Source organism: Nyctereutes procyonoides, unplaced genomic scaffold (assembly GCF_905146905.1).
Source record: "Nyctereutes procyonoides isolate TBG_1078 unplaced genomic scaffold, NYPRO_anot_genome, whole genome shotgun sequence".
NCBI lineage: Eukaryota > Metazoa > Chordata > Mammalia > Carnivora > Canidae > Nyctereutes > Nyctereutes procyonoides.
This window is the reverse complement of record NW_026575146.1, coordinates 70,084,049-70,156,137: the sequence shown is the minus strand read 5'-3', so window position 1 is coordinate 70,156,137 and position 72,089 is coordinate 70,084,049. Positions and strand designations below refer to the sequence as shown.

Sequence of the window (72,089 nt, the reverse complement as noted above, 5' to 3'; positions counted from 1 at the left end):
TACAGAATTCTCAGGGACTATTTATAAAATTTCACCCAATATTTTTATTTTCTCCTGTTTTTTTGAGCACACAGAACACAAGCATAGTATTATGGTCTTGATATGCACAGAATGCAATGTGTTATGTTAAGCAATAGATGAATTTTGGAGGAACAGCTCTAACTAGGAAGAAGCACGTGTATTTATATGTGTGTTTTGTACCTATATCTTCAGAAAGAATAGAAATACAGGTTCAAATGAGGTAATTTCCATGTTTCAAAATTGATTTCCTAGCAAACAAAAATATTATAGATTCATAATAGGACTAATGTTTTCTACATCATATTGTATTTATGCTTTGTAAATCTCATTTATCATGGTTTGAGAATCCCCCCCATACAAATGATGTCTTGTGTACTTACTAACTCATGTAGAATCTACTCTGTTTTCCTTATTCCAATGTTCATGAGTCATTAACGTATATGGCTTGGTCAGGGATTTTAAGAATAGTCTCTATGAAATGACATGGTGTACAAAATTCAGTTTGAATATGAGAGTATTGAAATAAAGAATATGAGAGTAATTCTCCAGTAAACATATTAAATTCTATTTTTTTAAAGATTTTATTTATTTATTCATGAGACAGAGAGAGAGAGAAAGAGGCAGAGACACAGGCAGAAAAAGAAGCAGGCTCCATGCAGGGAGCCTGATGTAGGACTCTATCCCAGGACCCCAGAACCATGCCCTGGCCAGAAGGCAGGGGCTAAAATGCTGAGTCAGCCAGGGATCCCCTAATTCTATGTATTTTAATTGATATAATTCACTCCTTCCTTTTCAATTGGAGAAGTAAGATTTCTTTATTTCTCTACTTTTCCCTTCTTGGAAGTGACATCCTTCAATTTGTTCACTTTACTGTAACAGTTTGATTAGGTGAAAACTTGGGAGACTTCATTAGTCATGGGGTCGTTTTAACATTTATGTGAGGGAACAAAGCTGGGAGAGTGCTGGGTGTTCAGCAGATGTTCTAGCGTGGGAAGAAAACAATACTTTATTAGCAGTGATGATGCAGCCCAAGGTAAGAGATGAAACGCATCTCAGCTGAAGTATCAGTATGAGTTCTTCATGTGGGGAGAGGACCCCTGTCCAAGGCTGCACTGGTGACTCTGAATCTAGAAAGATAAATTTTACTTATTTTCTTTCCAAATATTCTCCAATTGTTCTGTCTCCTCATCTCCACTCCATTGATGTAGGCATCACAGGTGTCCTTTTCTGGATACCCCACTGTCACTGCTCTTTCCCTCCCACCTAAGCCATGCAGGCCTTTGTAGGTCCTTAGGAGTAGCTTGGAATTTTCTAATTCAATGGTAAATGGTTGGTAACAGGATCATTTGAAGCCATGTCTAAGATTTTTTTTTTAATTTTTAAAAAAATTTATTCATGATAGACATAGAGAGAGAGGCAGAGACACAGAAGGAGGGAGAAGCAGGCTCCATGCTGGGAGCCCAACGTGGGACTCGATCCTGGGACCCCAGGATCGTGCCCTGGGCCAAAGACAGGTGCCAAACCGCTGAGCCACGCAGGGATTCCCCCGAGATTTTTTTAAAAAAGATTTTATTTATTTATTCATGAGAGGCACACACAGAGAGGCAGAGACACAGACAGAGGGAGACGCAAGCTCCATGAAGGGAGCCTGATGTGGGACTTGATCCAGGGATCCCTAGAGAAGTTCATTTTAGATCATTAGATAACAAGTTATCTAATTTGTCATTTCAGCCTTCATCATTACTGTTATTTATTTATTTATTCATTCATTCATTCATTCATTCTTTCATTCATGAGAGAGAGGCAGAGAGAAAAGCAGGCTTCATGCAGGGAGCCCTGTGAGACTTGATCCAGGGACTCCAGGATCATGCCCTGAGCCAAAGGCAGACGCTCAACTGCTGAGCCACCCAGGCGTCCCTGTTTTTTATTGTTTTTAGAAATTTTTCCTTATAGGGACCAGAGAGAGAGAATCCTGTGTCTCTAAACAAATCATGATTTTTAACATTTCAATCAGAAATGTATTAAAAAATCAGTGTGTTCTGTGGTTTCTGTGGTGACTGAGGTTTTCTATTTTTTTTTCCAACATGGGTAAGAGATTGAAATGTATTCTTTTTTTTTTTTTTTAGATTTTATTTATTTGACAGAGAGAGAGAACAAGCAGGGGAAATGGCAGGCAGAGGTAGGGGGAGAATCAGGTTCCCCACGGAGCAGAAAGCCAGACACGGGTCTTGATTCCAGGACCCTGGGATCATGTCCTGAGCCAAAGGCAGACTGTTCACTGACTGAGCCACCCAAGTGCCCCTGAAATGTATTCTGAAAATGTTGTATCATCCTCTTTTCATTTGTTTACAGAAGTCATTTCTTGGTATGGATTCACATGGCCATGATGCTTGGAGCAGACTCCTCCTGTGATGTCTCCATCTTTTCCTACCTCTAGTAATGTTTATTAGTTTCCTATGACCACAGAACTATTGTCGTTTTTTTTTTTTTTTAAGTTTTATTTATTTATTTGAGAGAGAATTAGGGAGAGAGAGAGCATGAGCAGGGGAGAGGGCAGAGGAAGAAGGAAAAACAGACTCCCCACTGAGCAGGGAGTCTGATGTGGGACTGGATCCCAGGACTGTGAGATCATGATCCAAGCTGAAGGCAGACGCTTAGGCAACTGAGGCACCCAGGTGCCCCCCAATGTCAGTTTTGATATCCTAACCTTCCATTGGCCTCTCTGCTCAGGTGAATGATATTTCCTCTATTCCCATAGCAGAATAGCCTCAACAGAGTTGGCAATAGCAATCATCTTCCTGTTTAAGGCTGTAGTTGGAATCTTGCCACCCTGATAGATGTTTTACCTTTATCTCTATTTACTTCATTGGAGATAAGTTTTATTTCCAAACACATGAGTAGGGACACCTGGATGGCTCAGCGGTTGAGCGTCTGCCTTCAGCTCATGGCATGATCCTGGAGTCTTGGGATTGAGTCCCATGTCGGACTCCCTGCATGGAGCCTGCTTCTCCCTCTGCCTATGTCTCTGCCTCTCTCTCTTTGTGTCTCTCATGAATAAATAAATAAAATCTTTAAAAATAAACACATGAATATAGTTAACTCACTAGACAATGTTTCTTTCTTTCTTTGTTTTTTTTGGACAATGTTTCTAAAGGAGTCCCACCCACAGTGACAGCATTTGGGTAACAAGATTTCTGCCATGATTTTGCATACACGCCACTTTGGTATGTTCACTGAATGGCCAAGGATGTGCCCATTGTGGCACAGTGTGCCTCTTGAGTGTCTTCCAGACCATTAAGTTTAGCCCTATGGGTGATGATTGAAAGGATCTTAAATTAAAAGATTACAGGCACATTGAGTTGTTTTTTTTAATTTTTTTTTAATTTTTTTTTTATTTATTTATGATAGTCACACACAGAGAGAGAGAGAGAGAGGGACAGAGGCAGAGACACAGGCAGAGGGAGAAGCAGGCTCCATGCACCGGGAGCCCGACGTGGGATTCGATCCCGGGTCTCCAGGATCACACCCCAGGCCAAAGGCAGGCGCCAAACCCCTGCGCCACCCAGGGATCCCACATTGAGTTTTTTATTATTTTCTGCATGTCACTGCTGAATGAACAACAAAACATCATGAAGGAAAATGTACTGGATACTGTTGTGGATATCCGAACCAAATCATACATTTGTTGTACACATTATTGTTATTGTTCCTTGAAATCATAGTTTGACCCCCTGATCTGGACCAGCATCTCCTTGATTTCCATCCAGTTTAGGCACAAGGAGTGGGTTAAGTGCATTCCCAGGTTTAATATTTTCTCCATAGGTTCACCTAAGTTCAGGGCCAACCAATGAATTTTTGTACTTGTTTCCACCTCTGTTTCATTTTACACAATCTCCTCTATCTTTTATGAGTATGTTCTTTTTAAAATTCCCTGATAATGGGTGGCACATGCCTCTTCCCAAATTCCTGTTTCCCAATTAGCAGCCTTGTGATTGTAATGAGCCATGTTTCCTCTGTATCCAGGACCTCTTAGGCTGGGAAGGGGGGTACAAAATCTCTCATCTTGCTGATACATATCAATTGTATGCTTCTGCTCAATTGTTTCTTTACCCCTCTCCCTTAGAAAGCTTACGGTAGGGGATGCCTGGGTGTCTCAGTGGTTGAGCGTTTGCCTTTAGCTCAGGGCATGATCCTGGGGCCCAGGGATGGAGTCCCATATCGGGCTCCCTGCAGGGGGCCTGTTTCTCTCTCTGCCCATGTCTCTGTCTCTCTCTCTGTATCTCTCATGAATAAATAAATAATTAAATAAAATTAAAAAAAAAAAGGAAAGAAAACTCACTATAGAAATTTAAGATAGACCCTCACGGGTTTTTGTTTTCTTTACCAGGTTGAATGCAAAACTCACAGGGACAGTGCCAAGGTGAATGTTCGAGGTCACTCAATGTTTCTGCGGTGTAACATGCTGATCATAGTCATGGAAAATATTTTGTCATGGAAATTGAAGAAGTTTTTATCCCAGATCCTGGGTGAGATGGAGTGTTTGATGAGGTGGTATGGGAGGATTCGGCAGAAACCAAGGCAGAGCAAACTGAGTGTAGATATTGCTAGAAGATGATTCTTTATGAATTAAATTTATCCATGTGTTATGAATGGACGCGTTGAATGTTTTTGTTACAATTGTCATTCCTCTGATGTTTGTGTATAAAAAAAGCTATGGAAGGTAGTGATAGTATCTTGCTCTTGTGGAGGACAGATTGGTTGATTGTACAGGAAAGCAGGTGCCTCTTTCCATGGCAAAGGATCCAGCAGACATGCCAGACCAGGTTTACCAAACAGAACTGCAAAACTCCAGTGCTAGGGGAATATAGCATCTAAAATTCATGCATTTTTTTTCCCTCCACTATTCTTTAGTTTTTCAATTTTAATGTTTTTCTGTTTCAACCAATTTCTTATTTTATCAACTTTAAAAATCTTTTTAATTTTCATTTTTACAGTTATATTCTCTCTTTTCACTGTATTTATTTTTTTTTTTTAATCCATAAGCTTTTTTCTTTCTTTACAATTTTGGGATGCAGTTTCTTCTAACAGACATAAACCCAGAATCTAGTATATGGCTCTATTCTCTTCATCTATCTGATCATATTTTCCCCCCTATTTTTCTTTTCTTGTTTTTTCTCTGTTTTGTTATTCTTTTAATTTTCATTTTTACAGTTGCATTCTATCCTTTCAATATATACATTTTTCCTTTTGTATGTATATATTTATCTTTCTTTACAACTTTGAGGTGCAGTTTCTTCTAGTAAACTGTTCAAAACACACTCAGGATATGGTGAATTGCTCTGTTCTGTTCACTGGCCTGCTTTTTTTTTTTTTTTAATATTTCTTTCAATTTTGTTTTACATTCAATCCTTTCATTGTATTTAATTTTTTTTTTTTTTTGGTTTTTGGTACATATATGTGTTTTTCTTTTTTTTTTTTTTTAAGATTTTATTTATTTATTCATGAGAGACACAGAGAGAGAGAGAGAGAGAGAGGCAGAGACACAGGCAGAGGGAGAAGCAGGCTCCATGCAGGGAGCCCGATGTGGGACTCGATCCCAGGTCTCCAGGATCACGCCCTGGGCTGACGGCAGCACTAAACTGCTGAGCCACCCAGGGACCCCCCTGTTTTTCTTTTATCACAATTTTGGGATCTAGGTTTCTAACAAAGGGAGCAAAATACACACAAGATCCTGTGTACTGCTCCAGTCTACACTTGTTTGATTATATTCTTTTTAAAATTTGCTTTTTTGGTTTTGGGTCTCTTCTGATTTGTTTAGTGTATATTTCTCTGGAGTCATTGTTGCCATATTAGTATTATTTTCTCTTGTTCATCCAGTCTCCAGACAGAATGACAAGATGGAAAAACTTGCCTCATAAAAGAGACCAAGGGGCAGTACTGATTGCCAGGGACATACTTAGTAAATACATAAGTGAAATTTTGGAACGAGAGTTCAGAATAATGATTATAAGGATACTAGGTGGTCCTGAAAAAAGTATAGAAGACACTAGAGAATCCCTTTGTGGAGAAATAAAATAACTAAAATCAATTCAAGTGAAATGAAAAGGCTATTAATATGATGTAATAAAAAATGGAGGGATGCCTCAGTGGTTCAGTGGTTGGGCATCTGCCTTTGGCTCAGGGCATGATCCTGGTCCTGGGATTGAGTCCCGTGTCGGGCTCCCTGCGAGGAACCTGCTTCTCTCTGCCTGTGTCTTTGCCTCTCTCTCTGTATCTCTCATGAATAAATAAATAAAATCTTAAAAAAAAAAATGGAGGCTCTTTCCACTAAGATAAGTGAAACAGAAGAGAGTATTTGTGATATTGAAGACAAAATGATGGAGAATAAAGAAACCAAGAAAAACAGAGATAAACAACTTCTGGATTATGAGAGAAGACTTCAGGAGATAAAATGATATCATAAAACAAAACAATATTAGAATTTTTCAGATCCCAGAAGAAGAGCTAAGAGTAAGAGGCAGAAGATATATTGGAGCAAATTAGAGCTTAGAAATTCCTTAACAGAAGGAAGCAGGCATCTAAGACCACGGGCAAGGAGAACCCTCCTCAAAATCAATAGAAATAGGTCAATACTGTGACACATAATAGTGAAACTTGCAAATCTCAGAGACAAAAAGAAAATCCTGAAATCAATTCAGGACAAGAGGTCTGTACCCTACAAGATTAGAGACATTAGACTGGCAGAGGACCTATCCACAGAGACTTGGCAGGCCAGAAAGGACTGTAATGATATATTCATGGTGCTAAATGAGAAAAATAAGCAGCCAAGAATACTTTATCCGGCAAGACTGTCATTGAAAATAGAAAGAGAGATGAAAAGATTCCAAGACAAATAGAAACTAAAAGAATCTGTGATCACTAAACCAGCACTGCAAACAAATAAAAAAGGAGATTCTTTAAGTGAAGAGATAGCCCAAAAGTAACAAGCCAGAAAGGAACAATATACAGAAGTAGTGACTTTACATGTAATATGATGGCAGTAAATTAATAACTCTCAATAGTTAATCTGAATGTAAATGGACTAAATGTTCCAACTGAAAAAAAAGAAAAAAAATAAATGTTCCAATTGAAAGACACAGAGTATCATAATGGATAAAAAAATTAAGACCCCTTGCTGTGTTGTCTGAAGAGACTCATTGAGACCCAAAGACACTTCCAGATTTAAAGTGAGGAGATGTAAAACCATTTATCATGCTAACAGACATCAAAAGAAAGCTGGGGTGGCAATCCTTATATTAGACAAGTTACATTTTAAACCAAAGACTGTAATAAGAGATGAGGAAGGACACTCAGGAAACAACAGAGGGTGACGAGGATGTAGAGAAAGGGGAGCCCTCATACACTGTTGGCAGAGATACAAGCTGGTATATCCAGTCTGGAAAACAGAATGGAGGTTCCACAGAAAGTTGAAAATAGAGCTACCCTTCAACCCAGTAATTGCACTACTGGTATTTTCCCCAAAGATAAAAACATAGTGATCTGAAAGCATATCAGCACCCCAGGGTTTATAGCAGTGGTGTCTAAAATAGCCAAACTAGAAAGAGCCCACATGTCCATCTACAGATGAATGGATAAAGATGTGGAATATATGTGATGGAACACTGGAATACTACTCAGCCATCAAAAAATGAATTCTTGCTCTTTGTAATGATGTGGATGGAAGAGGTATTATGCTAAGCAAAATAAGTGAATCAGAGAAAGAATTATATGATTTTTTTTTAAGATTTTATTTATTCATGATAGTCAAAGAGAGAGAGAGAGAGGCAGAGACACAGGCAGAGGGAGAAGCAGGTTCCATGCAGGGAGCCCGACGCGGGATTCAATCCCGGGTATCCAGGATGGCGCCCTGGGCCAAAGGCAGGCGCTAAACTGCTGCGCCACCCAGGGATCCCGAATTATATGATTTCACTTATGTGGAATTCAAGTATCGAAAGAATCATACGGGAAGAGAATAATAAAGAAGATGAAATCAGAGAGGGACAGAAACCATAAGAGATGGTTAATAATAGGAAAAGTAACTGAGGGTCACTGGGTGGGTAGGATAACTGGATGATGGACATTAAGGAAGGCAGGTGATATAATGAACACTGGGTGTTATGTAAGATGGAGGGATCACTGACCTCTACCTTTGAAGCTATACATTTTTTTTTAAAGCTCTCTAAGGCAGGGTATTTTTCTTTTCTTTTTTTAATATTTTATTTATTTATTCATGAGAGACACAGAAGCAGACATAGGCAGAGGGAGAAGCACGCTCCCCACAGGGAGCCTGAGGCAGGACTCAATCCCAGGACCCCAGGATCACGATCTGAGCCAAAGGCAGATGCTCAACCACTGAGCCACCCAGGTGCCCCATTTTCTGTATTTTTATCTAGGAGCTATATACATAAGTATATTCAGATTCTGGAATTTCTGAAATTTACTGCGTACTTATGACTGTGCACATCTTTGTTTTTCAAATATTGATCACCGATTTAAAAAAATGGGTTGGGGAATATAAATAGATTAGTACTGTAATACCCATGGATTATGAACCTGGAAGTGGAGGGTATTAAATAACTTGATATTGCAACTACCCTTTCAAAGTAAACTGAATTTTCATGGTTAATAACTAAGAGATACCACTTATATAATCCTTACAGAAAGGAGCTAAAAAGGAGAATTATTTTTAGAAATTAATGTGGAAGGGGCACCTGGCTGGCTATCAGTAGAGCATGTGACTCTTGATCTCAAGGTTCTGAGTTCAAGCCCCAACACTGGGTGTAGAGATTAATTAAAAATAGAATATTAAAAAAAATGAATGTGGAAGAGCTAAGATAGAAAAACAAAATAATAGGCTATGTTAAATGTAGAGCACACATAAGGAAGAGTCCAAGGTGGGGAGGAGTGGGAAACCTTAGTTTTTTTCTGATCCCAGGAATTCAGCTAGATGGCTATCAAATCATTCTGATCACCATGAACTCAACTGGAGAGTCAAGAAAAGAATTGCTGCAATTCTGCAAATAGAAAAGTGACCACTTTCTGCAAGGTAGGGTGTGCAGAGAAGTGAATCTGAGGGGATATATGGGAAGATAAGCCATAGGAGGAGGAAGCCTCTGTCAGCTGGCTCCTGAAAGAGATACAGATGCAGATCACAAAATTGAAACTTTTAGAAGTCTGCTCCAGTGAGGGATGTCCTTGCCTGAAAAGCACTTAGGTGGCAAAGAGGGGTGGAATCCTAGGTGGGACAGTGTGGTTTCAGGATCCCTAGGGTCACAAAAAGACCAAGGATACCTGAGTATAGCGGAGTTCCCAGGCAATGAAGTTGGGAAGCTGCCTACAATCAGCAACCCCAGGAGGGAGCTGTCAGTTCAGTGTTGCCATAAATTGTGAACTAAGGCATGCTCTGGCGACCACTCTTCAAACGGGCCCACCAAGTGGCAGCACTGGTGAGACCTTTCCTCCCCCAGGAGGAGCAGCATACGTTTGTGCTATAGGAGTCTTCAGGGTTTGGGGACTCGAAGCAGAATCAAGTGCCTGAAATAGAAACACTGAGTCATATGCTAGGCGATCATGGAGTGCGGGCAGAAACTAGGGAGACAAGACAGACTACTATTCCCTGAGAGTGCACTGAGGAGTTGGGGTGGGGGTGGGGGGACGGTGGTGAGCTTTCAGCTCCAGGGCTGGAGATTGGGAGCCCTCCATTTTTATTCTCATTCTCTAAAGCAGCACAGAAAGACTTCAAGAAATAAAAGCCACACAGAGCAATCCAGAGCTGCTTACACTTAGCCTGTGTAAGGGTTAAGGGCCTGGCAAGGGTGGTGCCATTCCAACTGAGGCAAAAACACCTGAGAATCAGCACAGCAGTCCCCTCCCCCAGAAGATCAGCGAACATTGGCTAAGACCAAGTTTACCAATACAGAACTGCAAAATTCCAGCACTAGGGAAAAATAGTATATAGAAAATAGAATATGATATATTTTTTTGTCTTTTAGTTTTCATTTTTGTAGTTACATTTTATCTTTTCATTGTATTTAATTTTATTTTGTACAATATAAGTTTTTCTTTATTTACAATTTTAGGATCTAGTATTCTAACAAACAGACCAAAATACACACAGGATCCAGTGTATTGTTCTGTTTTGTTCACCTGTCTGATTACATTCTCTTTTGGGGGATTTTTTTTTGTGGGGGGTCTCTTTTGATTTCCTTAGTGTATATTTCTCCAGGGGCATTGTTACCATTTTAGTATTTTGTTTTCTCATTTATCTATTCTTCTCTGGACAGAATGACAAGATGGAAAAAAATCACCTCAAAAAGAGAACAAGAGGCATACTGACGACAAGGGACCTAATCAGTGTAGATATAAATAAGATGTTGGAAATAGAGTTCAGAATTATGACTATAAAGATACTAGATGGGCTTCAAAAAAAGCAGAGGAGACACTAGAGGATCCCTTTCTGGAGAAATAAGAGAACTAAAATCTAATCAAGTCAAAATTTTAAAATGCTACTAATAAGATGCAATACAAAATGGAGGCTCTCTGTGCAGGATAAAGGAGGCAGAAGACATAAGTAGTGATATAAAAGACAACATGATGGAAAATAAAGAAGCTGAGAAACAGATAAACGACTACTGGAACATGAAGGGAGAATTCAAGCAAAACAAAACGACTAATTGGGATCCCAGTAGAAGAGGAAAGAGGGGATTGCAAATGGTATATTGGGGCAAATTAGAGCTGAGACCATCCCTAATCTGGGGAAGGAAACAGGAATTTAAGTCCAAGAGGCACATAGAGTCCCCCTCAAAATCAATAAAAACAGGGCAACACCCAACATATAATAGTGAAACTTGCAAATTTCAGAGACAAAGAGAAAATCCTGAAAGAATCTTGGGAAAAGAGATCCATAACCTACAAAGCTACAAACACCAGCCTGTCAGCACACCTATACACAAAGACCTGGCAGCCTGAAATATATTCAGGGTGCTCAATGAGAAAAATATGTAGCCAAGAATATTTTATCCAGCAAGGATGTCATTCAAAATAGAAGGGGAAATAAAAAGCTTCCAGGACAAACAAAACTAAAAGAATTTGTGATCACTAAACCAGCCCTGCAACAAATATGAAAGGGGATCCTTTAAGTGAAGAGAGAGCCCAAAAATAACATAGACCACAAAGGAACAGAGACAATATACAGAAACAGTGACTTTACAGGTAATACAATGGCACTAGATACATATCTCTCAATACTTACTCTGAATGTAAATGTGCTAAATGTTCCAAATCAAAAGACACAGATCCTCAGATTGGATAAAAAGTAAGACCTATCAATAATGCTGTCTTCAAGAGACTCATTTTAGACCTAAAGACACCTCCAGATTTAAAGTGAGGGGATGGAAAACCAGTTATGCTAATGGACATCAAAAGAAAGCTGGGGTAGGAAGGATCCCACCAAAAAGGAGAATTACAGACCAATATCCCTGATGAACATGGATGTAAAAATTCTCACCAAGATACTAGCCAGTAGGATCCAATAGTACATTAAAAGGGTTATTCACCACAATCAAGTAGGATTTATTTCTGGGCTGCAAAAGTGGTTCAACATCAGCAAATCAATAAACATGATTCACTACATTAATAAAAGAAAAGACAAAGAATCCTATGACCCTTTCAATAGATTCAAAAAGATCATTTGGCAAAGAACAACATCTTTTCTTGATTAAAAATCTTCAAAGTGTAGGGATAAAGGGAACATACCTCAATGGCATTAAAGCCATCTATGAAAAGCCCACAGTTCATGTCATTCTCAAGGTGGAAAAAGTGAGAGCTTTTCCTCTAACATCAGGAATACAGCAGGGGTTTCCACTCTCACCACTGTTATTTGACATAGTACTAGAAGTCCTAGCCTCAGCATTCAAACAATGAAAAGAAATAAAAGGCATCTGAATTGGCAAAGAAGTCAAACTCTCACTCTTAACAAATGACATGATACTCTGTGGGGAAACCAAAAACACTCTACCACAAAATTGCTAGAACTCATGAAGGAATTCAGCAAAGTGGCAGGAGATAAAATCAATGCACAGAAATCAGTTGCATTTCTATACACTAATGAGACAAAAAAGAGAAAAAGGAATCAATCCAATTTGTAATTGCACCAAAACCATAAAATACTTAGGAATAAACCTAACCAAAGAGGCAAAGAATTTGTACTCTGAAAACTATAGAACACTCATGAAAGAAATTGAGGAAGGCACAAAGAAATGGAAAACGTTCTATGCTCATGGATTGGAAGAACGAATATTGTTAAAATGACTATACTACCTAGAGTCATCTATGCTTTCAATGCAATCCCTATCAAAACACCATCCACTCTTTTCACAGAGCTAGAATACATAATACTACGATTAACATGGAACCAGAAAAGACCTCTAATAGCCAAAGGAATGTTGAAAAGCAAACCAAAGCTGGTAGCATCACAATTCTGGACTTCAGGCCCTATTACAAAGCTGGAATGATCAAGACAGTTTGGTACTGGCAAAAAAAACAAAACAAAAAAAAAAAAACAGACACATAGATCAATGGAACAGAACTGAGAACCTAAAAATGGATCCTCAACTCTATGGTCAACTAGCCCTCCACAAACCAGGAAATAATGTCCAAAGGAAAAAAGACTGTCTCTTCAAAAAGAGGTGTTAGGAAAATTGGATAGCCACATGCAGAAGAATGAAACTGGGTCATTGCCTCACATCATACACAAAAATAGACTCAAATGGATGAAAGACCTAAATGTGAGACAGGAATCCACAGAGGAAAACTGACCTCAGCTGCAGCAACTTTTTTGCTAGATATGACTCTAAAGACAAGGGAACAAAGGCAAAAATGAACTATTGGAACTTCATCAAGATTAAAAGCTTTTGCACAGCTAAGAAAACTGTCAACAAAATCAAAAGACAGCCGACAGAATAGGAGAAGATATTTGCAAATGTCCTATCAGATAAAGGGCTAGCATCCAAATATAAAGAACTTACCAAACTCAACACCCAAATAATAAATAATCCAATCAAGAACTGAGCAGAGGACATGAACAGACATTTATCCAAAGAAGACATACAAATGGCCAACACACACATGAAAAAATGTTCAACATCAATCAGAATCAGGGAAATACAAATCAAAACCACAATGAGATACCACCTCACACTGGTCAAAATGGCTAAAATTAACAAGTCAGGAAATAACAGATGTTAGTGAGGATGTGGAGAAAGGGGAATCCTCTTAACTGTTGGGAATGTAATCTTGTACAGCCACTCTGGAAAACAGGATGGAGGTTCCTCAAAAAGTTGAAAATAGAGCTACACTATTACCCAGCAATTGCACTCCTAAGGATTTACCCCAAAGATACAAATGTAATGATCTGAAGGGGCACCTGCACCCTAATGTTTATAGCAGGAATGTCCACTATAACCAAACTATGGAAAGACATTGACAGCTGAATGGATAAAATATATGTGGTATATATATACAATGGAATACTATCAAAAATGAAATTCTGCCATTTGCCATGACAAGAATGGAACTAGAGGGTATTATGCTATGGGAAATAAGTCAATCAGAGAAAGACAATTATCATATGAACCTACTCATATGTGGAATTTATGAGAGAAAACAAAGGATTGAAGTGGGGGGGGAGAGTAAAATAAAACAAGATGAAATCAGAGAGGAAGACAAATCAAAAGAGACTCTTAATCATAGGAAACAAACTGAGGGTTGCCAGAGAGGAGATGTGTGAGGGGAGGGAGTAACTGGGTGATGGATGTTAAGGAGGGCATGTGATATAATGAGCACTGGGTGTTATATAAGACTGAAGAATCACTGAACTCTACATCTGAAACTAATAATATGTTAATTGAATTTATATTTTAAAAGATGCTATAGAAATCCTATATATAAACATTTACAAAGCTGCTATTGCCATTGTACCAGTATTCAAATGTGTTCTACCTTGTGTCTTTTACTGATTTTTATGACAGGTTTATATTTGTACCCATTTGAGAATCTTGTAAATGCTATGGCTTCATTAAACTGTTGCTAATTATATTTTTCCAATGTTTATTTTCAGACTGAATAACAAGACCATATAAACACCAAGGTATATCTGGTTATGTTTTTAGATAAAGAGCAATAAAATAAAAAGAAAGAAAGAAGAGCATATTTAGAAAATATATATATTTAAAATCTGGGGCACCTGGGTGGCTCAGTGGTTGAGCATCTGCCTTTGGCTCAGGTTGTGGTTCCGGGTCCTGGGATTGAGTCCCGCAACAGGCTCTCTATGGGGAGTCTGCTTCTTCCTCTGCCTGTGTCTCTAGCTCTCTCTGTGTGTCTCTCACACAGAATAAATAAAATCTTTTTAAAAATCTAATGATAATACTGAGAGAAATTAAAGAGAATACAGATAAATACAAAAACATTCTGTGTTCATGAATTGGAAGTATAATGTTATTAAAATACCCATACAACCCAAAGAGATCTATAGATTCGATGCATTTTGTATCAAAATCCCAAAGACATTTTTTTTTTCAGAAGCAGAAAAAAAAAATCCTAAAATTTACATGGAACCACAAAGTATCCAAGTAACCAAAACAAACTTGAGATACAACAAAGCTGGAGGCATCAAATTTTCTGATTTCAAGGCCTATTGCAAGCTGTAGTAACCAACCAGTATGGTACTGGCATAAAGACATGTAGACCACTGGGAGACAATGAAGAGGCCAGAAACAAGCTCATCCTCAACAAAGGTGCCAAGACTACACGATGGGGACAAATTCTCTTAACAAACGTTTGGAAAACTGGATATCCACATGGAAAAGAAAAAAAATTGGACCCTTACATTCCACCATACAACAAAATGAACAAAATATTTAAATGTAAGATCTGAAAGTATAGAAGAAAACGGGGTCATTTTCATAACAGTGGATCTGGCAGTGATTTCTTGCATTGAACACAACACTTTTCTAAGTTGAAACACAGAATTACAATGACTACTATCATGAAATGAAACACAGGCTTTCAAAAACCACTTCCTTTGGATAATTTTGTCCTAAATAAAGTCAAAGAAAATTAGATTTTTAAAAAAAGTAATGGTACACTTTTCTCTAGACCTCAGATCTGTTAACCAAAGGATGCTCTTTCCTCAGTTGCCCCTCCCTTGAAAAAATAGAGGCAGCTCTGTCCTGGATCTGAAGCAGCTAGGTTTCCCTGAAGGAAGTTGGCAAGCGCATCTTACATTTGGATTTAGGTGCCAGATTTAAAATTTTTCATTAAAGTGCAACCAATAATGAATGAAATTTATTATAAACACATCTCCCCACCAATGAATGAATACTTTATTTGCTTTAAATGCTTTTTTAAAAAGATTTTATTTATTTATTTGAGAGACAGCAAGAGAGCATGAGCAGAGGGAGAAGGAGAAGCAGATTCCCCACTGAGCAAGGAGCCTGATGTAGGGCTGGATCCCAGTACTCTGGCATCATGACCTGAACCGAAAGCAGACACTTAACTGAGTCACCCAGGTGACCCTGCTTTAAATATTTTAAAATGGAAAAACTATTTTACATTTACAAAGCTAAAGAAAATAAAATGCATTTCTAAGCATCCTTCAAAATTGGCCAAACGTTTCCCAGTCTTGTATTATCCATTCCAAATTTCTTCTTTAGGTAGGGCAGGAGCAGACAACACTTGAATGCATATCCTAGAAGTCTGTCAAGATTTGAGATTGTTCACATCTCATATATTATTTATTTACATGCCATAAAAACTCAGTTCTCATAAAATAATTAACCCTAGGCTTAAAAGCCACCTCCATACTCTGACTAGTGTAATTTGAAATTATTTTAAAATACGTAAGCTCATCTTGGGGTGCCTGGGTGGTTTGGTTGGTTAAGCAGCAGATTCTTCCCTTCAGCTCAGGTGGTGATCTCAGGGTTGTGAGACTGTGCCCTGCATTGGGCTCTGAGCTCAACAGGGAGTCAGCTTAAGACTCTCTTTCCTTTCCCTCTGCCCCTCCCCCCTTTTCTCTCTCTTTTCCTAAAATAAAATAAAATAAAATACTTAATATAATCTAATACCCAATTCATTTTCCTTTTTTAAAGATTTTATTAATTTATTCATGAGAGACACAGAGAGAGGCAGGGACATAGGCAGAGGGAGAAGCAGGCTCCTCACAGGGAGCCTGATGAGGGACTCTATCCTAGGACACTGGGATCACAACCTGAGCCAAAGGCAGATGCTCAACCACTGAGCCACCCAGGTGTCCCCCCAGTTCATTTTCAAACTTAAAGCCAAGCAGTCTATATAGACAACACTTGCTACTTTCTACTAATTTATTACTCCAGCCTCAAATCCTCTTAAATTACGTGTTATTCCTGCAAGACATAAATATTAACCTAAGTGGACAATGACCTAAATGCATATTTGGAAAACTATCATAAAAATATAAATTCTGGGCAGCCCCAGTGTCTTGGAGCCTGGCTCCTGCATGGAGCCTGCTTCTCCCTCTGCCTGTGTCTCTGTCTGTCTCTCTCTCTCTGTGTGTGTCTAATAAATAAAAATAAAATCTTATATATATATAAACATGTTTATATATATAGAACTTATATATAATATATATAAATTCTTATATATAATATATATAATATAATATATATAATTCTTATATATAATATAACATATTATATTATATAATATATATATAAATTCTCCCTAAGCTAATGTGTGATTCAGTAAGGTCCAATTAAAAATCAATGACTTTTTTTAATCAATGTGTTTTTATGACAATAGGACCAGATTCTTGAAAAATTAACAAATAAAAATATAGGGCCAAAATAGAGAAGAGAAAGAGAATACAACAATGTAAGGGGGGGTTGCCTGGGTGGCTCAGGTGGTTAAGCATCTGCATTTGGCTCAGGTCATGATCTCAGGGGTTGCAGGCCCACATTGGGCTCCTTGCTCAGGAGGGAGCCTGCTTCTCTCTTCCCTCTGTTCATGCTCTCTCTCAAATAAATAAATAAAATATTTTTAAAATTTAAATAAACAAACAATGTAAGGGACTTACTCTAAGAGAAGCTGTGATCTGTTGTAATGAAATAATGTGAAAACAAGAAGCTGTTGATAAAATACCATCCTAAGATTATTTACACAGTATGTGTAGCCCTACATGACCTCCAAATGTTATAAATACTGAAATGTCGAAGGTTTTCTCATCAGTGAGGAAATAGGGATTATTAGATAATCATGAATGTGTACAACTTTAACTGTGTCCCTATACTAAATTATTTATATGTAAATGCTGCATGGCTAAACCAACATGCATAAAATTGGAAAATATGAAAACAATGAACTAAAAATTTAGAATATTATATGAATTCAAGATTAAGGAATGTTTCTTTAGGAAAATATATGAATACAAAGGAATAGACTAGAATTGATATATCATAACTAGTAAATGCTGACTGAAAATCGAAGTTAAGACCAACCACAAAATGGAAAAACACATTTTCAATGCCCATGACCCAAAACAAAATAATACGCAGAATAGATTTTAAAATAATTTGTATCATTCTACAAGCAAAAGGAAAACCACAAATAATGGCACTATGACTATAACCAAGCTGTTTACAGATTACTAACAACTGGTGGTAGATAATACATTACATCATAAACAGCATCACTGTAATCCAAGAAATGCAAATAAGTAAAATCAACAAAAACATACCACATACACACAATTCACAAAAATTTAGACTCTATCAGCATGAGATTGAAGTGGGGAAATAGAGACTCCCTTCCAGGGTTAGTGGGGGTGGATTGTTTTAGCCATTTGGGAGGACAGACAAAATGGCCAAAACTTGAAAAGGCACAAGCATGGAGGTACAATCTCATTCCTCACATCCTATTCGGAACAAGGAGATGTGCCTGAGAATATTCACAGCACCCACACTCCTAAAATGGAAATATTCACCAGTTGGGTGATAATGTCTGACAATGAAGTCATTCCATTCAGCCCATTGCAATAGGGAATGGGGCCAGCATAGACATAACTCAAATTGGGCAGAGGTGACTGGGGGATGATCTAAAGAGAGAAGACTGGAGTAAGGAGGAAGACGAAACAGGCTGGAGCAGAGGCAGGGCAGTGCATTGGTCAGTGTGATCAGGCCCCCTGGGGTTGGTAGCTGGTGCTTATCAAAGTTACGCTCCTCCCCTCCACAGAAACCAAGAGTCTGGCAGGGATTGGGGGTGCCTATTTCAGGCATTGGCTGGAACAGTGAGTCCCTTGAATGTTCCCTGGACTGAGTTCTCATCTAGAAATGCAGCCTTGAGCTAGTAGAAGCCATGATAGTGTCTATTGAAGTTTGTGTGTGTGTGTGTGTGTGTGTGTGTGTGTGTGTACAAAATCACATGTGCCAAAAGAAGCAGTTTTTATAGGCTCAGCTAGAGGGCTCAGCAAGAAGGTAGTGCAGAGAAGCCTGTCTAGAGTTTGGTCCAGGAGAGCTTTGTCAACACCACCTGCTGTAACCCGCATCCTACACCCCTGAGACATTCATCCATCCCCTCTGACCTCCTCTTATACCCATCCTCATCTCAGTGAGGTCCTTCTAGATGTCAGTACAACCTCTCCTCCACCTCCACTTGGCAGACATTTTGACCTCCATTCTTATGACCCTCATACCCTCCTTTCCCCTTATGCCATGTCTACCTCCCATTCTAGCAACATCAGCCCAATTTCAGTGTCTTGTATCCCTGCTCTCAAATATCCCATCCCTCAGTGGTCAGGTGCTCTCAGCTCCCCCACTCACCCTCATCCTATAATCCCATTCATTTTTCAGGGGCATTTCACCATATCCTCCCCACCATTCTGTCCTGGTTCCAGTCATCGTGCACCCACTCACTTTATCTGCCTGTGTCCATTACCCTCCCCCCTGATTTCACCCCCCTTCCCCACCACTAACTACCTCCAGAAAAAAACATGGTTTGCAACCATCCTCTTTCATGCCTTATTCTTTAACCCTTTATCAATACTGGCTCCTATGCCTTGACCCACACCTCCACTTTACCCACTCTGTCCATTATTTACTCTGCCCTATTATCTTCTTTGTTACCATTACCCCCTGTGTTCCTTATGCCCCCAACACCCAATATTTCCCAACTCAGCTTATTTGCAGACCTTGTCCCTTGAACCCTAAAACTCACATTGTCCTTTGACTCCTCTCTAACCTTTAACCCCTTGTGCCTTTTAATCCCTTGCACTCTCTTCTTGTACCCTCTAACTCCTCACACCCCTACACTCTCTGTACACTCATTATTCCCTATACTCCTCTTTCTCCATATCCACTTTCTTGCCCTGCTCTACCTCACACGCACCTTGTGGCTCCCACAAACACTCCAGGTTTCCTACCATACACTTCATCCTGAAGAGGCAATGCTCACCACACTCTTTTTTTTTTAAGATTTATTTATTTATTTATTTATTTATGACACAGAGAGAGAGAGGCAGAGACACAGGCAGAGGGAGAAGCAGGCTCCATGCAGGGAGCCTGATGTGGGACTCAATCCCAGGTCTCCAGGATCAGGCCCTGGGCTGAAGGTGGTGCTACACCGCCGAGCCACCCCGGCTGCCCTCTCACCACATTCTTTAAATGATGCACACTGCACCCAAAAAACAAATAATCCAGTTATGAAATGGACAGAAGAGGGGCATCTGGGTGGCTCAGTCAGTTAAGCTTCTGGCTCTTGATTTTGGCTAAAGTCATGATCTCGGGGTCATGAGATCAAGCTCAGTGTCGGGCTCTGTGCTGGGCATGGAGTCTGCTTAGGATTCTCTCCCTTTGCCCTCTTCCCTCCTTCACCTCTCTCTCTCTAAGACAAAGATAAATCAGAGGTGTAATAAGATTTTAAGTAATCTCTACACCCAACGTGGGGCTTGAACTTACAACCCCGAAATCAAGAGTCACACTCTCCACCTAATGAGCCAGTCAGGGGCCCCATATGCCACTGAATTTCTGTAATTATCCCTAATCTAAAGTGAAGGATGCAGATCACCTCATGAAAGGGAAAGATTAAGGTCAAGATAAAACATCATGAAGATTTTCTCCTTTACACCAACAAAACCAAAAGTGTTTCCTCAAACCCCAAATTTAGTCATGGAAAGCAAAAGCTCCCAGGAGACATTCTACAAATGAAAGTAAACCCTGAGGATATATGAGGAATTCTGGAGGCAAGTTATCCTCCAGGGAGACCAGGTTCCTATAGTTCTCCAGTAGCACGTCTCTGTACAATTCCCCCTGAGAATGGTCCAGCATCCACTCCTCCTGAGATAAGTCGATGGCCACATCCCTGTGTGTCAGCAGTCCCTGAAAGACAAAGCACATTTACCAAGTGCCAGATTTTTTAATTTGCCCCAACATGAAAAAAGAGTTAAGAGAACTGGTTCTGACTTAGGTGAGGGACCTGAACTATCCAATCAAGTAACTGTAATACAGTATCATTCTCCACTGTAATTTCTAACCCTAAGGAAACAGGATGACATAAGGTCCACAAAAATGAAGGCACTTAGCTGGCTCAGAAGGGTATGTGACTCTTGATCTTGGGATTGAAAATTCAAGCTGCACAATGGGTGCAGAGTTTACATAAAAATAAAATCTTTTTTAAAAAATCCACAGAAATACTGTAGATATACTTTATGAAATATAAAATAAAAAATTAAAACATCAACACAGGCATATAGATTTTGTAGTGCTACACATTGTAAATTGTATATATATATATATATCTCATATGGGAAATTCATAGTGAGTTTGAAATATATTTCTCAAATCCTAATGTGTATGTACCACCATGAACTGGAGATCTTGTTAACATGCACATTCTGATTCAGAAGTTCTGGGGTGGGGCATGAGTTTCTGAATCTTTACTTGGGCTAATGCCTGAAATCCAAAGGCCATGTACTTTTGCATCAAGGAGGTAGAACTGATGGGCAAATCCATGAACCACTTTGAAGTGAGAGAGATTCATGGCAATTACAGGTTTGCACACACAATAGTAAGAATGGCAAGAGCGATCTTCTTAAGAGGATTGTATAGTAGACATTTTTCTACCAGTTTTTCATGATGCATAAAACCACAAAAAAATATGACTTCAATATTCTTCTTCTTTTATAAGAATATTTGTCTGACATCCAGTAAATGGTAGAGCTGGGGTTTTACCTAGTTTATCTGCCCTAGAATTTATCTAAAAGGAAGACACATACAAGGCCAATATATAGAGACAACCCTGAAAGAATAAACAGCAGATTTTATAACTGAGTCATGGAAACACTAAGGTACCCAGACAGATTTGATCTAATAACATCTACATTTTACGCATACATCATATATTTTTAAGTAACCAAATATTTACATTATATTAAAAGTAATAGAAAAAATGTAATATTGATTTTAAGAAATACTTCCAATTGCATAAATATAAATCTATTTGTAGATGAAGCTTTTGTGTCTTTTAACTCTGTGGAGACACAAACACACAACAAAGACATAAACCAATATAAGAGCTATTGTTTCTACCTGTGTTCTTCACTGACAATTTTTATTTTCTCTATCATTTGTGCTGCGTTATATTTTAGAATTTTAGGTAATTTAACATATATTAGGTATCTGATTTTTTATTTTCTTTTTCTGAAAACACAACAAAGGCATAAAGAAAAGTGTGTCCAACATGACTTTGGAATGAAATGGAAACTTAAAGGAATAAAGTTTGGCTTATTTAGCTTTGTCTTGCAAAAAACAAATTCATTAACACACAAAAGTGAGAGCCTTCACTTTCCAAAGCAAACTGCAAGCAAGGACAAACTCAAAAGAGAATTTCCAGATTAAGTGTCGTGGTTTATGCACATCACTCAGTAAATATCCCAAAGTGCTTCTTAATCATAATGGAAAAAAATACTAGTGTTATAGCGAAGAAATCTGGCCGACAGCATCTGAACCACATGGTCGAAGTTAATAGCAGCTGTAGCTGATACACTAAGTATCCCTGTCATTTCCACGAGGATGCAGATACTGGACCCCTCCTCCCATTTTTCCCCCTATCATTAATTTGTCTTAAAAAAAAAACAAAACCTTTATATTGGGACACCTGGGTGGCTCAGTGGGTTGAGAGCCCACCTTTTGCTCAGAGCATGATCCCAGAGTCCTGAGACAAAGACCACATTGGGCTCCCCACTCAGTTGGGAATCTGCTTCTCCCTCGCCCTCTGTCCCTCCCACCTCTTATACTCTCTGCTCTCTCAACAAAATCTTTTTAAAAAAATCTTGGAAAAAAAAACCTTATAAAGGGGTGCTGACTGGCTCAGTTGGTAAAGTGTGGGACTCTTGATTTTGGGATTGTAAGTTTGGGTCTTGCGTTGGGCGTAGAGATTCCTTAAAGATAAAATCTTTAAAAAATAATAAATAAATAGTCAAATTCATAAAAAGCAAAGATTAGAATGGTGGTTGCCAGGGGCTGAGGGTGGGGGTGGAATGGGGAAGTCCTGGACAAGTTTCAGATACGCAAGATGAGTAAGTTCTGGGAATATAATGTATAGCATGGTGAGTATAGATAAAACTGCCTCATAAATCTGAATTTGCTAAAAGAGTATATCATAATGTTCTCACCACACCTACCTTTGTTTCCTGAGCTTGCCCAATAGAAGCTAACTCCCAGAATCATATAATTTTAATTTATTTAAGATACTTCCAGGGCGGGATCCCTGGGTGGCGCAGCGGTTTGGCACCTGCCTTTGGCCCAGGGCGCGATCCTGGAGACCCGGGATCAAATCCCACGTCGGGCTCCCAGTGCATGGAGCCTGCTTCTCCTTCTGCCTGTGTCTCTGCCTCTCTGTGTGTGTGTGACTATCATAAATAAATAAAAATTAAAAAAAAAAACTCTTTGTTTTTTTTAAAAAAAAAAAGATACTTCCAGGGCACCTGGCTGGCTCAGTCTGAAGGATATGTGACTCTCGATCTCAGGGTTGTATTTGAGTCCCATGTTGGATGTACAGATTACTTGAAAATCTTTTTTAAAAAAAGAGAGGAGAAAGAAAGAAAACAGACACTTTCATGTCTGAACCAGGACTGCTTCATCTGTTTTTCACAGGACCACATAAGATAGAAAAAATCCCATTCCCTCCTGTTAGGCCTCTTCACTGCAGAACCAGGAAACTAGAGTGATCCCCACCTGGGCACTTGCCCTGACGCATCCCACACAAAAGACTGTTAAACTGCTGTCAGCCACCTGAGATCCAGGGCCTAGGGGCAGACTCAGAGTCCAGGCGAGGAACTACGTGACAGAGAGCACTGCAACAAACAGGACACAGGAGAGTGTGCATGTGGAGGAGTTGTGGTTGCAGAGAGCAAGATGCATGGGGGACAGAGGCCACAGAGCAGAAAGTCACAGGCTCTTAAGACATCTGAAGGTCAAAGGCTGCAGTGGGGATGAAATACACTGCAGAGCTTAGAGATGCAAGGGGGCAGAGCATACAAGAAAGTGAAGAGTTGGAACATCAGGTGTTGGAAGCATATAGGAGCCTGGTGTCATGGCATGCAATGAACCACTGTTAAGAATAGCAGGGGTAATGGGGGGCAAGCTCAGGAGCTGAGGGCTGTCAACATAAAGGACATAATCCTTGGGCTACAGGGGCAGCCCGGGTGGCTCAGAGGTTTAGCGCCACCTTCAACCCAGGGTGTAATCCTGGAGACCTGGGATCAAGTCCCATATCGGGCTCCCTGCGTGGAGCCTGCTTCTCCCTCTGCCTGTGTCTCTGCCTCTCTCTCTCTCTCTCTCTCTCTCTCTCTCTCTCTCTCTGTGTGTGTGTGTGTGTGTGTGTGTCTCATGAATAAATAAATAAAATCTTAAAAAAAATTCCTTGGGCTACAATCACTGAAAGGAGGATTGGACACAGGGAGGGGAGGAAGGGTGGTATGGAGTTGAAATCATGCAAGTTTTGGACTGATGATGGAGTCCTTAGTGAGATGGAACACTAAAGGGCACAGACTGGAGACCATGTGGCAGGATGGAGGTCCAAAAAGGCTGGGTGGAGATAATGGGGCAGGGAGAATTCAAGATGAGGAGAGACAGGAGATGAAGGACATGAGAAAGATCACATTTACCCAACTCATGGGTTGGAAGTCTGAGGCTGCAGGGAAATAGACTAAGGGATGACAGTCACAGCAGAACTCACAAATTCATTTTTCACTCAATTTCTCCATTTATATTGGAATCAATTTATTATTGGATTTTTTAAAAATTTTGAATCAAAGGCAATTCAGATCTTAGTAACCTGGGGCTCAGCAGTTAGGCATTTGCCTTTGATCAGATCATGATCCCAGGGTCCTGGGATCCAGTCCCACATCAGTCTCCCTGAAAGAAGCCTGTTTCTCCCTCTGCCTATGTCTCTGCCCCTCTTTCTCATGAATAAAATCTTTAAAAAATTTCTTAGCCTTAGTATACAGCATAGGGCTATAAATAGAATTTGGGGGAATGACGCAACCTTCTCTCTCTCCTTGGGGATGACAATTAGAGTGATCACAGTGGGTCTGGCAGGATGTGTTTATTGGTACTTGATGCTTTGTGATGGGAATAAATATCTATGCTTTCCAAGCCCTGCTTATGTCGTGAGCTTTCATGACTGAAACCTGATGTGATGAAAATCCTTTCCTTTATTGTGGCTATTCTAAAATATTACACATGCTTTGAGAAAATAAAATGTACCAATATACAGCACATTTTAGTTTTCTGTTTTTCCTTGCTTTTCCCATATGAGAAGCTATCACAGGAGGTCACCATTAGGAATAGTTCTGTGGATATATTGCAATATTTAAAAATATTTTGTAAAAAATCACATGCATGTTTTGTATAAAATATTTAAGGAATAAAATTAAAGTCCCAATAATACCCCTTGCCCAATACATTTGATCTACATATGGACCTTTTTTTTTCTTTGAGACTTAACCCCTTTTTGTGTAATTTTGGATGTTGTCTGTTAACATACAGGAACATATTCTGTGCCTGTATCAATATTTATATATGTATTGTCAAGAGGGCTTACTCCTCAATCAAACTTCTCTCTTCATTTACAGACATAATTGGAATATGTATTTATCATGGTAGGATATCTCCATCTTACATTAAGGCAAAGACATGAGCAGGTTAATGTCTACGTCAGGTGGGTTTGCAGTTGCCAATAATGTGGAAAATACAACTGACCAGTAGGGAACAAGTTCAAGAATCTTTACCGCATCCTGGTACTGCAATAATACTATATCCTTCCAAAGCTGAGATGATTCATTAAGTCCTCTGACATGTAGGCTAAGGGTCCCCAGAAAGAGTGAGTCAGGGGATGCTACTTTTGTGATCTTTGAATAGGAAAATATTTCTTTAAATATCAAAACAGGGCAGCCCGGGGAGCTCAGTGGTTTAGCGCCGCCTTCAGCCCAGGGCCTGATCCTGGAGACCTGGGATCGAGTTCCTTGTCAGGCTCCCTGCATGGAGCCTACTTCTCCCTCGGCCTGTGTCTCTGCGCTCGCTTGCTCTCTTTCTCTCTCCCTGTGTCTCTCATGAATGAAAAAATAAATAAAAATCTTAAAAAATAATAAATAAATATCAAAACACCTCAACTATAAAGGAGGAAATGACAAATTAGATGAAAATTAAGAGTTTTTCCTCATCAAAAGCCACTTAGATATGTAGATACATAGGTAGATGGATGAATGGATGGATGGATGGATGACAGATAGATAGACAGATAGATAGAGGATAGATAGGGCCAGCACCAAGGATAAACATGTTCTACATGTCTAAATATCTCCTGTAAATCAATAAGAGAAAGATAGGAAGCACAACTGGAAAAAATGGGTAAAATAAAGCAACACTCAAAAAAAGGATGTACTTGATGGCCAATAAATATGTGAAAAGATGTTCAAGTTGTTTCTCATCAAGGAATTGGAAATAAAGTCACTGCCTGATACCATCAACAGTAACCAGAATGCTAAACCAAAAATGACAGAAAATACCAACTGTTGACAAGGATACAACTAAACTAAGAATCTCATCAACACTCGTTGGTGTAAAATCCATACACACGCTTTTGCCAGACTCTTTGGCAATGTGTCCCAAAGTCAAACAATGGTAACCTGCCACTCAGCAATATCACTACTACATAGACATCTGAAAAATTTCCACGTACATCTCATCACACTCTAGAATTTGCACATCACCAGCATTCTAACATTATTATTATTTTTTAAAGATTTTATTTATTTATTCATGAGAGACAGAGAGAGAGGCAGAGACACAGGCAGAGAGAGAAGCAGGCTCCATGCAGGGAGCCCGATGTGGGACTCAATTTTAGGACAAAAAAATTTCTGTAGCCAAAGACAGATGCTCAACCACTGAGCCACCCAGGCGTCCCAGCATCAGCATCATTCTAATAGCACCAAAGAGAAAACCAGTCCCATGTGCTTCATTAGCATAGTGATTAAATTGTTTGATTTTCTCACAATGAGAACCAATCACCGATGCCAGTAGATGATAAACAACCACCTGCTGATAGTACCAATAAAATCACAAACACATGGAATTGAACAATGAAAATACAAAAGAGTTTGTGCTACAGGATTCCTTTTGTATCAAAGGCAAAGAGGTAGGGGATTCAGATCTTAGATGTCCTAGGGTGACCCTTAAACAAAGTGATTGAGAGGGGCCCCAAGGAGGCAGCCTCTGCCAGGCTGACAGTGCTCTGTTGCGTGTAGAGGTGTGTTCACTTGTGAAACTTCACGGAGCTGTCCACGGAGGACCTGTGCATGCATATTAATGTTTTAAATACAGAGGAGCAATTAGAAAATTGTGAGGATGTGAATAGATTGGTGGCATCGCTCCCTTCCATTGTCATGATAGAAGTCAGCAGTATCTAATAATATCATGCTTTAGTTTCTTAAGTTGCTGCAATACCTAGGTTAACAACCAAGAGATACTTAACACTGTAAGTTAATTGCCTAGAATTACTTTTTAAAAATTTTTAGAAGATAGAACATGGTAAGTGGTAGAGTGAAGAACTTCAGGACTCTTCAACCATTTTTTTTTTTTTTAAGATTTTATTTATCTTTAGAGAGTACTATCAGGGGGAGTGGCAGGCAGAGGAGACAAGCAGGCTCCTCACTGAGCAGGAAGCCAGATGTGAAACTCAACTTTAGGACCCTGGGATCATGACCTGAATCGAGGGCAGGTGGTTAATTGATTGAGCCATGCAGTCACCCCTATATGTAATTTTAAACAACGAGTTGGGAAGGAAGATGCAAATACCAAATAGAGTTGAAGCTGTTTGTCATTATTTTCTTTAATATTATTTCTACCTTTTTTACTGTACACTTCTCCATATTATTGCTGGAGGGCTAAGAAACATGATGTAATTGCATGTGTATATCTAGTTTTACTGGTATCACGTACACATACACATGTCACTATGTATGCATGTGCATGTGATGTGTGCCTCTGCCTGCCTTTATGATGTGCCCCTTGCATAACTGTGCTCACAATTCTACCAATCTATGGGGGAATGAGTGAGTGTACACTGGAATAGTGTGGAAAACAAAACAAAAACCACATATCCAATGAGGAGAAATTTTGCAAATATTTATTTATTTGAGAGAGAAGGAGAGCACGAGCAGGGGAGAGCAGAGGGAGAGGGAGCCACAGGCTGCCTGCTGAGCTGGGAGCTCCTTGCAGGACTCAATCCCAGGACCCTGAGATCAGGACCCAAACCAAAGGCAGACACTTATCAGACTGAGCCACCCAGGTGCCCCAAAATGTTAGAATTTTCTTTCGTTCTCCAGGCAAAGCTGAGTCGGGTCACTCTGGAGTCATAGCTCATGAGCACAAAGGGGCTGAGAAAAGGAAAACACATAGTAAAGAATGCAGACATGTTCACCACCATCCGACTTGAGGTATTTAAAAAAGACAGACAAATCTGACAAATGGATGAGAGGGCATAAAAAAATACAAAGGTGCTCACCAGGACCAGGATGCTTTGTGTGGCTCTGGACTCCACAGAGGACCTGGTGGAGTGGCTGGTTGTGTGAATGTGTCGGACCCGCTGCTTGTGTCTGTACAGGATGGAAACCATGGAGCCGCTGGCCCAGAGCATGACCCCCAAAGCTAAAACGTCACTGAATGAGAGCCATGCTGCAAACAGCGAGGCTATGAGTTTATGGTAAAATACTGAAGAACAGTATCCATAATCAGTTTTTCTCGTGATGTTTGCATCCATCCACTTGCCAATCACAGAAAGAGGAAAAATGGTGTTTATCAATATGTTCAGGATCCAGCACACAATGGTGGAGGGGAAAATGTATCTGGGAGCTTTCCCTTTAAGCACTGCCCACATGGAGTTCTGGGGGCTAATGGTGATGGCCTGGAAGACACTCAGGAGGCAGGTGCTCTCCATGGACACACCCCTGGCCACTCTTTGTACAAAGAAAAGAAGAATGCATCTAAAATCCTGGGAGTAATATTTCAACCCAAAAGCTGCCATGGTCTGCGGGACTCCTTTAGTGATAATGACCAAGGAGTTGGCTATGGTTAGGTGCCTGAGAATCAGGTCCGTGCACCTTGCCCTGCACCCAGTAAAGTGGAAGAGGAGATAATGGCAAAGAAGAGAGAAGTTCCCCAGGATTCCAAGGATAGTCTGTGATAAGAAGACCATGCCTACCACCAGATCCCCAGTGGCCATCCAGTCGGTTCTCAGGGACTGATGCTCCTCTGCAAAGCCATTGGATTCTGTGTGGTAATTGAAGGCAGGTACTACATTCAGAGTGTCAACCAAATCCCAAGATGCTCCATTTACTATATTAGCTCTATCTTAGGTATGTCTAAGGTTATGGTTCTTGTCTTTTATTAAGAGTTTTTTTTTTCAAGAGTTAAATATATAACCTAAAGAGAAAATGTAAAAGAGATCTCCATGAAGAGCATATACGTGGGAATCTCTGATTCTTCACAAAGCTATGAGGCACACACTACTGTCACTTTAATTACAGAGAAAAGGCAATTACAAAGATCAGGTAAATAGAAGTTAAATGACTTGTAGAAATCCCTATGCTGGTTAGGGGCAGAGTGGGAACTTGAAAATGCCTGGTGCTGGGAATAAACACAGTGCTTTGAACCATCTAGCAACACTAAAAACGTAGTTTCTGGTGTTTGTCAGATAATTCAGATGTATCTTTAGTTTCCTTTTATGTTTGGTTTTAGATTAGAGGTAATGTCATAATTTTGATTTTAAGAGTTTCTATTTATATAGAGAGATTTATCCTATAGGTCTATGTCAGTTATAAAGAAGATTTTGAAATCTTATTAAATGCAAATATATGGATTATAGTTTAATACCACAGGAGCCTGCCCCGTAAGGAACAGATTTAATAAAGGGAAGAATGGCTCGATATAAAGAAGGGGGGTAGAAAGATTTGTTTGCTTTTATGCCAGGAACAAAAACACAATGGCATTTATCACAGGAAACTTTGAAAAAACTCAAGCCATACCCTGAAATATAGGACATGAAACAACACTGCATGGTTATTAGTGTAGAAAAAAATGTAAATGATTATTCTTTTCAGATCATATACTTATTTACTTATTAATACCAAGTTCATAAAATTACTAGCAATCATGCATGGTTTTTGAAAACTATTAAAATGTAAGAGACGTGCAAAACTCAATCTCTAGGGATGAAATTGTGTCTATTTTAGGAATTGCAATAGTAGATACTTTGAATCAATATTGGAATATTTTTAAATCAAATATCCTAAGATACTTTCAATCCTGACAGCTATTGCCTGAAACTCATAGTTACCTTTTCCTTAATCTCTCCCTAGCCTCAAGAAGTCCTACTACAACCTACAGACCACAGGTGCATTCAGTACAAGCACAATTACTGTCTCCATTAATTGCATCAGACACCCAGAGCTAAAGAAAACGTTTCTATTCTAACAATTGTAACTTGAATACACAGATTCTGTACATTACTATATGGTACACATGGATTCATCTGGCTATTACAAGCGTGAATGTGTTAACAAGCACAATTCTGGGAATCCTGAAACTTAGGCTAGGAGTCCTGTGAGGTAGACAGAGTAGCAGGTCTAAGGACCAAAATAACGGTCATTGTCAATGACACAGACATGAACATAGGAGCCATCATCACTGGGTGATATGAAGGACCTCGTCTGCCTTGCTTAGCTTAGCTGATGCCCCAGGAATTATTTCTCCTTCCAGTGTGGCTCTGACATTGGACCGAGGTCAAACCCAGAAGCAGCACCTTTCCTAAAAGAACCACTTACCCAGACTTCTGATAGCCAGGCTTTCATGGTAGACTCTGCATCTCTGGTTGAAACAGAAACCACCACCTCCTTCCTGCTGTGAGGACAGTGAGCTGGCCTGAAGGTGACACCAGCCACTGCAGGTGCCAAGAGGAGGCAGCCAGACCCTGAGATATGAGATCAGGATCCTGTGACCTCATCTCCCTCCTCAACTGCACTTGTCATTTCTCCCACAGCGGCAATCAGAGTACGGGCTAGGACAGGGAATGTTTCTAGAAATCTTTTTCCAGTTGATAATTACAGCTAAAAAAATCAACCAAACAAAACAATTACATGTTGCCTTTCAGCGTCTCCCATGAGAACTCTGGAGTGTTTGAGAAAGACTCTTTCTCCATGGTCCCTACAGGCAGATGCTGGCAAACTTTGGCTCCTTTGAACACCATTATCCCAACACTGCAACAAAGTGGGCAGGAAAATCTATGGTCTGACAGGTGAGGAAGCATATACATGTTCCCTGCATTTGCAGAGAACTTCCATAAGTCATTTTGCCAAAAAAAAAAAAAAAAAAAAAAACATGCATTTTCCTTATCTTCAGACTGTCATATGCACCATGTGTAAGCTATGAGCATAGACAACAATGACACATGCATCACCTGAGGATTTCTGAACAGATACAAGTGAAAGCAGTGCATGACATGGTATTTCACATTAGAAATCACTGATTTGCAATGACTCGGTTGCAATGTTGAGTCTTCTGCATAAATCAATGCCAATTACTATGGATCTTTTGTAGGAAAGTAAACAGCTGTATTGACCCCCCCACTGGTGATAGGAAGTAGCAACAGAACAGTGTCCTCATAAACTATGAGGGTCAAATTTGTTAGAGGCAGATTTTACTACTTTCAACTATCAGTGACCCAATGCAACTTACTTAAATCAAGAGCAGAGGAAGATTACCATAGTTCTAGCCACTTAAATTTTTCCCGGAATTGTTAACAATAAGCACTAGTTGAAATTCCATTGAGTAGGATCCAGGCACTCCCACTGCTCCTGAGAGAAATCTATGGCCACATCCCTGATTGCCAACCGTCCCTGAAACAAATAATACTTTTACCTAGGGGATATTGGGCAGAGTTCTTAATTTTACCTAAGATAGAGTTAAAAGCACTGATTCTGACTTAGGTGAGTGGCCTGAGTTACACATTGAGATGATTACTGCCACAAAATATTCCCTGATTGGCACCTCGGGGGCTCAGTGGTGGCTCAGGTGGTGATCCCCCGATGCTGGGATCGAGTCCCCGGTCAGGCTGTCAGTAGGGAGCCTCCATTTCCCTCTGCCAAAGTGTCTGCCCCTCTCTGTGTGTCTCTCATGAATAAATACATAGAATCTAAAAAAAAAAAAAGAAATCCTGACTTTCAAGGACAGTAAATTAGGATATCAACATAGAAATACATATATATCTTTGGATACTTTATTTATATCATCTATAAATTGTGTATCTTGGGAAGCCTGGGTGGCTCAGCAGTTTAGCGCCGCCTTCAGTCCAGGGCCTGATCCTGGAGACCTGGGATCTAGTCCCACGTCGGGCTCCCTGCATGGAACCTGCTTCTCCCTCTGCCTATGTCTCTGCTTTTCTCTCTGTGTGTGTGTCTCTCATGAATAAATAAATAAATAAAATCTTAAAAAAAATAAACAGGCTTTCCTGTTTTTTTAAAATATAAATAAATAAATAATAATAAATAAATAAATAGTGTTATCTCTCTCAATGGGAAAGTCATGGTGTTTACTTCAGAAGGTACTTCTCAAAAATTTCATATATACAACCATGAACTAGAGATCTTGTTAAAATACAGGGTCTGTTCTGTAAAAACAGTTCTGGGGTGGGGCATAATCTCTGCATTTAATAAGTAAATTCGTTTAAAAAAAGGATAAAGTTTATTTTGTTGATCATTTGGGAGTTCTATTTCAGAATGTCAAGATACTTGGTGCATATTAATATGATTGTTATGCAGCAATTAAGAAGAGTGCGTCTGTGACATGAGTGTGGATACGATGGAAATTTGCAGGACCAATGCCTGAATGATTTAGATCCTCCAGCCGAAAAAGCAACTATCTCCAAGTAGACAAAGATGAGAGCCTTCATTTCCCAAACAAACTCTAAGCAAAGACAAAAAAGAGAGGGGACTTTCCAGATTAAACATTATGTTTTATGCACATCTCTGAGTAAATCACTCAGGAACCATATTTTTGGCAAAGAACAAACTGTACTGACTTGAAAATTGAATTAGCTTCACAGTGGAGGAATCTGGCAGAGAGCACCTGAACCAAGCAAACGAAGGAAACATCAGCTGAGGTAGAACATATTGATATCAGGTCCCTGCACACATCACTGTCATGGTATTGTTGGAAAAATAAAATGAACTGTACCCCGCGCCTCCAGCCTGCACCAGTGTCTCCCTGTGTCACCTGCTTTGGGCCTCGGTCACCTGGGCTGCACATAGACCCCAGCTGCTCCTGCTCCACCATCAGTTCCTACAGCTGCACTGTCTCCTGCAAATACTCCTCCTACTGACAGAGCCGCTGCTCCTGCCACCCTGTGAGCCCAGCCACGTGTGTCCAGGGCTGCATCACCAGGAGGCATCCGGCAAGTACAGCTGCTGTTCCTCATGTGGGGGAGAACCTGTTCCAGATGTAAACAAAGCAACATGCACAGAACTGCAGTTTGAAAACTTTTTTTTTCATATTACCCTGACCTGTTTGCACATTCCTGTTTCTACGAAATACATGAATTACAATAAAAAGTATGTAACTTGTAAAGAAAAAAATAATCTGAACCTAATCGTGAGAAAACATCAGATTCACACAAATTTAAAGCCACATTAAGCTTCTGAGTCCTATAATTCCCAGTGTATTTAAATAGTGTTTCTGTAGCAATCTATATACCAAGGTTCTCTTTTTCAGAAAGTTCTGAATTATTTTAGACCCCTAATGCCATCCTGATTCTTTGTGCATTTTCTTATTTTTTTAACTTTTAAGTGAGTTCATAGATCCTAACATGGAACTCAAAACCATGACCCTGAGATCAAGACCCTAGCCCAAATCAAGAGTCAGCCAGACGTTTAACCCAGTGAGCCACCCAGGTGCCCTTGTTCGTACATTTTCTAATCCTGGTCCACACAGAGCTGATGGAGCATCCAGATGGAGCCTATACATTAATGTTATCCCTGTCGATAGCCCAGGACCTGAGCCCATCCTCAATCTGGGTATTGACGCAACCAGATGTTGCTCTATCACAAAGGGAATATTTCCAATAAGGCCTTTAATTCACAGGGGGAGTTGCTCAGGACATAAAGGCAGCCAGGCTGGAGAAAGTTGAGAGGAGGCTTTGGGACACAGGGGAGAAGTGTTCTAAAGACCGAACCCACACTGTCATGAGATAAACAGGAAAAAATAGTAGCTGAAAACATGCATGTTAGACAGGATCACCAGAGTTGGAGAAGTAAATGTTTGCATGTTCCAAATCCATGGCCATTCACCAGCAAAAGAGAACATGGCTCCTGACCCAGGACACATTTACCTGAGAACCTGCCTATAGCTTTCTCTTCCTTCTCTAGGCTTCTTCTGGAAGTGAAATTATGTGGAGGAATAACATATGCGTCTGGAGAATGTGCCTTCAAGATTCCAGCAAAGCCCCTCCACCTGCTCCCACTACATCCCAGGCAGAAGGGCCTTGAAATGCAGAAATGTGCCTCGTTGGCTCCATTGTTGGAGCATGCAACATTTGATCTCAGGGGTCATGTGGTCCATCCACATGTTGGAGGTATAGTTTACTTAAAAAACAGGAAAAAAAGGTCACCCTCGCGCTGACCTGACCCCTGCAAACCCACCTATGGCAGACCCTGTTACCTCCCCTGGGACCACAGCCTATAGTCAGCTCTCCTAAGTGTACCTGGGAGGCTTCATGCCCCTGGTATCACCTACAATCACCTGGAACAGGTAATTAAAGCAAAATTGGTATTCCTCCCATCCAATAGATAGACTGGGCCAGGGCCACAGGTGATAGTCTTGAAGTCATTAGGTACTAGGGACCCATGGTAAGAAATGGTGATTTTGCAGGTTTGGAGTGGATCCCATGAACTCGCAGCTTTAGCAAGCAAGGTTCCCTGTTTTGCTGATGCTGCCCCCCAAGACCCCATATCAGTAGCATGAAGCCAGAGAAAGCAAACACAGCACACAGGAGCCCCTCGTAGCCACCACCTTCACACTAACACTGTTAGTGTGTTAGTATTAGGGAAGAAGGACCTGGAAGGTCATAGTGGTTACTTTCTCCCCAAAGTTTCCAGAAGACTTGAGAAGTCAGTAACGTCTGAGCAAGTCTGTATTTGGACAACAACGTGCAGACATTCATTGATGTAATGTTTATTGACCATCTACCAGATGCTCACATGTAGCTAATGGTGCACTGTGTCAGGAACCTCACAAACATGGTATGAATCAATCCTCATAACACCCCGGGCATGGGGCACTAGGTGTCCCATATTCCCATAAAGATTTAGATACTTGACCTGGACTTTTCTATCTCGTCTGCTTACCGATCATTGGTTTAAAAAAATTGTAGGGAATAGGACTAAATATGGATGAATGAGTGGAATACAGAAAGAAGAGTGGAGTAATACTTCAGAGAGAGTTTTTACTTCTGTATTTTTTTATTTTTATTTTTTTATGTATTTTTTTAAAAGATTGTATTGATTTATTTGAGAAAGAGAGAATACCAGTGAGGAGGAAAGACAGAGGGAGAGGGAGAAGTAGACTACCCACTGAGCAGGGAGCCCAAAAGGGGGCTCAAGGACCCTGGGATCATGACCAGAGCCAAAGGTGAGATGCTTGACCAGCTGAGCCACCCAGGCACCTCATACTTTTGTATTTATATTTACTTTTTGTAACTTGTGTAGCAACTGCTCCATCTCCAGGTATGGAAAGCAGGGTGCTGGCCATGAAAAACATTGCATTGAGAAAGGTAAAAATTTCAAAACACATAGTCCTTTCCTCCCATCTGTCCGTTTCAATTCACTTGTTTCTGTAAATTCTGAGCACCAGACCCTTAGAGACAGGAAGAACAGTCTCCAAAATGCATTTCCTCTGCTGTGTCCTGTGAGGAGCAACACCAAGGCAGGGCCAGACCCCAACACGATGGGGACATGGCTGCCCTCTGATGCCCCTGGGCACACTCAGCTCTGGGAACGTACATGGAATTTAACACAGACAATTTGAGGATTCTGGGGCAATCCTATTAGAGACTAAATATTCTATTCTTAATGATGTAAAAACAATACAAATGATAATAACAATAACATCAGAAAAAACTCTTCTGGAGGTGCCCGGGCAGCTCAGTTGGTTAGGGCCCAACTCTTGATCTCAAGTTAGGTCTTGATATCAGGGTTCTGAGTTCAGGCCCCATGTTGGGTTCCACACTGGGTTTGGAGTCTCTTTAAAAAAAAAAAGTTCTGTCTGTGATGATCCATCGGGGCGACCCAGGAACTCGCAGGACAACACAGACAGGGAACTGGCCCAACTGAAGCACAGTCTTCCTCATACCACCTCTTCCTCACATTGACTCCACAATCCTGAATTCAGCAATGTAGTCACTTGTTCCAACCTAACAATTCCTGGATAGTAGACTCTTCATCTATTTATCTTTTCTTTTTAAAGATTTTATTTATTTATTCATGAGAGACACACAGAGAGAGGCAGAGACATAGGCAGAGGGAGAAGTAGGCTCCCCATAGGGAGCCTGAGGTGCTATTTGATCCCAGACCCTGGGATCATGACCTGAGCCAAAAGCAGGTGCTCAACCACTGAGTCACCTAGGTGCCCTCTTCATCTGTTTTTCTAATGACCAGATGCCATGGACACAAACAGTTTCCATCTATTTGCATCTCATAACCCTGACACCAGACCTAAGCCAGAATCACAAGCATCTATCAGATGCCCCAGATACTTCTCTAAGAGGTGGAGATTAATTCACCTTCTAAGCTCACCGAATCACTTCCAATAAATACAGAATTGGATAGAAACCAATTTTACAGTGGAGAACCTGCAAAACACCACCAACACTTGACAACCAAGTGATCAAGATTAACATCACCAGTGAAAATTAATGGTTAATTGCATGAATTCCCTGATGCAATCTGATGTGATGTGATGAGATGTGAGCTGTTTTCATAAAAATCTATGAGCTCGGTCTAATCAGAAGACAACATCAGACAAATCTAATTTCAGAGGTATTCTAGAAAGGACTTGACCAGTACTCCACACACCTGTCAAGCTTATAAAAACCTAGGAGACAGAGAATCTAACAGAATCTGACAGAGAGGGGCACCTTAGAGGCTCAGTTGGTTAAGCGTCTGCCTTTGGCTCAGGTCATTATCTCGTTGTGCTCTCTGCTTTGTGGGGAGTCTGCTTTTCCCTCTCCCTCTCTCCTTCCTCCTGCTGTGCTCTCCCACTACCTCAAATGAATAAATTTTTTTAAGCTTAAAAAAAAAAAAGAATCTGACAGAGAGAAGAGGAGAGTGGAGATACACATTGGCTACATCTAATGTGGTGATTTTGTATTGGATCCTGGAAGAGGTAAAAAAAAAAAAAAAGACATTTGTGTTAAAACTGATGAAATAAGAATAAAGTCTACAATTCAATTTATACTGTGGTTTCTTGGTTTTCCAGCATGTACCATGGTAATGTAAGATGTTAACAACAGGGAAAATGGGATGAGAACTCTCTGTATGTTCTTTGCTACATTCTTGCAAATTTAAACTGATTCTAAAGTAAAAAATTTACATTAAAATTGCAACTACCTATAATTTAATTACAGGTACTTACATTACATTACATGTGAAACAATATCTACTGTTTCTTCTGAATACATCCATTGGCTCCTTTGGATGATTTAAAAAGCAGGAAAACTCGTTAAACAAAATAGATTCAATAGTTTTGTGTCTTTGGTCTCCAAATTGCTACTCTTCTACTAATACAAACTTGAAGACTTTCTTTATACTCTTGTCTTCTCAAATTAGAGATGCAGACACCCACCCTGAAATCTGCTTATTAACCAACTAGTTGGCATCAAGACCAAACCCAGAACTTCTCTTGCTCTCTCTCTCTCTCTCTGTCAAATAAATAAATAAAATCTTTTTTAAAAAAGAAATCTCGGGATCCCTGGGTGGTGCAGCGGTTTGGCGCCTGCCTTTGGCTCAGGGCGCGATCCTGGAGACCCGGGATCGAATCCCATATCGGGCTCCCGGTGCATGGAGCCTGCTTATCCCTCTGTCTATGTCTCTGCCTCTCTCTCTCTCTGTGACTATCATAAATAAATAAATTTTAAAAAATTAAAAAAAAAAGAAATCTCTGTCTTATTGAAAACTCAACGTAAAATGAGACTGACTGTAATTTTGCTGAATGAAGATTCCTTTAAGGATGACTGCATAAGCAGCTGAACGCAGTGCAAACCAGACGGTTTATATTTTTCTGATGAGGTGAGAGAATTGTGTATTTCTTCCTGTGCATACAGAGAAGAATCTGGATGCACAGTGGTTGTGATTCAAGAGAACAAAGGGGCAGGCAGTTAGAAAACATGCATTGATTAGGGTGGAGGTGTTTATCAGTCACCAACTGGTCTTGTGAGAAATAGAAAAATATATGCAAATGATGGAGGAGACGGTGTAAAAAGACACAAAGATGCTCACCAGGAGAAAGATGCTTCGGGTGGCTCTGATCTTGGGGAAGGATTCAGAGGACACTTTGGTCCTGTGAATGTGTTGGACCTGCTGCTTATGCTTGTACAGGGTGAAAACCATAAACCCACTGCCCCAAGTTATGAGTCCCAAGCACAAAACATCATGGAAGGATACTAATACATATGTAGTAAGTCTGTGTCTTTGTCATGAAATGTAGGAGCACAGTATCAGCAGTCCATAGTTTCTGAAGTGTTTCTATTGTTCCATTTATCACTTATATACCCAGGAATCATAATATTTAGCTTTATGTTCAGGATCCAGCAGAGGACATTTGAGGAGCCAATGTACTTGGGAGCTTTCCCTCTCAGCACTGCCCACCTGGAGTTCCAGAGGCTGATGGTGATGGCCTCAAAGGCACTCAGGAAGCGTGTGGTCCCAATGGACACACCCTTGGGCACTCTGTGAGCAAAGAAAACAACTTTGCATCCAAAGTCAGTGAGAAAATATCTCAATTCAAAAGCTGCCATGATCTCTGGGATTCCTCTGGAGAGAATGACCAAGGAGTTGGTTAAAATCAAGTGCTTGAGGGGATCCCTGGGTGGCGCAGTGGTTTGGCGCCTGCCTCTGGCCCAGGGCGCGATCCTGGAGACCCGGGATCGAATCCCACGTCGGGCTCCCGGTGCATGGAGCCTGCTTCTCCCTCTGCCTGTGTCTCTGCCTCTCTCTCTCTCACTGTGTGCCTATCATAAATAAATAAAAATTAAAAAAAATAAATAAAAAAAAATAAAATCAAGTGCTTGAGAAGCCAATCAGTGGACTTTGACCTGTATTCTCGGAAGTCAAGGGACACATAATGACAGAAGAGTGAAAAGTTCCCCAGGATGCCAATGACTATTTGGAATAAGAAGATCACAGCAAATTTCACATCCATTAAGGCCACTCTGTCATTTTTCAGGGTGCAATGCTTCTGTTCACGAAGAGAAGACTCCACATGAAAACATGAGCCGTAGGCTGATTGTTTGTGGATAATAAATTCAAAATTCTCCCTCTTGCTACTACCTTACCCTGAGAATTTCTTTCAAATACTTGTTTATTTTGTTTTTTTGTGGAAGGAGCCAACACATCCATCGACAGATGAATAGATAAGGAAGATGTAGTGTGTGTATATATATATTACTCAGCCATCAGAAAGGATGAATACATACCATTTACTTCAACATAGATGGAACTGGAGGGTAGTATACTGAGTGAAATAAGTCAATCAGAGAAAGACAATGATCATATGGTTTCACTCAGTTGTGGGATATAAGAAATAGTGAAAGAGACTACAAGGGAAGGAGGGAAACTGAGTGGGGGAAAATTATTATTTTTTTAAAAGATTTTAATTTATTTATTCATGAGAGACACACACAGAGAAGAGACAGAGAAGGCAGAGACACAGGCAGAGGGAGAAGCAGGCTCTATGCAGGGAACCTGATGTGGGACTCAATTCCGGGTCTCCGGGATCACACCCTGGGCTGAAGGCAGCGCTGAACCGCTGAGCCACCCAGGCTGCCCAGTGGGGAAAAATTAGAGAGTAAGATAAACCATGAGAGACTCCTAATTCTGGAAAACAAACAAAGGGTTGCAGAAGGGGAGGTGGGTGAGGGGATGGGGTAACTGGGTGACAGGCACTAGGAAAGCACTTGATGGGATTAGCACTGGGTGTTATACTATATGTTGGCAAATTGAATTTCAATAAAACATTTTTTTAAAAAATACACGTTTTGGGGCATCTAGGTGGCTCAGCAGTTAGTTGAGCCTCTGACTTTGACTCAGGTCATGATCCCAGGGTCCTGGGATTGAGTCCCACATCGAGCTCACTGCAGGGAGCCTGCTTCTCTCTCTGCCTATGTCTCGGCCTCTCTGTGTGTCTCTCACGAATAAATAAACAAAAAAAATTTTAAATTAAAAATAAATATAGGGCAGCCCCAGTGGCGCAGCGGTTTAGCGCCACCTGCAGCCCGGGGCGTGATCCTGGAGACCTGGGATCAAGTCCCACATCCGTCTCCCTGCATGGAGCCCACTTCTCCCTCTGCCTGTGTCTCTGCCTCTCTGTGTGTCTCTATTAATAAATAAACAAAAAAAATCTTTAAAATAAATAAATAAATAATAAATAAATAAATAAATAAATAAGTAAATAAATAAATATAAATATAAAAATACACTTTTTTATTAAAGATTTTTCAAATTTAATGTATTTCCTTAAATAGTACTCCTTTAGTCATTCTTACTCATGCTTTACCTATTGTAACTTATTTAATATTTATAGGTGCATATGTTTTACAGACAAGGAGAATTTAATTAAAATGAGGTTATATGACTCATTTAAATATTGCAATGGTCAGGTTGCAATAAACTTGGTGTTTACCATCATGCTATACTCTCATAGCTACCTAATCATACCTTTTTTTTTTAAGATTTTATTTGTAAGCAATTTCTACACCCAACGTGGGGCTCAAACTCACAACTAAGTTCTTATTCTCAAGAGTCGCATGCTCCACCAACTGAGCCAGCCGAGTGCCCCTACCTGGTTGTATCTTCAAATAATCCACATATATGCATGCATACATTGTCATATTTGAAATTTATTTTAATTTAGGTTTGGTTGTGCCAATTTCTCATTTTTGTTAAAGTATTTGTTCCATTGACCTACCGCACTTGTGAATGAAAATGAAAACATCGGGCAGCCTGGCTGGTTCAGCGGTTTAGCGCCACCTTCAGCCCAGGGCATGATCCTGGAGACCGAGGATAGAGTCCCACGTCGGGCTCCCTACTTCTCCCTCTGCCTGTCTCTGCCTCTCTCTCTGTGTCTCTCAGGAATAAATAAGTAAAATCTTTAAAGAATAAAAAAAGATGATGAAAACATCTTAATTAAGACCTGAATATCATCCATGAACAAAATGGATTTACCAAATATAGAGCAATGGTAGTAGAGCAACAGAAGTAATTATATAATTTTTTTGCCAATGGAACCCACAACCGAATCGGGGGTCTGGGACCCTTATCAGAGGAGCCTGCTTCTCCTTCTCCCTCTGCTGCTCCCCCTACTTGTGTGTGCTCATGCACTCTCTCCGTCAAATACATAAATTCTTTTTTTAAAAAGAAATTATTGTGTAATATTTCATTTTGCTCTAAAGTATGGGATTTGTAATTTAAATAGAACATTTAGAGATAGATAAAACTTTGAGAGTAGGATCTAAATTACTCCTCATTAGAGAACATGCAATTAGCTGTGATTTTTTTTAAATTTTTATTTATTTATGATAGTCACACACAGAGAGAGAGAGGCAGAGACACAACACAGGCAGAGGGAGAAGCAGGCTCCATGCACCGGGAGCCCGACGTGGGACTCGATCCCGGGTCTCCAGGATCGCGCCCTGGGCCAAAGGCAGGCGCCAAACCGCTGCGCCACCCAGGGATCCCTTAGCTGTGATTTTTGAAAAAAATAACTGAAAGCAGTTAATTTGAAAAAGATAATAAATACAAAACAAGCACACAAAATGGAATCTCAAGGCATGATATCTTGTGCATTGAATAGGAGAAATGAAAAGATGAACCTAAAAAAGATGTTAGAACTTCAAAAATCAAATATCAGAAGACATTTAAGCTGAAAATTGCTGAAATCCTTAATTTTTCTGTTCTCCAAATCCATCACATGTTAACTTACCTTTTCCTAAAAGTCTCCTGTCCTAACTTCACAGAGGAAAATCATCCTTGCTTGATCAACAGATTACAAATATTTTTGGGAGAGACATAATTACTATCTCCACTAAATGCCTCAAGCATAAAAACAAGGTAAACAATTCTAGTTCTGCAAATGCCATTGAGCTATGAATGATGTACCCACCATCTGCTTCAACGTGGATGGAACTGGAGGGTATTATGCTGAATGAAGTAAGTCAGTCAGAGATGGACAATCATTATATGGGTTCACTCATACGGAGAATATAAAAAAAAATAGTGAAAGGGATTATAGGGGAAAGGAGAGAAAATGAGTGGGAAAAATCAGAGAGGGTGACAAAGCATGAGAGGCTCCTAACTCTGGGAAACGAACGAAGGGTAGTGGAAGGGGAGTTGGGCGGGGGATGGGGTGACTGGGTGATGGCACCGAGGGGGGCACTTGACAGGATGAGCACTGGGTGTTATACTATATGTTGTCAAGTCAAACTTCAATCAAAAAACAAAAAAAGAGTCGGACACTTAGCCAACTAAGTGGCCCAGGCATCCCTAGAAATGTATTTGTATGTGACCATGGAAACATGGAGAATGTGTGAAAAATAACAGGTCAGAAAGTTATTAATTACCTGGGAGGAACAGAAGCAAAGAGGAATGTGTAAGTAGCATAACGAGATGATTGAAAGGATGGTTATCATACCCACCAAACAAACCAAAAACAATTTACACATCAACCAATCTAAAAATCTTCTAAACTCATCCATACAAATAATTAATCCCCAAAAACAGCTTTAACTTACAATTTCCCAGACACCATATTAAAAATAATCCTTAATCCATCCAACAAAATATCATTAAACCTTCTACCACATCTAATAACCCAATCCCCCCCCCCATATACTCTCATCACCCATCCTTCTTAATAATATTTCACTCTAAACACCACTATTCAATTACCAACAATAAATTACTAAACCCACCCCCAAAACCCCTCACAACAACTCATCTTCCCTCATCTCAACACAACCAAACATACATCATCCACTTCCACCACTAAAAATATCCTCACACCCAAAAAACCCAAAAAAAAAAAACCCAACAACCAAAAAAAAAACACAAAAAAAAAAAAACCCCCCCAAAAACCCACAAAAAAAAATTAACAAATCATACAATAAATTTAAACCCCCTCCCCCCAATTACCCTTTAAAGATGGGGCTTGATCTGGAGTCACTAGTGTGTGTCGCTTGTGTGCGAAGGTAGGCAAAGTGGAGATACGGGTTTGTGATTCTGTGACTTCATCTCCTCACAGAATTACAATTATCACTTCACCTGTGGTTTCAGTGACATTGCAGTTGAAAGGAAATTGAGACTACTTTTTAAAGACTTTCGGCCAGATTCCAATTCCCAGAAACACTTATAAGTTTCTGGCAAATAAACAAGTTTAGTGTATGGGAGAAACTTCCTTTTTCATACAACACCTGGAAGCAGAGTCTCAGGTGGCAGAAGAAGGAAATGTTCTGACCTGACAGAGGAGGGGCTGGCAGTGATTCACATGTATTTCATTCCTGTGCTTCCCTAAGAATCCCACTGACCCCTCCTGCAAAATAATTGTTTATTTCTCACTAGCCTACAAAATAGGGAAGGAGATGGGAGGATACAGAGGACCTGAGAAGGACTCCTTAGGAAAGAAAGAGCAAAACAAAGAACATGGGATTAACTAGAGATGCTTCACATGACTCAGTGCAATTAGTTGAAAAGTCTCATTGATGTGGATATTTCTAGGAATATATATTTTATGAATATTGACCCAAAAAGAGATACAAATTCTTTTTTTTTAGAGATACAAATTCTAAGCTGAGCCATATTTATAGAATAAATGGCAATATTTATAAAAGAGGTTCCTCATAAACACAGCACCAGGTCATATATTTATCAACAACATCCTAATACTCTTAAATATTAGATGAACCATTGCTATTTAGACCATCCAAAAATATTGAAGAATGATATTTCCCCAAAATTTCCAAAATCTTTTTTTTAAAAGATTTTATTTATTTATTCATGACAGGCAGAGACATAGGCAGAGGGAGAAGTAGGCTCCCCGTGGGGAGTCCAATACAGGACTTGATTCCACGCCCTGAGCTAAAGGCAGATGCTCAACCACTGAGCCACCGAGGCATCCCTAGTTTTCCAAAATCTTACAAAGATAACTGCAAATATTTCACAAATCTCATAATTGCCTAGGAACCCAAAATTATGAAATAGACTATTTGCAAATATTGCCATAAAATACTATGGCATGATCAAGTGCAGCTTATACCTACATTTATGGATAAAAAGGCTCAATATTGTTAAAATGTCAGGTCTTCTCAAGCTGATCTGTAGATTCAAAGAAATCCCAATGAAAATCCCAGGAAATTACTTGTAGGTATCAACTAACTGATTCTAAAGTCTATATAATGGAGGTATCAAGCTCAGAAAAGCCAGCCCAATTTTAAAGAAGGAAAAAGTCAGAGGACTGACACATCCCAATGTCAAGACTTAATACAAAGCTATCTTAATTAATGTAGGTAAAATAATAGGCATATAGATAAATAGAGCAGAACAAGGAGCTCAGAAATAGACTCACACAAATATAATCAATTGATCTCTTACAAAGGAGCCAAGGCAATTCAATGGGAAAAAGGTACGTTTTTCAGCAAATGGTGCTAGAACAAGTGGACATCCACACCCAAATAAAAACAAAGTAAATCTAGATACAGACCTTATATCCCTCACAAAAGTTAGCTCAAAATAGATCGTAGACTTAAATGTATAACACAAGACTTCTAAAATCCCCAGAAGGTAACAGGAGAAAATCTAGATGACCTTACATTCTATGATAACTGTTTAGGTACAGTACCAAAGGCATAAGCCATGAAAGAAATAATTGCTAAGTCAGACTTCATTAATTACAAACTTATGCTCTACGAAAGATACAGAAAATGGGAATAAGAAGACAAGCCAGATATTGGGAGAAAACAAAAGACATATCTGACAAAGGAGTGTGATCGAAAACATACAAAGAACTGTTAAAATTCAACAACAAGGGATGCCTGGGTGGCTCAGTGGTTGAGTGTCTGCCTTTGGCTAAGGGCATGATCCTGGAGTCCTGGGATCAAGTCCCACATCAGGCTCCCTGCATAGGGCCTGCTTCTCCCTCTGTCTGTGTCTCTGCCTCTCTCTCTGTGTCTCTCATGAATAAATAAAATCTTTAAAAAAATAAAATAAAATTCAACAAGAAGACAACTTAATTTTTTAAATAGGTGAAAGATTTATACAGACACCTCCCTGAGAAGACATACACATAGCCAATAAGTATATGAATAGATGCTTGTCATCATACACCATTAGAGAAATTGCAAACTGAAATGGTGAGATACATTGTCTGAAAGTGACACCATCAAACACTGGAACAGCAGGAACTTGTGTTCACCATTGATGAGAAATGCAAAATGGGATAGCCACTTTGGAATACAGATGAGAGTTTCTTACAAAACTAAATGGCCTCTCACATGATCCAGAAATCTGACTCCTAGGCGTTTATTCACATGAGTTACACATTTATATCCACACAAAGTTCTGCACACAAGTGTTTATAGCAGCTTTATTCATAGCTGCCAAAAGCTGTAAGCAACCGAGATGTCCTTCAGGAGGTAAAATAAGTAACTGTGGTTCATGCAGACAGATTCTATTCAATGCCAAAAGGAAAGGAAATGAGCTATGGACCCCTGAAAAGAAATGCATGAACCTTAAATAAATACTTCTTTAAAGATTTATTTAAAAAAAAAAGATTTATTTATTTATGTGAGAAAGAGTTGTGGGAGGGGGGCGCCTAAGGGTGAGAGAGAATCCTCGAGCTGACTCCACGCTGGGCTGACTGTAGAGCCTGATGCAGGCCTAGATCACAGGACCCTGATATCATGATTTGAGCCAAATCCAAGAGTCAGCTGCCCAACCAACTGACCCACCAGGCCCAGGTAGATTTTGCCTATTATGTGCATATACTATTTGGACACACTGGCAGGAAATAGGTGTGAGGAATGCAGTGATGGTGGGGTCTTCCATGATTCCTGAAGCACTGGAGGAATAGCCATTTGTAGGGCTGAGTCATAAAGTCATGTTGTTTACATGGAATGTTTTGCCTGTCATTCTCAAAGGAGTAAAATGTGTATTTCCTCAATTCTCAGAGGCATTTTAATATGGCTCTTCCTTATTCACATTATAAAGCTGGTACAAAGTATTAAAGATTAATAATGGAAAAACAAAAGAATGAGTTTGACCTAATATATGTTAAATCTTATGCAAGAAAAACAGAGAAACATAATTTTAGTTCTGTGAAATACTTAGAAATATTCACCACAGGGATGCCTGGGTGGCTCAGCGGTTGAGCGTCTGCCTTTGGCTCAGGGTGTGATCCTGGGGACCCAGGATCAAGTCCCACGTCAGGCTCCCTGCAAGGAGCCTGCTTCTCTCTCTGCCTGTGTCTCTGCCTCTCTCTCTGTGTGTCTCTTATGAATAAATAAATAAAATCTTAAAAAATATATATTCACCACATATTAGACCACTAAGCAATATACATAGATGTGCTTATGTATTCCATCAATCAATACACTGGAAAATTAGAAATTAAATAAAATACAGTACGAATCACAATAATGAGCTGCTTTAATCATAAAGCTCATTATATATACGTGTGTATACACACATATACATACATAAGTATTCTACTTATTTGGGGATCCCTGGGTGGCTCAGCGGTTTAGTGCCTGCCTTTGGCCCAGGGCGCCATCCTGGAGTCCCGGGATTGAGTCCTGCATTGGGCTCCTGGCATAGAGTCTGCTTCTCCCTCCTCCTGTGTCTCTGCCTCTCTCTCTCTCTATGTCTATCATAAATAAATATTTTTTTAAAAAAGTATTCTACTTATTTGATCAGTTTTAAAAATATAGAATGTGGGTGGCTGAGTGGCTCAATTGGTTGGGCATCTACCTTTGGCTCAGGTTGTGATCCTAGGGTCCTGGGATTGAGCCCCACAATGGGCTCCCTGCTCAGAGGGTAGTCTGCTTCTCCCTCTCCCTTTGTCCCTTCCCACTGCTCCACTCATGCTCTCTCATTCTTGCTCCCTCACTTTCTCTCTCTCTCAAAAAACAAAAAATAAATCTTTAAAAAAAAGATATAGGGCAGCCCGGGTGGCTCAGCGGTTTAGTGCCGCCTTCAGCCTGGGGCCTGATCCTGCAGACCCGGATTCCAGTCCCACATCAGGTTTTCTGCATGGAGCCTGCTTCTCCCTCTGCCTGTGTCTCTGTCTGTCTCTCTCTCTCTCTCTCTCTCTCTCTCTCTCTCTCAGCCTGTGTCTTTCATGAATAAATAAATCTTAAAAAAAAAGAAACTTGAACATCTTTTCATGTGTGTAGTAGACTTGACATATCCTTTTTTAGGTGATTTCTTTTCCTTAATTTTTCTGTTTTTTTGTTTTGTTTTGTTTTGTTTTTGTCTTTCTATGTTGTCCTTTTCTTGTTTGTGTATGCTGGGTACAAATCCTTTCTTTGTGGGCTCATTCTCTCTGGTCATTTAAGATCAACTCTTAATTTTAACATTATCTGTCATTTCCTTTGGCATATTAAGTATTTTGAATTTTGCAGAAATCTTTTCTATTCTAAAAGCATAGAAATGTTGTTTTCTTCTATAAATGCAGTTATTGTTCTTTAAAACTTAGATCATAAAAACACATTCAGAATTAATTTGTTGTTGTGGGAGGCAATCAATATTATTTTATAGTAAGGTTAGTAATTTGCAAGAGATAGCTTGACTTTGCTACAGCCCCTATTCTATCCAGCACAACATCCTCTGCTACAAGAGTGATTCACAGACAGCAGGCTCCTCCATGGAGGTCAATATGTGGGTTTCTCCTTTTCTTTCTTAGGTGCCCTCCCAGAGATGCCCAAACATTCTGCTACAGCAGTGAGGATATAAGCTAGCCTCACTTGCCCCTAAGATAGCTCAATCCCAGGACCCATGAGCTCATGACCTGAGCAGAAATCTCAAATCCCACTCTCAACCCACTGAGGCACCCGGGAGCCCCTAAAATGTTGTTTTCAAGCAATAGATTGGTGACCTAAATTATCAGATTCTTCTCCACCCCCCCACCCCCCCCAGGTTCTTGTCCCTTGACGCCACTGGACCTGAACCCCCTGGTTGCTCATCCGCCCCTGCAGGTGGTGGGGGACAGGAGAGAAGTCATGTTCCGGCGGGAGTCGGTATAAAGCTGTACATTCTGCAGGGCACGGTCTCCATGCCCCCTACCAGCTCATGTCCCCTGGACTGACAGTTCCAGTCCTCCATCACCTAAATAAGCCTTTCTCCTTATCTGGGCTGCAGATTATCCCAGCTGGAGCCCTCGTCTACACCGGTCCCCGACGAGGTGCCAGCGCCCTCTCCCGTCTCCACCCGCTAGGAACAGCAGCTTCCGACTCAAACCTTTCCAGCTTAGGAGGGAATCATCTCAGCTTCCAGTCTAAGTGTCCACAGCACTAAGCTTTTACCTAAACTGTTGAAAACATTTACGTAGAACAGGCAGGAGGCAGCCCTCCTCATTACGCCAGAGAAACACAGACGGATCCAAACCCGAAGAGCAAGTTCTGTTCCGCAGATTCAGAAACGCCCAGAGAGCTCGGCACACAGTAGGCCGATGCCCCGCCCCAGGCCCCGCCCAGGCCCCCGCCCAGGCCCCCGCCCCAGGCCCCCGCCCCAGGCCCCGCCCAGGCCCTGCCCCAGCCTGGCCGTTACGCAATTTCCGACCGACCCCGGAAGCGGATCCGGAGAAGGGCGGTCTCACGGCTGAGGGACATTTTGTCCTTCCGGTTCAGACTTGAGCGCAGCTGCTCTTCCGTCGGCAGGCGTCTGTACTTTTTTGCAGGCCCCAGGCTCATTCCGTGACCGAACTAGTCGTGGTGTGGCCGGGACAACGGGGTCCCAAAGACACCAGCTTCCGGGAGGCCGACCCTTGAAGACAGCAAAGGCTGCCTCCAAAGTGCCAGAAATACTCCCAGGCTTATGAGGAGAATGTGGCGGCCAGGTGGGTGGGTGAGCTGTGCAGGTAGGCGATGGAAGCCAAAGCGATGGTGTGTGTGAGTCAGTCATGGGGGACTTGCTGGCCCGGGGGGTTTCAGTTCCCCTCAGGGGATGCTTTGCCCGTCAGATCTTCACCTGAGCCGAGAGTCCAGCTGGAAAGAAGAACCCAACCAGAAAGTTTGGGGTCAAAATGGAGGTAGCGGAAGTCCTCTTCCAGTGGTGTGTGCCCCACTGGAAAGGATGTTCCCCATCCCTGTATCTTCAGATTTCATTTAAATTTGATTCCAAATTTGTTGGGGTTTTTTTTTTCTTTAATCCCCAGTGTTTTTCCTTTGAATTGTATTGTACAGATGAGATCTCGGTGATCTTTTAATAATTACATATTGAAGATATTCTTTAGTATATGGTAAATAATTTTACAGTATTTTTTAAAAGATTTTATTTATTTATTTGAGAGAGAGAGAACACAAGCAGAATGAGGAGCAAAGGGAGAAGCAGACTTCCCACCAAGCAGGAAACCCCTCCCCAGGCACTATCCAGAGACTCCTGGATCAGCACCTGAGCTAAAGTCAGACTTAACCGACTGAGCCAGCCAGGCACTCCTAAAATATTTTATTGTGTATTTGCTAAGCATATTGGAGCCCTAGGGCTGCTATGACAAAATACAACAAATAGGGTGGCATTAAAACAACAGAAACGTATCAACTCTCAAGTCCTGAGTGTGGAGGGTGTCGGCAGGGCCATGGTCCCTCTGAAACCTGGAGGGAAGAATCCTTCCTTGCTTCTAGTTTCTGGTGTCTGTGAGCAGTGTTTGACTTCCCTGGGTTGTGGTGCATCATTCCAATCTTTCCTCTTCACAAGATGCGTGTCTCTTTGTATGGAGTTCTTTATACAGGGACACCTGTCATATTGAATTAGAGGCCTTCTCTACCCCAGGATAACCTTATCTTAACGAATTACATCAGTAATGATCCTACTTCAGTAAGATCACACTGGGGTATAGGAGGTTAGGACTTAACCACATCTTCTTTGGAAGAGGGCACAATTCAACTCCTGAAAGTAAGGATGTTGATGATCTATCTTTTATATTAACCATCAAAAATTAATTTAACCAGATCACCTAATATCCAGCAGCCTTTTAAAAAAATTATTTATTCATGAGAGAGACAGAGAGAGGCAGAGATATAGGCAGAGGAAGAAGCAGGCTCCCTGTGGGGAACCTGATGCTGGAGTCAATTCCAGGACCCCAGGATTACACCCTGAACCGAAAGTCCTCAACACCCTTTTTTTCTTCCCTTATGTTCTGTTAAATACGTTTTTCAGTTTTTTGTTTTTTTTTATTTTTTTTATTTTTTTTTTTTATTTACGATAGTCATACAGAGAGAGAGAAAGAGGCAGAGACACAGGCAGAGGGAGAAGCAGGCTCCATGCACCGGGAGCCCGACGTGGGATTCGATCCCGGGTCTCCAGGATCGCGCCCTGGGCCAAAGGCAGGCGCCAAACCGCTGCGCCACCCAGGGATCCCCGTTTTTCATTTTTTAATCGTACCTTTATTATGTCCCCCATAAAATTTTATGGCTTCTTGAGGCTCCTGTGTGGCTCCATTGGTTGAGCATCTAGACTCTTGGTTTATGCTTGGGTTGTGATCTCTGGGTCATGAGATCAAGCCCTACCTCCAGCTCTGCACTCTGCACTCAATGCAGAGTCAGCTTGGGATTCTTTCTCCTCTCTCTCTGCTCCTCCCCACACTCACATGCTCTTTTTAAATAAATAAATCTTTAAAAAAAAAAAAAACCTAATGGCTTTCTCGCACAAATCTAGAAACGCCTCATAAGAAGGGGTCACAGTATATTTGCTGATGGGAATGCAAGCTGTTTGATTTTTTTGTTTGTATTATTTTTTAATTACTGCTAGTAAAGAAGAAAGACTGATGTCACTATGTTCGAGATTTGCTCTGTGTTCTTGTAGGGGCCCAGGGCAGGCTTCCCCAAAATGTGCCACTTTGGCATAAAGATTGTTTCCAGCTAAAAGTAATAAAAACCCAACAAATGTGGGAACGGCACACTGCCTCCCCCATAACTGCCTCAATATACATTGGAAAGGAGAGCCAGCAACAGGAAGACCAGTTATTAATGGAGGCGCCTCATCTGCATAATAGAACAATATATTTCTCCAAACTGCTCCTTTCACCTTGCCAGTGAGTTTTCTCCCCTACTCCCTTCCTTAGCTAGCTCATGTAAGCTTCATGGTGCTTTGTTGTCTTTGGACTTTCATGTCTGTGTGGATTCCCCAGACAAGACCTGTTAATCTGTCTCATGTCAATTTGAATCTAAGTCCAGCTAGAAGGATCACAAGACAGAGGAAAGTTTTCCTCCCTGATGTTCTCAATTCTTTTATTAGTCTAACAGAATAGATCCTCTGCTGTTTCACATATGAAATCACATCGTCCGTGAAAAATAACAGTTCTAACCTGCCTTCCTTGTCTTGGTTCCACCTTTATCCGTTTCCTCAGTCCTGGCTCAGGCATCCTGTGCAGTGGGAGTGGGGAGAGCCCTGACTGGGCCTCTAATCTCAGCCTCACTTTCATGAAAATGCTGCCAGTGCTGACTGTTATGTTTGTTGAAAGTTTCTTTTTTTTTTTTTTTTAAGATTTTATTTGTTAATTCATGAGAGACACAGAGAGAGGCAGAGACATAGGCAGAGGGGGAAGCAGGCTCCATGCACTGGGAGCCCGATATGGGATTCGATCCCGGGTCTCCAGGATCGCGCCCTGAGCCAAAGGCAGGCGCCAAACTGCTGCGCCACCCAGGGATCCCTGTTGAAAGTTTCTTGCTGAAAAATAAATTTTTTTAGGGATCCCTGGGTGGCGCAGCGGTTTAGCACCTGCCTTTGGCCCAGGGCGCGATCCTGGAGACCCGGGATCGAATCCCACGTCGGGCTCCCGGTGCATGGAGCCTGCTTCTCCCTCTGCCTATGTCTCTGCCTCTCTCTCTCTCTCTCTCTGTGGGACTATCATAAATAAATAAAAATTAAAAAAATAAAAATAAATTTTTTAAATGTCATATTTGGCATGATTTAACTATCAAATATCTTACTGAATGACCTACAGTGCTCAAATATGTTTTGTTTAAATCTGTTATTTTGTTGTATCACCTTAATCAGTGTTCGAATATGGAATCCTTTTTTCATTAATGGACTAAAGTGAATTTGGCTAATATTAATTGCTAAGTGGTTAAATTTAAATGACTAAAGTCATATTTATATCTTATGCATTTAAAGGAGATTCAAGGGATCCCTGGGTGGCGCAGCGGTTTGGCGCCTGCCTTTGGCCCAGGGCGCGATCCTGGAGACCCGGGATCGAATCCCATGTCGGGTTCCCGGTGCATGGAGCCTGCTTCTCCCTCTGCCTGTGTCTCTGCCTCTCTCTCTCTCTGTGTGTGACTATCATAAATAAAAAATAAAAAAATAAAAACTTTAAAGGAGATTCAAGTTAGAATTTTCTTTTTCCATTTTGTTCCTTTTTAAAAAAAGATTTATTTTAAAGAAAGAACAAGTGCCCAGGTGTGGGTGCAGAGGGAGAGAGAGGAAGCCGACTCCCTGCTGTATCCCAGAAACCTGAGGTCATGACTTGAACCTACACAAAGAGCTGGAGGCTTAACAGACTGAGCCACCTAGGTGTCCCTCATTTTGTTGTTTTTTTTAATAGCCTAATATAATATGAGCAAATTAATTTTTCTTCCTTAAAAGAGTTTATATCACATTGGAACTATATCTGGCTTAAAATAAATAAAATCCTACTAGATTCAAAGACCTCCAATGCCTTTTAATCTGTATGTTGAAATTGGTTCTTCAGATTATGTTTTAGTCAGGATTTGCAACATAATCTGGAAAGTAATCCACTTCCCTTAAAAATACAGATTTTTAAAAGAGATTTTATTTATTTATTCATGAGAAACACAGAGAGGCAGAGACCTAGGCAGAGGGAGAAGCAGGCTCCCTGCAGGGGGCCTGATGCGGGACTCCATCCCAGGACCTAAGCCAAAGGCAGACGTTCAACCACTGAGCCACCCAAGCATCCCCATAAATATGGATGTTTTTAAAAATAGAAGGTGCTTAACTATTTTATATTCTGAGCAGAAATGCATTAGGCCTCCAGTTTCTCCACACCTACACAACGTTTTCACTCTTTTGTAGTCATTGTAACAGGTGTAATACTGCATTATAGTTTTGATTTTCATTTTCCTAATGCCAGTGAGCGTATTCTTATTTGCTTATGAGCCATTCATGTATCTTTGGTGATGTGTCTATTCAAGTCTTTTTCCCATTTCTTTTTTAATTGAGTTGATTTATTTATGAGTTATAAAAGTTCTTTGCATATTGTTCACTTGGGGATGTCTTCATTTTGCCCTAATTTTTTACTGATAGTTCTGCTGGATATACCATTCCTTTTGACTTTTTAAAAAATTTTTTCAGCACTTAGAATATTTTCTTCCACTATCTTCATTTGTTTACTATTACTGATGAAGTGCCAGTCATAGTCCCATTGTGTGGGACTAGTCCCTTCAGTGTGATGAGTCTTCTCTCACTGCTTCAGGATTTTTTTGTCTTTTGTTTTCAACACTTTAACTATGATTTGTCTCTTACAATGTCTGGACTTTGAATTGTAGTTGGAAATGATCTTATTTTCATATTATGGACATATTTTTATACTGTTTATAACTTATTTTTCTTTAATTATTTAAATTTAATTTAGTTAACATATAATGTATTATTAGTCTCAGGGGCAGAATTTAGTGATTCATCAGTTGCATATAACATCTAGTGCTCATTCCATCAAGTGCCCTCCTTAATGCCTATCACCCAGTTACCCTATCCCCCATACACCTCTCCTCCAGCAATGCTGTTTGTTTCCTAGAGTTATGGTTTGCCTTTCTTTCTGTTTTTGTCATATTTTATTTTTCCTTCCCTCTGCTATGTTCATGTTTTGTTTCTTAAATTCCATATACGAGTGCAATCATAAGGTATTTGATTTCCTCTGACTTATTTGGCTTAGCATAATCCCCTCTGGTTCCATCCACATCATTGCAAATGGCAAGATTTCATTCCTTTTGATGGCTGAGTAACACTCCATTGTGTGTGTGTGTGTGTGTGTGTATCTTTATCCATTCATCTGTCGATGGACATCTGGACTCTTTCCATATTTTGGCTATTGTGAATATTGCTGCTATAAACATTGGGGTCGGGACGCCTGGGTGGTTCAGTGGTTGAACACCTGCCTTTGGCCCAGGGTGTGATTCTGGAGTACCGGGATCGAGTCCCACATCAGGCTCCCCGCATGGAGCCTGCTTCTCCATCTGCCTATGTCTCTGCCTTCTCTCTCTGTGTGTGTCTCTCATGAATAATAAATAAATTAAATATTTTAAAAATAATAAAAATAAACATTGGGGTACACGTGTCCCTCCAAACTCACTATTTTCGTATCTTTTGGATAAATACCTAGTAGTGCAATTGCTGGTTTGTAGGGTAGTCCTATTTTTAACTTTCTGAGGACTTACTTTTTTTAACCTTTATATATCTGATCCATTTGTACTTTTATTCTGATACATAGTTTGAGATAGTGAAGGAATCTCCAAATAACTACCCTGCCCTTCCAACAGCATTTTTAAATAGTTCATTACTGATGAAACAGTGTAGTATCTTGACTTTACCCATTCTTTTGTGTGTGTGTGGTTTTTTTAACGATTTATTTATTAGAGAGCATTGGGGGGGGGTGCAGAAGTAGAGTGACAGACTCCCCACTGAGCGCAGAGCCTGACACAGAACTCAGTCCCAGGACTCAGGATCATGACCTGAGTCTAAGTCAGCCACTTAATTGACTGAGCCACCCAGGCACCCCATTGACTTTACCCATTCTAAGGACAAAAGGTATTACAGAGAACAATTCAGATTTCTTTAGTTATATCATGGATGTAACTATCAACAACTATCAACATTGTTACTTCAAAAGTATTTCCTTTATATTGTAGGTAACAGGAAATAATCATGTTATAAAGTTGGTGATGTGAGAAACAAAGGCAGATGAAAAATTATTAACTTTCCCTACTACCTGCAGCCCATTGACAAATCCTTGAAACAGGCAGAGTGACCTTCCTCTAAGAACTCAGCTGCCTTGATCTCAGCTGCCTTAACTTTGCTAAGGGCAAAAGGCAATCTTAGCCCAACCTCCAGGATCCTGTAAGTCTAACATATAAAAATTCCTTTAGAGACTTCCTTTATCTCTACTCCCCAAGATACATGTTGGCAAGCATCCCCCAAGCGTATGACCCACCAATACACATCTGAAGGATCTCATGACTCAGGTTTTATTGGACAGCCATAAATTACCTTTTCCCATCAATAGCTAGCTCCCTCAAGAAAAGTCGTTAGCAACTTAAACCATCCCAACTTGAAAGTATATAATGGGCCACTCCTCATGACCCCTCTGCAGCTCTTTCTGTCCCTGTGTCCTGACCCTGTGCTTTAATAAAACCACCTTTTTGCACCAAAGACATCTCAAGAATTCTTTCTTGGCCATTGACTTCAAAACCTAACGTCTTTTCCTACATCATTTGGGATTTAACAAATTAAGAGAACAATGCTATAGGTTCAATTTGATATGAAAATATTTGAATAGGAACATAAGAATTCTCCCACTTCTGTTCAGGGAAAATACCTAAAAGCAGTGTCAGCCCAAGAGTATGGAGTTTGTGTTCTCCGATGTCATTTCCAAACATCAGGAGAAGTGGTTGATTCTGCATCTGAGGTAGAAGTGGTGAAAAATAAAGTGAACCGACAAGAAAAAGCCAAAAGTAACCGATCATCATTCAAGGTAGTTTTTAGAACGACTGATTACTCTAGAAAGTGTTTTTTTCTTTAGAGATTATATTTTATTTATTATGAGAGGCACACAGAGAGAGAGGGGCAGAGACACAGAGGGAGAAGTAGGCTCTATGCAGGGAGCCCAACGTGGGACTCGATACCGATACCGGGTCTCCAGGATCACGCTCCGGGCTGAAGGCGGTGCTAAACCGCTGGGCCACCGGGACTGCCCTAGAAAGTGTTAAAGAGACAAACCTGCCGCCTTTACAAGAGATCAATCCTGGAGTGGAAACATAGCCCCACTTTATAAGGGAAAGCCTTAAGTTATAGAAATAGCCTAGTTAATGGATGTACAAGGAATGTCAGAATTAGAAAAAAAATGGCTTTTGTTTTTAATAAAATGATCCGAGGGAAAAGTCGCAATCACGCTAAAATCAACCACTTAGCAGTGAGTAACATCACAGATGACTACCACCCTTATGTAAGGGACCCAAATGCATGTTGGGAACGGGTCCCCCCTCCCGTCCCTGCGCGTTTGCTCTGAACTACATTTCCCAGGAGTCTGTGAGCACAGCTCCTTGGAGACCGTGTACTGTTGTACGCTGGGAAAGTGGACCACCGCGCCCCCAGCTCCTTGTATTCCCGAGCTGCTGGACTACATTACCCAGAGGCGCCGTGCACCGCCCCCTCCGCGGAGTCGGAGCGCAGCGAGGCGCCTGCCGGGAGACGCTTACTGCGCCGAGGATTGTCTGGGTTCAGCATCCCGCGGCCCTGGTCCCGAGTTGATTTAGTGCCTTGTGCCGCCTCCCGACATCCGGCGGGTCGTGGGGCCCCGAGCGGTGAGTGGCCGGCCTCCCGAGAGGGAATCCGCGCGCGCTCTGGTCGGTGGAGGGCGGCCGGGAGGGTGCTCCGCGCGAGGAGGCCCGACGCGGAGTCCGGGCCCGCGGCCGCGGAGAGAAGTACGGGGCTACGGGGCTACGCGGGGGTGTCGGGGCCCGGGGACCCCGGGGAGGGGGCAGGCCCCGGCTCGGTGACTGTGACGCACTTTGGGGAGCGTGTGGGGGCGGGGCGGCACGGCCGGCGGAGACTGCGCGGCGGTGGGAGGGGCTCATGCGCCGCCGCGGGGGTGACGGAGGGCGGGATGGGGGCACCGGGTCCGGGAGCACCCTGCGGTCTGAGGTCGCGGCTGCTTTCTCCGGCCTCGCGGGCCAGCGCAGGGCCAGTGGCCGGGAGGGAGGGCAGGGCAGGGCCCGACCCCGCAGAGAAATTAGCCAGCAGGAGGGGCGCAGTCACAACCCCGAGGTGACCGGTTCAGGACCAGAAGCGCCCTTCTTCCGCGCTGATTTCAGGACCCCACTTCTTGCAGCCTAGTCCTCTAGAAGCGTTGAGAGATACTCAGATCCCAGTCGCCTCCCCACCCCCTTATTTCTGATTGGTTTTCTGTTTTTCTTCTTATCTTTTTAAAAGATTTTATTTATTTGATACAGAAAGCGCGGGCAAGCCGGGGGAGGGGCAGGAGAGGGAGAAGCAGGCCCCGCAAAGAGCAGGGCGCCGAGTATGGGGCTCTCTCCCAGGACCCTGGGATTATGACCTCAGCTGAAGGCAGATGCTTGACCGACTGAGCTATCCAGGCGCCCCTCCTATTGGTTTTTGTTAGGTGTGTGGGCCTGGAGGGTATTCTCTGCTCCAACTTATGCTCCAGAAAGGCCCTAGTGTGTCCTTCTTTCTTTCCCCCAGGCCAGCCATCCTCCAGAACCAGCATCCTGAGGAGGAAGACAACTTGTGACACATCTTAAAGTCAAGGTTCAGATGAGTTACCTCTTTGTTGAGTAAATGTGTTTCTAGGACTTCAGAATATTTGCTTTTCTTGGCCCGAAACGTTCTTCCAAACAGTGACTAATTCTTTCCTGAGAAGTGTGATGGGGATGTGCAGGTGTATGCACAGAGCACAGAACAGAAGAATGCGGTGGGGAGGTTCTTGTTGTGCTTTATTTTAGCCTGCGATTTAGTCAGGAGGATACTCATTCTAAGGTGGAATCAAACACCAGGAATCCTCAATCTTTCCCACAGGCCTGACTCGCAGATTGCAATGAGAACAGAGGTCTTAATGTTTTTGCCAGTCAGTGACCAAGTAAGCAGCTTGGTGATGCCTTTAAATGTGGGGTTTGAGGGGGCGCCTGGCTGGCCCAGTCCCCAGAGTGTGCAACTCTTAGTAAACGTGCTTCCGGAGTGAGCAACTCTTGATCCCAGGGTCATGAGTTCAGCCCCACCTTGGCCGTGGAGCCTACTTCAAATTAAAAAAAAAAAAAATTCAAAGAAATTGAGCCATTTTAACAAATAAATGAAACGGGGTTTGAGCAAAGATCTTTGTCAGAGGCAGGGTTGGTTTGTTTGTTTTTTCAGTGATCAGTAAATAGAAATTTGTTGTATTATCCGGGTCTTGTGGGAAGTCTGACAGCTTCATTCTGCTTCACTTGTATCTGTATGAACCACATAGTTTGATGTTGAGTGTGAATTCTGGAACTAGAGCAGGATTTGGCAAACTTTCTCTCTAAAAGGTCATGTACTGAACAGTTCCTTTGTGGGCCACATATGGTTCCATATTCTTCTTCTTTAATAGATCTTGATCATTTTTAGAATGATTTTAGATTTGTAGAAAAAATTGCAGTTAGTACGGAGAAGTCACAGACACCCCACACCCACAGTCCCCTATTGTTAACAACTTACATTTAGTATGGATGTCTCCTATTTTTACCTATTGTTAACAACTTACCATTAGTACAGGACATTATTTACAACTGGTGAACTGATATTGATAAGCTATTGTTAACTGAAATCCATGCTTTATTCAGATTTCCATAGTTTTTACATAACGTTCTTCATGTGTTCCAGGATGCCATCCCGGAGATCACATTACATTTCATTGTCATGTGTCCTTATGCTCCTCTTGGCTGTGACAGTTTCTCAGACTTGCCTTGTTTCTGATGACCTTGACGGTTTTAAGAGGTACAGGTATTTGGTAGGATGCCCCTTTCTTGGAACCTGATGCTTTTCTTGTGATTGGACTGGGTTTATGGTTTGGGGGGTGGAAGAGTGCTACTTTCATCATGTCATGGCAAGAACATAAACGGTCAGCATGATATATGATTGCTGAGTGTGATCATCTGGCTGAGGTAGTTTGTCACTTTTCTCTACTGTGATGTTACTCCTGTTTTTCAAAGACCATGTCTCCCCAAGTGACAACTGCATGTTCCAGAAGCCCTGTCACACTAGAGCCTAGTCACTGAGCCTTGGTGGTCACATCTTTCTTCTCACTTACTCATTGGCTTATAAGGATCCCTGCAAAATACACTGGCCCACCTGGCATAATGCAGGCTGCCTCCCTGTCTTGAGGTCAGCTGACGAGCGACCCCAAGTCCACCTGCAGCCTACCTCTCCTTTTCCATGTAATGTAATGTATTCACAAGCTCCAGAGTTAGGATATGGACACATTTGGGAGACAGTTATCCTGCCTGCCACAGGCCTATCCATCCACAGTTCCCCTGTTGTCTGCAATATACCCACTCCTCCATAACTGTGGAATTGTTCATTGTTGAATTTTTTAAAATTTGTGACTATCGTAAATTATATTTCTTATCATGGATTTAATACAGGCCTGCTACAAAAGGTTCAGTTTCCTAAGGAGCCCATAAAGAAGAAATTTGAAATTACCCATAGCTGTATCATCCAGAGATAATTGCTGTCAATATTTTGGTATGTATGTTTCCAGCACCCACCCCCATACATATGTATGTGGTTTTGACTCCAGAGCATTGGATCCTGCTAATTGACACACAATTAAGCCAAACACTGTTCAAATCTTAGTTTATAGAGGAATCTACCTCAGCTATGGGTGACATTATACCTGTTGCATGTGGAGAAGAGAGATGTGTGCCAGTGATCCTCATCTTACTTTTAAAAAGTCTCTCACATATTTACACCTTAAAAGATTAGAAAGACATCATTTGAAACTAATCCCATGAACAAATTATCAGTAAAGACAGACTTTTAAAATCCGACTTCCCAGGATTTTTTTCTTTCACAGAACATGACAATAATCCCTGACTTACTACAAATATGAGCTGTACTAGAACATTTCTTCGGGCAGATAAGATACACGAGAAAAACGTAAGACAACAGTAGTTTAAAACAATCACGTTACAGAGGTACCTGGTTGGCTCAGTCAGTGGAGCCAACTCTTGATCTCAGAGTCGGGGCTTTGAACCCCATATTGGGTATAGTGATTGCTTTTTTAAAAAATGAAAGTTTTTGGGGCACCTGGGTGGCTCAGTGGTTGAGCATCTGCCTTCAACTCAGGTCATGATTCCAGGGTCCTGGGATTGAGTCCTGCATTAGGCTCCCCACAGGGAGCCTGCTTCTCCCTCTGCCTGTGACTCTGCCTCTCTCTCTGTGTGTCTCATGAATAAATAAATAAAATCTTTTTAAAAAAATGAAACTGTTCACAGAAATCTTCCATATCATATGGAATACAAGATCTGGCCACTTGCTAGTGTTCTCAATTTGACATCGTTTGTTTTATTTTACTTTATTTTATCTTATTTTATTTTTATTTTATTTTATTATTTTATTTATGACAGAGTGTGCAAGCAGGGAGGAGAGGCAGAGGAAGAGGGAGACAGAATCTTAAACAGACTCTACACCCAGTATGGAGCCTGACACGGGGTTCAGTCTTGCAACCCTGAGATCATGACCTGAGCCAAAGTCAAGAGTCCGGCATGTAACCAGCTGAGCCACCTAAGCACCTGTCAGTGTACATTCTTTGGACTGGAATTGCCATGTAGAATCACGTCTGTTGGGATCCCTGGGTGGCGCAGCGGTTTAGCACCTGCCTTTGGCCCAGGGCGTGATCCTGGAGACCCGGGATCGAATCCCACGTCGGGCTCCCGGTGTATGGAGCCTGCTTCTCCCTCTGCCTGTGTCTCTGCCTCTCTCTCTCTCTCTCTCTCTCTCACTGTGTGCCTATCATAAATAAATAAAACAAACAAACAAAAAAAAAAATCACGTCTGTTCCTCTCTGCTGGTGGAGAGGGAACATTTCCTCCTTACATGTCTTAGACTCTTTTTTTTTTTGCTAATGTTAATTTAAGAGAATTTCATTTTTAAGAGGCTCTGAAAGTTTTTAGTGTGGATTATATAGATAGCAGGTGTGAAGTACATGTTTTAGCATAAGAAAGGAAAAACAGACTTGAGTTTCTTTTATAAAAACAGATTAAGGGTGGTTGTTGTGTTGTTCTTTTTTTTGTTTTTTAAGATTTTATTTATTCATGAGAGACCCAGAGAGAGAGGCAGAGACTTAGGCAGAGGGAGACACAGGCTCCCTGCAGGGAGCCCAGTGTAGGACTTGATCCCAAAACACTGGGATCATAACCCAAGTGGAAGGCAGATGTTCAACTACTGAGCCACCCAGGTGCCCCCACATTAAGACTTGTATAATGTTATCGTTTCCTTTCATAACAGCTAACTTGTCTTAAATAACTTAATATTACTGTGTTTTATTCAAATTATCTTTCTAATAGTTGATTCAGTCTTACCTGGCAGGTACTGTTTCTACCCCAGTCTTACCTGTGGGGAACAGACAGTGTGAGGTTAGTAACAGAGTTCAGATTCACATCCTGAAAGTCAAACCACAGAGCCTTATTCTTGCTTTCACCAAGACCTCTCATCCCAAATTACACCTACATTATTAAATGTATAGTAATACCTTCTTCACTTAGTAATTCAGCATAAACTTCTTTCTCAAATAGTATAAATCAATATCATTATTAGCGTATTAGATGCCACTGTAGCAGACCATAATTTATTTATCTTTGCCACAGGTATTTCTATGCTTTCTTTTCATTTTTTAAAATGATTCTCTGGAAAATCTGAATAAACTTAATGGATTATATCAGTATCAATGTCCTGGTGGTTATATTGTACTATAGATTTGTGATGTGTTACCGTTGGGGTCAGCTGGGTAAAGGGTCCATGGGATCCCTCTGTGTTCTTTCTTACAACTGCAGGTGAATTTACTATTATCTCAAAAATTGTTTTTTAACTGTCCCAATTTTTAAAAATCCCTTGAACATTCTCATATATTTGTGCACTTCTGTACCTGTTTCCTTGGGATAAGTTCCAAAAAGTGGAATTTTGCATCAATACGGTGCTTTTATTAAGTACCTACAATATGATACAAGTATTGGGAACAACAAACGACTAAAAGGACATTGTTACCCGTACATTGTTTATGTCTCAGCTGGAAAGGGAAACTGAGTGGAGCTCAAGGCAGCCTGTGGTCAAGGCCAGTGGAGACTTCTAGGTGATATGCCGTGAGGGGTGCTGAGAAGGGGGCCACTGTTGTCAGGTCACGACCAGATAATTGTGAACACATGGGCTCTGTGTGAAGTAAAATGGAATTTGTTTCCTAAGTTTTGTATCTTAAGTGTTTTCTCTGATGATATTGATGCAAAGTGAAGACTAACAGGGTCAGGTGGTTTAGCATTCCACAGGACACCATGGCTGGAAGGATAGCTCGGAAGTCACATTCATCCTCCCACCAAGACAGCCATCAGTACTACAGGACATCCCTTGGAATCTTAGTCATTAGTCTTAGTCCAGTTGGCCCTCACATATGTGGATATAGGTAGGAGTCAGAGAGTTGGTTTAGGTATATTAGGAAGCAAAAGGAAAGAAAAGTTGTACATAAAATAATGCGAAGGTATCTCAAGACTTTTAAAGTTTCTCTTTGAGAGTCTATCATTTAATGAGTTTGAAAGAAATAAACACACATACATATATATGTCAAGCCAATGCCTGGCTTTTGTTATACCCCTAGTGAGGTATACTTGAAGAAAACCAAAGTCAGAGAGTGTGTCAGAGGCAAGGTTCTGTGATTCTCTGTGTGTACTCAGGATTTGACGAGTAGTCCTGTTCAAGGCCAGGATTTATTACAGCAAAATGATACACAGCACAATCAGAGGGGCAGGTGCATGGGATGGACGACATGGGGAAGAAATGAGGCACACACTTCCAGAGCACTCTCATGGTGCAGTCACATAGGACATGCTTGATTCCTCCGTCAGTGAGTTATAGCAAGATACATGACGCTTTTTCCACCAGGGAAGCCCATCTGAGCCAAGGAAGCCAGGGTTTTTATCACAGGTCAGTCACAGAGGCACCCTCTCTCTGCCATATACCAAAATTCCAGGCTCCCAGAGGAAAGTAAGGATTCAGTATAAACCACATCATTGATACTGTTTCAAAGCAGTGAGCCACTCTTGTCAGGGAACACTGGGGACCCCCTGGACGTTCTGGAAATCCAGCCAAAGGCCAGTCTCGCCGTTTCACACCTGCTTTGTTTACTCTTGCTGCACAAAGGATTTATAACTTCCCAGGCTTTTTCTTTCTGTTTCTCTGTTTCTATTTTATATCTTTTTTTTTTCTGTTGATGTTGTGTGTGTGTGTCTTCTCTGTGTATGATATATATAAGCATCGTGTGTGTGTGTGTGTGTGTGTACATGCTCATATATAGAATTTTACAAGTGTATTGTTGTATCCTAGTTTCTTTGCTGACCATGTATCTGAAGTGTTATTCATGTCTTGTAAGGAATTCTTCCAACTTAATGTTTCACAATCATTTACTCTTTTGCATCAGTACTCTGCATGTATTGCTGCAGTGAGCTTTTATGGACGTAGGGTGCTGAATGTTACCTGGGCCTTTCCTTCTCCACCCTGTCCATCTGCCATGCTTGACCAACCTCACCCTACAAGCCAGGAGAGGTTCAGGTTTGCATGGTACACCCCCTCTTCATCCTGGATGGTGTGGTTGGAGGGAGCAGGATGTTGCTCCGAGTAAGACCATGCACCCTAAATGAACCCCATCTCAGGTCCAGATCACAATGTCCCTGCCCAGAGTTAGCCAGACTGGGAGGTTTGGGGGCACAGTATGCACATGAGATCATCCTCAGTTCTGACACCACATTCAAGGTCAAGACTTTTCCAAAGCCACCCTCAAGCTAGAAGGATTCCTAGAACTCACCAAGAGCTGTTTTTCTCGCAGTTCCAGGTAATTACAGGGAAAGGATGCAGATTAACATCAACCAGGGAAACAAGCACATAGGCTGAAGTCTAGGAGTATCCCCAACATGGAGATTCCAGTTCGTCTGTCCCTGAAGTTAGGACTGGATGCTCTTATCAGCATTGACATAGGACAATATGCATAGACTGTCGCCAAACAGGGAAGCTCACCAAAGTTTTGAGGCCCAGAGTTTTCAGTGGGGCTTCAGCACATAGGCACAGCTGATTAAATGATTGATCATCCAGACATGACTGACCTGTTGTCTACATGTTAATCTCAGTACCCAGGTCAGTTGATACCCCATGACCCAGAGCACCTATCCCAAATCACCTGATTGGTCTTGGTGTAGCCAGTTCCCACCCTAAGACTGGTTGGGAATGGCTAACTGCACCCAAAACAAAGACATTCCTATCAGGTATGATGTCAATTACCCTTTGGAAGTTGAGGACAAAAAAAAGATCTTATCAATTGCAACAAGAAGGATGCACCTAGAGAATTATGCTAAATGAAAGAAGAGAAAGATAAATACCATATGACTTCACTGATAGTGGAATCTAATAAAGCATATGAACAAACAAAAACAAACCCATAAATACAGAGAACAGATGAACATAATTGCCAGAGGGGAGGGGGAAAAATAGGTGAAGGGGAACAGGAGGCTCAGGCTTCCAGTTATGGAGTCACAGGGAGGAAAGGCACAGCATAGGGATCATAGTCCCGTGGTACTGGTAGTATCATGTGACAGATGGCAGCTACACCTTTGGTGCACACAGCGGTGAACCTACTTTAAAAAAATTTTTTTAAGTTGTGTTGAGAAACAACAGCTGAAAGTAGGTCTGATTTCAAGGCAAAAACAAAAACTCTTCTCTGTGTGTGCAGCTGGGTTTCTTAGGGCTTCAGGGAGAACTCTTCCCTTTTGTCCAGACTCTTCATACTCCCCGATGCATCACATTGATGTGTGTGTATTGGGGGGAGGAAACGGCCAACGGGTGGGGGATTGGAAACAAAATGAAAGAGTAGGAAACTTGTATTAAATCACTTGGGGACCAAGATGCACTTATTGTAATGCCTCTTTTTTTCTCATATATCTCTGGCTTCTCTGGATTTTGTGTCTTTGGTAAAAGAAACCTCAAGAGGACTGATCAGTTCTTGATTCTAAAACTATGGCGCACGTAAGTATATATTTCTCTTTCCTTAAAATATGATATTTAGGTCCTGTGGCTGTTTTTATGAATTACCCTGAAGCCTCCTGCCCAACTGAGGCCCATGTAATTACCCACTGCCCAGTTCTTCCTGTTCTGGCAAATGATGATGCCATGCAGCCCCATTCCCACCTATGTGCCTAATGCCCACTTCACTGAGCTAGTGATTCAGTGTCTCCTGTGTACACACCCTCCCATCAGGAGTAATGCTGGAGCAGTGGGGAGGACAGCCACTTGAGAGAAATCCTTGAGTCACATTTGTCTTTTAATAAGTAGGAGATGGTGATCCCATTTGACCACACACAAAAACTAACCCCCCCCCCCATTCTCCATGAATGTTTTTTCCAGGCAGAGGAGGCAATGTTCGTGTTGGTTGGTCTCCATGTCAGTGGTGGTTAGAGCTGGAGCTCCATGAGGCTTTGGGAATAGATAAGGCTGTGGTCATAGCCTGAGGACTGAGAGGCCATGATGCTACCAGGGGACCCAAAGGGTGCATGTTGTTGTCAAACAGACCCACCATCCCTCACTGGTGCATCCACATTGTCAGACACCTAAATCCTAAATCAGCAGAGAAAAGGCAGGGGTGGTGGGTAGTAATGGGGAAGAAGGTCACAGTGTACAAAAGTCCCAGGTGATCACACACCCTCAGAATTGGGGAAAACCTTGGATACTTTGGGTGTACAACTTTAAGTCACCGTTACAATGGAATAAGAAGATGCTTTTGTCATTACGTAGGAAGACTGCCTGAAACCTGGGCAAAATGATGAACTTGAGGTTTGAGAACATTCAGACACATAAACCCTAGTTTCAAAGATAAAAGATCTCACTTCACATTTCAGAAACTAAACCCTGGGCATTGTCCTTGCCTTGATGGAGAGAGTGCAACAGGCGTCCACTTTGCCGAGCTGTTATGAGGCAGGCCCATGGCAGGCCCTGTGCTTGTGAACAGGAGGAACCCCGGGATTGTGTCAAACATCCTGACGGCTTGGGATTAACAAGCATTGCACAGGATGTGGGGTTTCTGTGCAGCAGCGAGACTCTTTAAGAACATTAGGAGCTCTGCTCAGTCACAGTCCCCACGGCGCCCTACCCACCTCACAGGCCTGTAGTCTGTTCCTGTGTCCAGTCCCACCCACAGCAGAGCCCTTTCTGTGCTGTCCATCTCCTCAAGGATGTATGGGTTTGTGTTCTCAGGGTTTGGTGACATTCTCAGATGTAGCCATTGACTTCTCTCAAGAGGAGTGGGCGTGCCTGGACTCCAGGCAGAGGGACCTGTACTGGGACGTGATGTTGGAGAACTACAGTAACCTGGTCTCCCTGGGTGAGTTGCCTGCCCCCGGGAATGTCAGCACCCTCTACCAGGAATGCCAGGACTGACTTCCAGGAAACAAGTTGAATTTTTTCTTCCTCTAGTAAACCAGCCACATGTTTGATATAGAACAGCAGTCACATAAAACCAAACAAGCATTATACATTTGTTGCTCATTGTACCTGAAGTGAGGTTGAAAGTTTTAATTCCTGATTTCTGAGTTACTTTAGATGACCATGTCTTTTAAATGTCTCAGGCTATGTCTTATTCTTCTGTTAGAGAAATAACCGTCATAACAGTAAAGGCTAGTGTTGTGCTCACCCTATACCAGCATTGGCTATGTGTAAATACACTTCACCTTGCCACACGTTTATGAGGTAGGCACAATTGCTGTGTCTAATTTGTGGGTGAGTATACTCAGGCACAGAGTGACTTGGTTGGACAGGGGAGGCAGAAGCAAGAATCCACACTGTCACTACCCTCTTGTACTTGCCTCTACAGATAAGGTGCTCAGAAGTTTAAAATAAGACCCTTCCTGTCTTGTTGCCTGTTATTTAATCCTTTTTCTTTTCTGAAATTTTATCCTTTTGAGTTTCAGCCTGTAATAAATTTGACTAAGTTTCCATCAAGGAATTTTTGAGCATGTAATTATTTTTTCTTAAGTTCTACATCATGTGGCTTTTTTTTTTCTTTCTGAAAGCAGGACCTCTCGTTTCTTTTTTTTTTTTTTTAAGATTTTATTTATTCATGAGAGACACAGAGAAAGAAAGGCAGAGACACGGGCAGAGGGAGAAGCAGGCTCCATGCAGGAAGCCCGATGTGGGACTCAATCCTGGGACTCCAGGATCACGCCCTGGGCCGAAGGCAGGCACTAAACCGCTGAGCCATCCAAGGATCCCAGGACCTCTCATTTCTATAAGTCAGAAGTGATTTGCTACTTTGGGGAGGAAGGGAAAGAGCCTTGATGGCTGAGAGGAAGGACAGGTGCAGAGGAGAGTGACAGCCAGTCTGGCTGGAACAAGCCATCAGTGAAGCAAGCAGCCAGGCAAGGCAGGGAGCAGGTGCACCTGAGGTGTTTGGAAAGCTCCCTAACAAACCTCCATGGCCTCTGGGGAAGAAGTCACCACCATGAACTTGATCTTCACCCCATTCCCCTCCTACCGGTTTTCTTCTGTTTTTGCTCCTGCTTCACATGTTGCTGATGCTCCTGGTCCATGGACCACGCCTTGAGTAGCAGGGATGTAGACGTGATCCCATGCTCTTTGTAGCTCCTGCAAGTTGGTTGATATCCTAGCTTTGAGTACTTTTCTTTTCCTTTTATCTAATATTTGCTAATACTTCTTCCCGGGTGCTGTCAACGTTCTAACATCCTAAGACTTTATCCCATTATGGCTCTTTTTGTGCTGTTAGCACTCACTGACACTCAGTGCATAGATCCACTTCAGTGGATATTCACTATGGTGATCTATCATTGCTTTTTTGTTACTGTACTAATTCATTACAGAGAAACTGTGCTCCATCTGCTAGTTGGTTATGTAGTAATTTTTCATAGTGGATAAAAAGGTTTTTAAAGGAAAAATTATTCTTATAATCAAGGGCTAGTTGGCTAGCATGCTCCACAGCTGATCGTTTAACACTTTCTAGCATCATTATGAACTCATGAATTTAAGCATAGTCTGGGTTTTGCAGCCTCTTGGTGTTAGCATCCCCATTGATGGTCAGATCCCACCTAAATATTCCCTTACAGGCATTTACCATGTATGTTACAGTTAATCCTTCACATTGTCCTTTTTATTTCCTTTGATGGTGGGTCTTTTTATCCAGAATCACTTTTCATTATATGATTGACATTATTTCAGAATGTTATTTTTATACCCAGCTAACCAACTATATATTCTTGTCTTTCACATTAGTTCTATATTTGATATTCCTGGGTTTTCCAGGTATGTCATCACATCATCTGCAAAATGTACTCTTTTTTTCATCTTTATTTATGAGTTTTGCCCCTCCGATTTCTTTCTGCTTAATTGTGTCAGCTGATAGGAAATTGTGGGGCTAATAGGCAGTTCCTTCTTATCTAACTTTAGCAGGAACATCCCCAGTGTTTCCTCATTAAGTATTGTGGTGCCAGAAGTGGACCATACTTTTAATGAGAGCCCTAAGTGATTCATGTTTATTCTCCTGGAGAAGTTTTATTTCCATCAGAGAAGTTTCTGGTTTGTGGTTAGCTTTGTGGTTTAATTTCCCTTAAAAGGAAAACAAAATGTTATTTTTTTTCCAGATTTGGAGTCACCCTGTGGGACCAAGAGTTTACCTACAGAAAAGGGCATTTATGAAATAAATTTATCCAAATGGAACTCAAATGGAAAAAGTAAATCCCTTGGCCTTGACTGGATGTGTGAAGGTGAGTTTGAAGGACCACAGGGCCCTCGAGAGAGCTGTTTCAATCAAATGATAATCAACTATGAAAAAACGCCCACTTGTAGAGAAAATACCTCTGTTAGACCACATCAGAGACTTCATACTAGGGAGAATTCCTATGAATGTAAGGAATGTGGGAAGGCCTTTAGTCGTGGCTATCAACTCACTCAGCATCAGAAAATTCACACGGGTGAGAAACCCTACGAATGTAAGGAGTGTAAAAAGGCCTTTCGTTGGGGTAATCAACTCACTCAGCATCAGAAAATCCACACTGGTGAGAAACCCTATGAATGTAAGGACTGTGGGAAGGCCTTTCGATGGGGTTCAAGCCTCGTCATTCATAAGAGAATCCATACGGGTGAGAAACCCTATGAATGTAAGGACTGCGGGAAGGCCTTTAGACGTGGTGACGAGCTCACTCAGCATCAGAGATTTCACACTGGGGAGAAAGACTATGAATGCAAAGACTGTGGCAAGACCTTTAGCCGTGTATATAAACTAATTCAGCACAAGAGAATTCATAGTGGTGAGAAACCCTACGAATGTAAGGACTGTGGGAAGGCCTTTATCTGTGGCTCGAGCCTTGTTCAGCATAAGAGAATTCATACTGGTGAGAAGCCCTATGAATGCCAGGAATGTGGGAAGGCCTTTACTCGAGTCAATTATCTCACTCAGCATCAGAAAATCCACACTGGTGAGAAACCTCATGAATGTAAGGAGTGTGGGAAGGCCTTTCGCTGGGGTTCGAGCCTTGTTAAACATGAGAGAATTCATACTGGTGAGAAGCCATATAAGTGCACAGAATGTGGGAAGGCCTTTAATTGTGGCTACCACCTCACCCAGCATGAGAGAATCCACACGGGTGAAACGCCTTACAAATGTAAGGAGTGTGGGAAGGCCTTCATCTATGGGTCAAGCCTCGTTAAACATGAGAGGATTCATACAGGAGAGAAACCCTATGAATGTAAAGAGTGTGGGAAGGCCTTTAGTCATGGCCATCAACTTACACAACATCAAAAAATTCACACTGGTGAGAAATCCTTCGAGTGTAAGGAATGTGGGAAGGCATGTAACCATGTGAACCATCTTAGAGAACATCAGAGAGTTCACACTGCTGAAAAACCTTTTGAACAAAAAGAAGGTGCAGAAGCTTCTATACAACGTTCATTCCTGCCATAGCACAAGGAAAATCCATGATACAATTTAACATAAGAAAGCTTTCACTGGTCACTCTTCCGCTTATAGCATCTCAGAATAGTCATGCTCGAGGCAAATTTAGAGAATAGAGAAATCACTTTTTCTTAGTGATCACACACACACAGTGTAGAATTTTTTTCCTGAATTGGCTTAATGAGTGCATAGAAGCTTCCTACCGTTTGAGCTTTGTCTCACTTCAGATTTGTTCTAAGGAATAACTCTGTTAATGCAACGTATGTGGGAAAGCCTCCTGCTGTGGTACACACCCTCCCTGTTACCATCACCATCCCACCTCTTTACTCCTGTGACACACTGGGAAAATGACTTGTTACCCCTATGTGTTATGTGTGAAATGGGGACAATCACACCTACCTAATACTGCTGTTGTGCTGAGTTTGGTACATGTAAACTCTCTGAAGGTGTATCTGGAACATTGTGTAAGTTCAATAAATACTAGCTGTTGTTGTTCTTACCATCATTACTATTAGCCTTGTTCTCCATGAGTTCCTACAGGAACACCCCCTGTGGTTACAAAGAGTTTAGAAAAGATGGTCAAACTTGTAGAAGAAAATATAGATTACCGTCACAGCCTCAGGTGGGTGGGCAGTTTCTTAGGACACAGAAGAGCTAAACAACAAATAAAAAGTTTGTATGTTGGACTTGATTAAAAGTCCAAAGTTCTGTTCATCAAGTGATGCCATAAATATGAAAGAAGTAGGAAGCAGACAGGGAGGAGTAATAGTTACCCTCCACACACCTGATAAAGTACTCACATAGAAAACAAACAGAGGGCAGCCTGGGTGGCTCAGTGGTTTAGTGCTGTATTTAGCCCAAGGTGTGATCCTGGAGACCAAGGATCGATTGAGTCCCATGTCGGGCTCCTTGCATGGAGCCTGCTTCTCCCTCTAACTGTGTCTCTGCCTCTTTCTGTGTGTCTCTCATGAATAAATAAAATATTTTTTTAAAAAAGAAAAAACAAACAGAATCCCCCAAGTCAGTAATAAATCTGTTTTAAAGGGTGAGGGGACTTAAATAAGCACTTAACAAGAGACGATCAAATGGCCAGTGAGGAAGTAGAAACAAGCTCAACATCCCATCTCCTTGAGGAAACACAAAAACCACCATGCGATTTCACTAGACGACCACTAAAATAATTAACATTAAAAATCACATGTGAGCCCAGCACTTTGTTGAGTGGTCACACATCACCTATTTAGGAAGGAATGGAGCCAGCATACGGGACCTCAGCCAGATCCTGGAGATCCCACGGCAGGGTTGAGGAGGTGATGCTTGAGGAGGGAGAGTAGATGGTGTACTATGGGAGGGGCTGGGCCAGTGATAGAGTCCTGGAAGAGTTGGATCAGTGAGACTCAGAAAGGGCCCAAGCCATCTCAGGTGGTCAGTCCTGGAGAGAAGAGTGGGTCCTTTTGTTGAAAGGACTAGAGCCCATGGGAGTGAGTTGAGAAGCTGGGAGACAGAATGGGAGGGCCTGGTATGATGGGGGAAGGAAGTGAGGGGACCATAAAGAAGAGGACTGTGGGACGCCTGGGTGGCTCAGCAGTTGGGTGCCTGCTTTTGGCTCAGGGTGTGATCTTAGGGTCCTAGGATCGAGCCCCACATTGGGCTCCCTGCATGGAGCCTGCTTCCCCCTCTGCCTGTGTCTGCCTCTCTGTGTGTGTCTCATGAATAAATAAAATCTTTTTTTTTTTTTTTAAGGGACTTGTGAGGGTCATGGTAGAGAGAACACAGAGTAGAAGCCCCAGGAGAGGCAGTACTGGGCAGGCCTTGGGTGAACACAGCCAAGATGCAGGATGCTGCCTGGACATAGGGGTGATCCACAGAAGCAAACGGGAAGAGTGTATCAGTCAGGACTCTGGTTCAAGGAGCAAAAGCCTAATTCAAAGTAGCCGAAGGGAATGGGGGTGGGGAGGATAAAAATGACTTGTGCAGAGGAATCACTGGCTTTAGCCTTGTGTGTACCCA

At 41.4% G+C, this 72,089-nt stretch overlaps 2 protein-coding genes and 1 pseudogene across 5 annotated transcripts; 1 reads left to right on the top strand and 2 right to left on the bottom strand.

Moving 5' to 3' along the window:
• Positions 1-27,915: 27,915 nt before the first annotated feature.
• On the bottom strand, positions 27,916-28,866 carry LOC129500205 (vomeronasal type-1 receptor 4-like). Its single transcript, XM_055310383.1, has one exon. The coding sequence runs from the start codon at positions 28,864-28,866 to the stop codon at positions 27,916-27,918; it is 951 nt and encodes a 316-aa protein (XP_055166358.1).
• A 9,091-nt stretch (positions 28,867-37,957) lies between these two features.
• LOC129500076 (vomeronasal type-1 receptor 4-like) lies at positions 37,958-48,861 on the bottom strand (annotated as a pseudogene).
• A 7,654-nt stretch (positions 48,862-56,515) lies between these two features.
• Positions 56,516-70,587, top strand: ZNF331 (zinc finger protein 331). Of its 4 annotated transcripts, none has more exons than XM_055310380.1 (7): positions 56,516-56,700; positions 57,599-57,664; positions 58,754-58,867; positions 59,515-59,614; positions 65,102-65,149; positions 66,374-66,500; positions 68,770-70,587. In XM_055310380.1, exons 5-7 carry the CDS (start codon positions 65,141-65,143, stop codon positions 70,086-70,088), a joined length of 1,455 nt encoding a protein of 484 aa, XP_055166355.1. In that variant the 5' UTR covers positions 56,516-56,700; positions 57,599-57,664; positions 58,754-58,867; positions 59,515-59,614; positions 65,102-65,140; the 3' UTR covers positions 70,089-70,587. The 4 variants fall into 4 exon arrangements, with proteins under 4 accessions (XP_055166355.1, XP_055166354.1, XP_055166356.1 ...); XM_055310379.1 differs by having other exon boundaries at positions 60,499-65,149; XM_055310381.1 differs by having other exon boundaries at positions 58,754-58,880; positions 59,515-65,149.
• Positions 70,588-72,089: the final 1,502 nt, after the last annotated feature.

Bases quoted from the DNA above. Each gene is read 5' to 3' on its own strand.
- ZNF331 (XM_055310382.1), top strand. The intron at 66,501-68,769 runs GTGAGTTGCCTG...TTTTTTTTCCAG, and splicing joins CAGTAACCTGGTCTCCCTGG to ATTTGGAGTCACCCTGTGGG.
- LOC129500205 (XM_055310383.1), bottom strand. From the start codon at position 28,866: ATGGCCACTGGGGATCTGGTGGTAGGCATGGTCTTCTTATCACAGACT.